We start from the raw sequence: 57,646 nt of genomic DNA, 5'->3' as shown, positions 1-57,646 counted from the left end.
TCTGCAGGGCTTTAGACTACACACCTCTGACAGACTCTTCATGAGCAGCATCACGTGAAAAAAAAAAAGATGAAAACATCACAAATTTAGCATCATGTAGCTCTGCATCAATCTGGGATGTAGCAGCTCTTGAGTTACCCTGCTGCTTTTTTTAATTAACATGCTATTTCATAAAGTCTTGAGTGCTATTTCTCAAGTGTGACCTAATCATGAAAATCCAAAGTGGGCTGATGACTTGAATTCTTTGGAGAGGCTTTTCTCCGAGTTTCTTTCATTTGCTGGTAAGAATCTGTTAAATGCGTGCAGCAGGAAGCAGTTGTCCAAATCAATCCGTCTTTATATCGAATTTCTGCCTCATATAGAATTAACACAGTTTGGATAATATGCATCTGAATGTGTGTTTAGGCAGGTTAAATGTAGAGAGGAGAAGGAGCAGCCTCAGAAACACTGATATCGACCAAACGGCACACTTCACACTGATGTGTGTTTTTATTCAACTTAAACTTAAAAAAAAATGAAAAATGAACATTTGAACACACAATCCATCAGCCACAATAAATAAATATATATGGCCAAGATGTTGTTGTGTTCGCCTCATCTTCCCGAAGCCTAGCTGACGTTCGCTGCAAGCATGTGTCACTTAAGTGTTAAATGTGTCTGTAGTGTTTTCTTCTCAGGCAGTTGCTCAGCGAGAGTCTTAATTGTTTTGAATGCACTGCGGCGCAATTCGTCCTGTCCTTGTATTCTTCAAGATGAGTACCAGTTAGTCGAGTAAATAAAATTAAAAAATAAAATATAATTAAAAACACATCGCTAGAGCCAGCACAACATTAGCACATTATCAATCACAAGGACACGTTATTTCTTTAATTTTGATTTGCTATAGAGCCAAAGAGGCGCAGCAGAAGACATTAAGTTGTGGGGAGTTAAACTAGCATGTTGATTTAGGTCTTCTCATGGAATTTGTTAACAATAGCATAATACAGTATTGTGCAAAAGTCTTGAACCAACACTTGTTTCTTTATGTTTTGCTTCTTTTTTTTAAGTGCTCCTGAACAATAGTTCGTCTTTCACTTATTTGCAGAAGAGTGATTTTTGTTTTTGTTTGTTTACTTAACAAGATTTAACACTGACCTATGAATCACTGAAACATAGAAAGGCAAGGGATGAACCAGCGTTGTGTCTACACATGACAGAGATAACAGAACAAATTCTAAATAGCATCATTAGCCTCTGTGTTACTAGCCACATGTCACAAAAACAGATCATTTGTTCCCATTTCTTTAGTTAAATCTATTTAAAAATGCAGAATAAAACACAGTTCGACAGCTATAAAATAGTATTTTTTCCCCAAAAAAACTCTGCCAAATTGAAACGAGACAGAGAGACAGATTTTGTCAAGATTGATGGAATTATGAACGCAGAAAAGTTTAATCAGATCTGGACTTGATACATCCTGCAATATCATCTAGACGCTTACATTTTCAGCATGACAGTGATCCCAAACTCACTGCAGTAAAAAAATATACCTGGATAGAAAAACGCACAATGGACCACCATCAAATCATGGATGTGCCTCCCCGAAGCCTCGACCTCAGTATTAGTGAAGCAGTGTAAGACGCCCTTAACAGAGATCAGAGCAAAAGGCAGCAAACATCCCAAGAAGAGCTCTGAGTGTCCTTCAAGAAGCCTGGAGAACTATTCCTGAAGACTGCTTAAAGAAATGACGTTCAGGGTGTGTTGAAGAATAAATCTTGTCAAATTTCGACTTTCAAACTCAGTATTTGCTTCGTATACTGTATTTCCAGTCACCTCAAATTCAACTCTGGAGCTACTAGGGTCCTGATCAATTCAAGTTTGAAGGAGATCAGGCTAACACTTATCAAAAAGTGGCAGACCCAGAGACAGTGACACCAGTGACAAAACAAAAAACACCTTGAAAGTAAGACTTGATTACATTTTATTTTTTACATTTTAAAAAATTAACAAAAAACAGTTGCTTCAAGGCGTTTTATACTGTAGAGTAAAGACCCCACAATATAAGAAAGAAACCCCAACAATCTGATGATCCCCTGTGAGCAAGCACTTTGGCAACAGTGGACAGGAAAAAACTCCCTTTTAACAGGAAGAAACCGGTGACAGAACCAGGCCATCTGGGGAGGGTTGATGGTAAAGAATTTAAGTTTCTTCAATTTTTGAAGAAAAGCCAACTAGCCTTAAGAAAAAGTTTTTGACCCCTTTCCGTAATGAAATCCAACGTTTAGCAGGATCTCTATTGACTGTTCCTTCTCCCCTGTCTGTACTTGTACAGGTACTTGTACTTTCCATGCTAGAATCATTGGATTCTACCAGATTTTTGGGGGGGTTATCCCAGGTTTGACACCCAGCCTCTGCTGATCTGATTTATCTGCAGAGACTGGTTTGACCTTTTTACCCCAAGACATGTCATCTTCTGCATGCTATGCAAGCCTTCTAAATGCGGGCTGATCCTGTTGCGTGCAGCTGCTCTATTTTGTCGGTTTCTTTGGATTTCAGCTGCAATCGCACGGTTGTCAGAAGTGGATGACAGTCTAGACTGCTTTGTTTTCTGTTTTTTATGATTTCACTTGAGGTAACAAAGTTTTCGATTTCATTTTCTGGACTGAGGAGTGGGCACACTTTCATGCTCATGTGGGATGACTCCACATAGCAATCTACTGCAGGGTCCTTGGGAAGATGTTTCATCGTAATAAAACGATGTCCCAGACCTTCAACAGGTGTGATTCTTTTTACAGAATCCAAACACAGCATCCACTCGAGCAGGCTTAAAAATGCCAGTGTGTCTTCCACTTTGGATTCTGTGTGTGGCTGTAGGTGGTGTTTGGGTAAATCTTCTATGCATTTGTCTGTGATTGTTTTACTGTGTTTGATCAAAGTGCCTGTAGATACTGAATACTGAACTGGTGTCTTCAGTACCCATGTGTGTTTCATTACCTCTTTTCTCTTCCAGAAATATTTCTTGGTGTGCTGACCAAGCATCTAGCATTTCCATTGAAATGAAAGTCTCTGCGACATAACCGAATGACGCATTACGTCATGGGACGTAATGGAAAGGCTGCTTTGAGATGGAGCAGCGGTTAAGAGCTTAAGAATGCAAAGGTCTCTGAAAAGAAATACAAGTTAGGAACATAAACTCTGGTTTGTAAGCAGGACTTGTAGAAACCAGAATGTAATTTGAAGGTGTAGACGGCCGCTGTAGCCAGCTGACTGAATGTAAGAGCACTGGACATGAATTCACACATTGTGGATCTGTCATCAGTGCTGTGGCTTTGAAGTTGAGCAAAACTGATGGTAGAAGTTTCTTCTGAATTCTTCAATTCAGGATTCTGAGTGCAACCCATTTGAACTAGCTACCCAGAATGCATTGCAGCGTTAGCCGTGGTAGCCTGTAAGTGAAATGTTTAGTTTTTAAAAGTACATGAAACTAAAACCATATAAACTATATAAAAGTGCTTGTATAAGTTGGTGAATGCGTCAGTATAGTGCAGAATAAAAACTATATAAGAACCAGTCCATTTCCCACTGCACACCAGGTGTTACCACTGTGAACAAACCACGCTTCATATGCTGCCCCTGCAAAAGGACAGCATTCAAACCAGCTGAAAGGTAGGCTGTGGAAAGGCTTGTTGATATAGCTATCAAATAAATATCCCACATGAACAAAGTCTTTCAGAAATGTGTTTGAACTGACACACTGTTCTTATCTGATATTCCAGAGCATGAGTGAATGCTGGCGTTCAGTTTCATTTGGTGCAGGATTGAGCTGTCAAATGTACAAATAAATTTGATTGTGGAATTTCTATAAAATGCAGAAGTTAGTAGTCTTTGAGCAAAGTTTCATCAAAATTGGTCCACTTGTCTAGGAGGAGATATACAGACATACAAAAGCGACAGTCATTATATAATCAGGTGCAGCTAAATGATTTGTAATCAGTGTATTACAGCTTCATTTACATTTGAAGTGTATAACTTGTGCGAATACAGAATTGTATGCCTTTTTATTATGTGACAAGAAAAGCAGATTATTTTTAATAATCAGAATATGATTAGACTGTTAACCTAAATAAATATAAAAAGGTAGATAAATATCAAAATCCAGACAACAAACCAGTTTTAACCAGTTGTTGTTATGACTTCACTGCATGAAATCGTAATTTGCATCAGTGGGAACAAGAGCTGGCTATTAATTTTCACAGAACAGAACAAATAACCGCAAATGTTCACGTGTGTTTCAATACATATCCCATACAATTTTCCCAATAAATTTCCCATTTTCCTAGCAAAATATAAAGAAGTGAGTGGTGTCTCGAGACTTTTGCACAGTGCTGTATAGGGGATTACCAGCCTCAGCCTTCCATTCATACAAAGATCACAGGATTACTCCACACTTATTTCAAATTGTGCTTAATTTAAAGATGGACTTTAAATGTGTTGTGCCTACCCCAACGCCCTACGCTCAGGCAACCAGATGACACTATGTCCCATCTGCATTGCCTGCTCATTACACTCAATCCAACCAAGAGATCACATGTGAAACTTCCACAGTGTCAGTAATTTTTAACAGGATCTGTAATAATGATCACATACAGGTGGATGTTTTATTGAAAAAGTGATGATAATCAACAATATTTCAAAATAAAAGTCCAAGATACAACTTATACTAGTCTGTATGACAGTGGGGCTTTTTTTTGTTTTTCAAAAACAAAAGCAGTTATTACATATGCACATTAAAGTACTTTAGATACTGCAGAATATAAACAGATTTTAAAGATCAAGCACAGACAGTCAAACATCTGTCTGCAAAAACACAGAAACACAAGTTGAAAAAGGCATTACTTACTTTCATTCAGCTGAAAATACTATCATCCACACTGCAGGACATTTTTACTGTGCCTATAAAAAAACCCAGTTAGAGATTGTCCAGACAGGAGACAGAGACCTATTTCCTTTCAAGATCTGGAATACTTCTCCTCACATTTTAACTATGTGTATATAGTTATATCAGATTTGACTCGATGGTACGACAGCTAAACAGCACACTGAAATAAAATAAATCACAATCAAAATACTGAAAAATATCATTACACCGTGATATTATGTACAGATCTGACACAGTTCGTACTCGTGTATATACACAATACTGCCAAAGCAACACTACATTGCTGCACTATCAAAACGAGAGGCATCAATTTGAATTCTCTCTCTTGTGTAAATGTCCAGCAATCATCACTGGAAAATTGTCCATTAGGTTTAATATGTTTAAGAAGATTCTTCCTGCCCACTAATGCATTTGATCTAATTCAGATTTTCCTCCAGGTCAATTTGAGGCTATTTAGTGATCTATCGCTGACTTGAAACAGCATTTCCACTGCATTTCCATTGTCCCCTTCAGCTTGTCACCCATCTGCCAGCTGAACAGCTTTTTGGTTATTGCCTAACTACTACAGGAGCGGAAACATAGAGTCAGCCAAACAGTCATCGCTGCTTATTCACGAAGGCAGTATTTTCATGTTTTTTGATATCTCTTTAACCGGCATCTTTCCTTATGTGAAACATCTGCTAGTTCAAATATCACAGACAGAAAGCAAATAAAGCCTCAACCTTACATTCATGATATTAGTGAGTTTTTAAACGTGTTGACATGAAAGAATCTGCTTTTAGTGACCAGCCCACGGAGAATTATCAGTCAGCTCAACAGCAATAAGATAGTGGAGGTTTTACTAGCTAACAGAGCTAACGAAAGAGAATAAACATGCAATTTATAATTGTTAAATTGCAAGAATAAACATTTGTAAATGAAAAAATAAGATGTTCGAAAACTAGTGCACATTCTGAACAGTTGTTGAGACACTTTTTAGACTTCCAACAAAAATGCCAAACAAAAAGGAACCTCTACCTCACTCTGATGACATGGCCAGCTAAAGTGGCAGAGTGCACATTGGCTAAAACGGTCACCAGCTTTGAAAGAGCTTTATCAAATCAACCTTTGTGTGTAAGATTAACAGATTGGTAGCCCTTTTATGAAACGATCCCACAATTTTAGTGTTTGATGAATAACAAGCGGCAATCAATAAAGTCCCCGGGTCTGATATTTGTCTGTAAATCAGTGAAAGTCTGTGCTCCACACATGTGAGGAGACAGCAGTGTTTCCTCTGCCAGCAACGACTGGCATCATCAGTCAGTCTGGTTTTCAGTAAGGAAAACATATGATCTTTTTGATTGTGGTCAGCTGACTGACTTGGCCAATCACACAATCGCCACCGCTTGGCCATAAAAATACACCTTGCTGGCAATGTCTGTATGCTTAGGATCAACGTCCTTCTTGATATCCTGCTAATTTATGGACTGAGCACATATGGTGCAATGACTCCCATTGTTTACCTAATATGTGAAATCCCACAAACACAGTTAAAGCTAAAAGTCAGCTTGTTGGCTTCCCAGTGCGCATGTACTGTTGAGATAGGTGCATTATTGGTGTGTATTTTTTTACACACTGCAGTAATTTATATGCATTTTTAAATACATATTATCATACACAGGGACACACGGGGATGTTTGTGATTGTCCTGAAAGAACCCCCCACCCCAAAACCTTGTGACACATAAAAGTTTCAAAAACAATCAATCATTCATTTAAACAGCAGCTCAGAAGCCTGCATGTTTAAATTCAGACTCCTGTGGTGGAGAACTGCGTGACTTCAGTCTGGAGGTCATCATGCACTGCTCTCCCACCCAGCTGATCCATACCTAGTCAGGCGGGCGGCTTCGCTGTCGGCGCAGGGGCACAAACGGACGCGGGCTCCCGCGTGCTGTTGCGGACTCTGGAGAAGCTGCTCTGCTCCGGGCGGGAGCGATAGGGCAGGCAGAAATCCCTGAAGCACCTTTTGAAGTTCTCATCCATCAAGGCATACAGCACAGGGTTCAGACTGCTGTTGGTGTAGCCCAGAGCTATGCAAATATGCCAGCAGGCCATGGTCAGGAGATTCTTGCGGTCAATTTTCACAGCGGTCTTGACAATGACGAAGATGTGAATGGGAGTCCAGCAGATTATGAAAACCGCCACGACAACCAGGACCATCCGGGTGATCCGCCGCAGGTTCTTGTCCTTCTCTTTGGAGCCAGAAAGCAGACGGACACTCTTAAGACGCAGGATCATCAGCCCATAGCAAACGGTGATGACCAGGATGGGCACCACGAAGGCAAAAATGAATACACAGATTTTTGTCACCGTGTCCCAGTACCTTTCCGGTTCAGGAAATCCAAGAGAGCACAAAGTGACTCCTGAGGAGGTAAAACAATTGCAAGTTTAATAAAAGAAGGAGAGGCTAACTGAAATTAATAACACAACTCAAAAGTCTGTTTTATTTTTCCTTTTAAACAGCCAGTATGTTTTCACAGAGCAATAGTATTTTCCAGCGCCTCTTTTTTTTTTAACAGCAGCAATGAAAATTCCCTCACCTTCTTCTGTCACCTTGGTAACAGCCATGATCATCACGGGGACTCCGATAGCAGAGGAGAGGATCCAGATGGCGACGTTGATAAGCTTGGCTTTGGCGGGCGTGCGGAAGTCCAGGGCCTTGACCGGATGACACACAGCGATGTAGCGATCCACGCTCATCATGGTGAGCGTGAAGATGCTGGTGAACATGTTGTAGTAGTCAATGGCTATCACCACTTTACACAGGAGCTCCCCAAACGGCCACGTGCTCATCAGGTACTTGGCGCTCTGGAAAGGAAGGGTGCTGGTGGCGAGAGCGTCGGCCAGAGCCAAGTTGAAGATGTAAATGTTTGTGGCTGTCTTCATCTTCGTGTACCTGTTTGGTGGGAAGAAAAGTGCAGAGCACACTTTAAACAGATTGTGACACACAGCGGATGGGAACAATTGTCAGCTGGAGGAGACTGGATTTCTTCCCAAGGTCTGGCTGTTGCTATAACACAAAGAGGATGTCTCGTGTGGCTGACTCACGACTTCCATTAAAATTTTAAAAGTTACAAAGTTTTATTTAATTCATTTAACCATAAAACCAATAATCTGCTATTTCCTCTAAATAAATAAGATTTTTTTAGGTGCATAATGTTATTAGAGCGCTACACTAAATGCACAGCAGCTCGTCAGCTTCTCTGGAGCCTCCATTAAAACACATTTCCATGTAATGAATTGATTATAGCTCAAAGCCCTCCAAACTCCTACTTGATTTTAGATTAAAATTATTTTGTGTGTGTGTGTGTTTTTTTTCTGAGTGCCAGCTTAACATTTGCCTGGCTCTTTTAATATGGATTGCTCCACATCAGCCCACAACATGACACTCTGTGGGTCACATTTGATTAAATTATGTTTCTGAAGTGTTTTGCTGTAAAATATCAGACTCTGAAAGGATTGTGGGAGACACATCTTATTCCCAGGTATTAAGACATCTATGTATTACAGCACTGATCTCATCATGTGCGTAACTGCTTTGCCTGGGAGTGTGAGTGATATATTTAAAGTTTTCTTCATTTCTTTTTCAAAAATTAAAAAAGAAATCCCCAAAATCGAGAATACATCATATCGACACAGTATCGCTTTTTAAGGTTGAGCTTTGGTTTATCATCTCAATTTACAACCCCACTCTCTTACAGGAATAATTGGTGCAATTAAATAATTTCAGGGCTAAACTGTAGATTACGCTCCATCCTCGTCTTACATGTGGGAGGTGTGTGTGTGTGTGTGTGTGTGTGTGTGTGTGTGTGTGTGTGTGTGTGTGTGTGTGTGGGTGGGTGGGTGGGTGGATGTGATGGAGAGCGGCTCTCAGGCGCAACTGGCACTGTGGGCAGTTACGAAGGGGACCATCACAAATAAAGTACGAGAGTGAAAATGGATTTCCCTCGAATAGAAATATGTGAAATTGTTCTGCTATATTTTAATACGTAACATACAGAGTACTTTATGGTCATTTAAAATAAACCCTGATCACATGAAAACATATTTATCCTATCCATATTGGGGTTTCTGTCATATGTGCATGAGTGTGTCGCTTTTCACCTTTTAAAACGTGTCGAGCAAGTAAATTATTTTGTCTTCCTTTCAACACATTCCCTTTGGGTTATCGTTATCTGAATAGCGTGTCCTTCTTACCTGACCACCCCGTACATTACAAGCACGTTTCCCACCAGTCCCACCACGCAGACGAGAGAGTAGAGAGCCGTGATGCAAACGTGGATGACAAGTCTTCTGTCCTTGTTGGTCTCGTTGCCAGGAATGGAAAGCAGATCCTCAGAGCGCGTAACATTGAAAGGAGTTACTGAGACCGAGTAGAAATAGTCCGGGAGAAGAGTGGAAAACTCCATTGCGGGGATCCAGGTGCGAACAGAGCGCAATAATTCGAGAAGTACGAGCGCACGAAAACTGTGCGACAAATTAAGTCATCGGGCGCTCGGAGGATGTGAGAGCTGTGCCTCTGCGTCTCGCCCGCCCGCGTGTGAGTGGCGCGTGCGTCTCTGCGCACTGGCGCACAAAGAACAAGCAGACCGTTTCCCTGACAAGTTCTTACCTTGCCTAAAGAGACTTTTTTTCAGAACGCGTGAATTAAAAATGCTTCATCATCAGACGATTGCCAGTCATAACCAAGATGCCATAACATGTTCTACAGCCTGACTCTTCTCACCGGGCGGTCACCATCACGTTACCACCTGACAGCACCAGGGAAACATTTAGCTTGCTTTTGATAGCATTACTGCATAGCAGCAAGTGCTTTAAGAACTTTACACATTAATGATGTATTAGTAAACGAGGAAGTCAGCCGATGTTAAAAACGACACCAGATCACCAGCTTTATTAACAACTCAATTATGTTAACTGTTTTTTAATGGTTAAACCAGTTTATCATTTCACTCATGAATCCTATCAGTGACCTTTGCACCCTAATTTAGTAATTTTGCCTAAATAGATCTCGCCAAACACGCTCTGTAAACCTGTGGTTTTCCTGCTGTTCCTGTCATCCATCCTAGTTATGGCAGATCAGTCAATAACTGTTTAGCGATGGGTTGCAAATGTTTAAAGAGTCTAAGTTGTAAAACCCTAATGTCCCAAATTACCGGCTTATGACCCTCACAGTACTGATCACAGCTATATGAGCAAACACACTGACACAAGCCTACAAATACATATGCGCCTCCATTTGAGAACTGTGTATTTACTCTGGGTGAATATTTAATAAGTGGGGGCCATTTTTTAGTAATATAAATGTGATGAAGCTTTTCTTGTCCCTGGATATCACTGTATCACTGTTGTGTTTTTACTTATTAGAACATTTAATTTGTTTACTAACATTAGATTTACTGAAGCTTTACAGCCTAACATGTACAGCTGGCAGCAGATCATAGGTCCTTCATTACTCTTTTTCTAAGAGTGCCAAGCAGACATCTTTTTCCAATTTTAATGAAATCTGTATCTGTAGCTGCCTTTCCATTAACCTGGACATCAAAAACCATTACAAACAGGCTGCAGCATGTAATGCTTTATGGCTCCTGAAATTGAGTGTGTCATGCATTTGAGTCTTTCTCTAACATGTGGGGGTTTTTTTGAACATGCACAGATACAGATTCTCCTGTGGCTGTATTAAAATTGCAATAATCGATGCACTCTGCAGACTGACCTTTAAGGAACGGCCATCAGCGCAGCACAAAGCAGTGAACGGGCAGCATTTAAATGGTAAATGGACTGCATTTATTTAGTGCTTACTTACTAGGAACATTCACACAGTGTGTTTGTGCTATACATACAGCATTTGTCCTACTAATGGACATGCTGGAGAACATGTTAGGTTTTCAGTATCTTGCCCATGGAAACTCTGCCATACAGACAGGCAATGATCAAACCATCACCTCCAGTTAATGGAAGAGCCATAATCTCTGGTAAGCCATAGCAGGTAACACCTTTGCAGTGTCTTTGAAATAGACTATTTGTGTCTCCCTAAGAAAAGAGCATTTTTAGATTTCACAAGCTTGTGTTTTGTACTGGACTGATCTGCCAGTTGTTCAGTGTTTGAGTGCTATGAAGTCTAGTGAGGAGGACTGTTCCTTGAGAGCAGCCAGGTTAACATTTCTGATGTTCAGTCAAATGTCTGTTGATTCTGACTTTTAGTGATCCTTTACTTTTCCATCATTTTCTAACTTGCTGTTCTTTTCCTTTAAAATCTCTGTGAGATTTCCCATTGTCTTTTTTGTACTCTTTAAAACTGACATGCTCTGTCTAACACAGCTGCACAATTCAATTTAGTGGTGCAGGTGGCAAAAACAAAAACTGCTGGGACCAAAGTTAGGCTTCTGACACAAGAGTCACACTAAGGCTTCCTCACTATTTTCATTCCTTCCCATGAAACTTGAACCAATTCCTGCAACATAAGGCTAAAAAACATTCAGTTCTCAAACCCTGGAAAATGTAAGCTGAGAGTATCGAACAGGTGCTTTTCTGGGATTTTTAAAATATATGTTGCTGTTACAGATCATTTGAATAATCTTTATTATGTGGTGCAACTTTATCTATAATAATGTGGGTGGAAAAATGATTATTAGACTAATATATTAAAATATGAAAAGTAACTTAAGGTTTTAAACAAACAGAAAGTAAAATATTTGCATCCAAAGTATAATTGAGCAGAAGCAGAAAGATGCTAACTGGGAAATATTAACACAAAATGCTGTCACAGATATATGCTGATATATGCTAAGACTCACACTACTGCATTCCAATTCAGTTCAATTTACATGGAACCAATTCACAACAACAGTTGCCTCAAGGTGCTTATTATTATAAGGTAAAGCCCCCACAATCATGCAGAGAAAACACCAACAATCAGACAAACCCCTATGAGCAACCACTTGGCAACAGTGGGAAGGAAAAACTCCCTTTTAACAGGAAGACACCTCTGGCAGTTCCAGGCTCAGGGAGGGTCAACCATCTCGTTGGCTTGGTTCTGCACTGCCAGTGGCACCTGCACCATAACTAGGCCTCCTCCTTTTCTTGGTGGCTGTAATGACCATTTTAACGTCAATGAAGAGAATTGCATTGTGGGATAGTTATCTTGTGGTATTTTTGTGCTGTATATTAAAAATGAGTAATTCTGCACAATCTTTATTTTCATGCCCAACCTTTATGATTAAATGGCTCGTATAAACAAGTTTGAAAGCACTACAGCTTTGTCATTCTCAACAGAGTACCGTGCTAAAGTGTCATGTGCTGATATAAAAGTGCCTCAAAAGTGAGCGTAAGCTGATAGGAAGGAGGCGCGTAGGTGGAGAGGTCACAGTTACTGTCACACAGACATTTTCCTTCAAACATTTCATTAAATTCAGCCCACAAACTCTGCTGAGGGCTCTGTGTATATCTAGCTTATATACTTACACACTTCTGGCGGCCATGATCACAGCAATCAATCTCAAAACAATAGTTCAAGTGGGACAGCACATCCCACCAGCATTAAATGACTTACTCAGCAGTTCAGAAACAAAACTCACTCCATTTAATTTCTGGGTGGGAGAACAATGTATGCCACAGAGCTTACGTTGGAGGACTATCTACTCTGTTAATGAATAGGACTAAAAATACTGTAGTGTGTTAGTTCTGTGCAGGTGCTTCCTATAATCAAAGAGTGTGCACGTTGAGATGCATGTTTCTCTGTAGACAGTTGTTATAACTGGTGGAAATATGCTGCAAAGGAGACAGAATTGGGTCTGGACATAGAGTCACCAGCAGGAACAAAATGCTGCTGTTGCTCTTGTTTATATTCTCCTCGCTCCTCTGGGAGAATCACTCATGATTAGTGTGTACAGGCAGTGTGATTACCCGCATCACTCATCAGCCCAATGGAAACCTTGGGAAACATTATGCTGCTTTCCTGAACCCATTCATAGCAGGGAATACAGAGTACGGGCAAATGAAAGTGAACTCGTTGTTGGGTTTTTGCATAAACATACAACGATGATGTTGCATATTTGATTTCATAATGATTGCATAAGACAGGCAGACTACTGTCAGCTCCCAACAGATTGTTTAGTTATAATGAATAATTTTAAATAGATTAACTTTTCAGTGTCTATACATTGCATTTTCACATTGTATTGTGTGGAATTAGTCCCCTGTTTCGTGCACGCAACAGCAGTTCTGATGTGAGCCAGAATACTTTAACTTCTTAAAGGTCAGAGAATAAAGTACATGGCTTGACATTTTATTTCCTCACGTCGTGAGTTTCTCTTCTGTTATTACATGGATGAGAAACTAAAACGAAAATATATGGAGGCTTTTTTAAATAATATTATCATTTAGCTGTACGTTCTGAATCTGTCAGAGCTGAAGGACAGTGGAAGCAATTACTCGTGCTCTGTCTTAGCTGTAAGATTAAAGGACATTTTGTTAGTTACACCTTGTGTTACTACCTGATTAAACCTCCTTTTGCCTTTAGACCTGTTTTAATTACAGGGTTCTGGAAACATTGCTCAGCAACAACATTGGTCCATATTGCCGGGATAGCATCCGACACGTGCTGCAGAGTTGTTATCTTGGAATCTCTCAAATCATCCCAAAGGTAGTCTGTTGGATTGATTTCTGGTGACTGTGGAGGTAATTTGTGCATAGTGAACTCATTTTCACATCCAAGAAGCCGTGTTCAAAGTGACTGAAATCGCTTTTCTTCCCCATTCTCTTTTTTTTTTTTTTTTTTTTGCCTGTCCCGTTTGGCTCTTTTGCCATCAGAATTATTGTCTAAAGGCAAAGAAAGATGCCCAACAGATTTACTTTACCAAATTGACCATCCCAGCCTTGCCATAATGGTCCATTTGATTCACCTTTTATTGTTTATTTTATTTTCACTTGCTGAATACGGGACAGACTTGACTGGGGGAAAGAAGGGGAGAAAGAAAGAGGGAAAGAGAAACAGCTGAGAAGAGGGACGGGGGAGAAGGGCAAAAGACAAAAACCAACAGAATGAGCAGGAAAAAAAATGCATCTATCAATCACCTGGGTCACCTGTTGAGAAAGAAAAAAGAAAACAAGCAGAAGAGAACAAGAGTAATAGAATAAACAACATCACAATGATATATGGGAATATGACAGTAAATACTAAATATTAAACATTATTGTGCAGCACATAAGATCAACAGAACACAGTGTGCTTTGAGGTAGGAGCCAAAAAGGGTGTAGTTTGTGGGTGTGATCACCCGTGTGTACACCTGTGAGCATGGACGCGCTTGTTTTTTTAAAAGGTTCCTTCATGTAATGATCTGCTAGAGGGTGTGGGGGGGCCACAGCCCCGTCCTCCAGGGCATGAAGCAGGTATGGAGGAGATCAAAACTCCAGACATCCAGAGGCCCCCAGAACACAAGAGACCAAGGAAGACCAACAGAGGGGCAGCTGCGCCACTGTCCCAGAAAGAGCTGAGGAGAGTCCCAGATGAGGGCTCACTCAGCAGCCGCGGAGCAGAAGCCAGGGGGGGTTGCAGTGACGTGCCCGTGAGCTCCGCCGGCAGCCAGCCGCGCCTGAGTGACCGAGCCCCAGGCCGAGAGGCCGGGGGCACCCCACCTCCGAAGTGGCCCGAGCGAGCCCCAGGCTCCAGGCCCCGATAAGCGGCCGCCAAGGAGTGAGCCGGTGTGTACCTGGACGCCCATCCCCGGACACAAAGAACCACCAACGCACCGATGTCTGAGGGAGTCCGCCACTGGCAGGGGAAGTGGTGGTGGGGGGAGATAGGCCTCCAAACCTTGGAGGGCCTGAGATGTCCCCAGAGAGGTGGCGCCTGACACCCAACCTGACATATAGACACAGACATACAGGCACACACATATACAAACATCCATTCCCACCCTCATGCTCTCATATGCACTTACTCCACACTCAACCAACGTGGAGACAGACATAAAGAGACGCTGTACACACGATCACACTCCCAGCGCCGCCCGGCCCCACAGAGCCCGGGACAGTCCACCCAACCCCACCACAGAGAAAACTGCACCCACCCCACCATCCACTCATCTTCCAGACTACATAAGACAATAGACGCCCAGGCTGAGATCTTCCTCCACCTCTCCTGTATCTCCCCCTCCTGCAGAGAGAGTTCCTGAAGAGAGGAAAGCTCCTGCAAGATGTGACAACCTCCCTCACCAGTTGAAGAGCCCCCCAGGTGGCTCGACGCACCGGCGGCACCCCCATTCTCAAGCACAGTTCAAACTTCAGCAGGTTATCTTTATCATGTCTACATACCGAAATGCAATGAGTTGCTGCCAGAGGAGACATTTGCATAAATGGGCAACCGAACAAGTGCACATAACAAAACTGTGTAAACAGACTGAAGGTAAAACATTGTCTATATAAAATAATACTTCACCTAAATTATGGCAATTTCCGATATGAATCCATGCTTGTAGTGTTATTGATGCACATCTATTAGACTTTATTTCTTGTACTATCTGCACTTCCTGTTCTGTCAGAAAAAGTTATTGCATGATCAACATGTCCTCTTAGTATGCTTTTTAATGGATGAGCAGTGACAAAAACAACTCAATCATTTCAAGAAAAAGATAGGAGCAGATTTCATTCACAGCAGTCAGCAGCCTGGTAAATTTACGACTTTGTAATAAAGTCAAAACTTTAAGCCTGATATAGTGTGGCAAATGAAAACTGTGTGTGAGCGTGTCTTAAATGCAACCAGAACAGCATCATTAACTGCTGTGCAGAATTGAACAGGAATACACACTTTTTATCTTTTACATGTGCCAGCTAAAAATGCATTTCCCTCGTTGCAGTGACAGTGCTTATGGCCAACGTTTTTAATTTGCAGGGAAGTACACAGACACCCTGCTGTGCTTTCATTCAGTCATGGTGCACAACAAAGCTGCTCTGGTCTACAAATCATCTCACACCTGTTTATTCTGCTTTAGCACCAGAGTTTAAAACTAAACAGAACATCTTTAAATCACATTTGAGAAAGATTTGGATAAGCGCAACATATTTATATCATATTATACTGAACACAGATAGTTGATGGTGCTAATGAAGGTAGGGCAAGTCGGAGGTTTGTAGTTTTAATATTTATGATTTGGGGTGTGAGAAATAATTGATGAAGGCGAGGAGCTTAGAAAGGGGTGTATTTGCTCAGTTTTTTGCATTTAAACAGAAAGTGTTTCAATATATTTAATTGAATGCAGTGGGGAGGAAAAATGCTAATACTTGGTTGAAAACCCTTTGCTGGCACTGACAGCCTGAAGTCTTGAACTCATGGACATCAGCAGACGCTGCTTTCCTTCTTTTTAATGCTCTGCCATATGTAGCAGTTTCTTTTCTGTTTTCGCAGTTTAAGGACGGCTTGTTTCACCTACACAGAGCGATCCTTTGACCACATGTTGTCTGTTCACTGCAAAGTCTTCCAAATGGAAGCACCACACCTCAAACCAACTCCAGGCCTTTTATCTGCTTAATTGATGACATAACGAAGGAACTGCCCACACTTGCCATGAAAGACACTTTGAGTCAATTACTTCTGGTCCCTTTAAAGAGAGGGTGGCACATGTTAAGGAGCAGAAATTCCTAAACTCTTCATCCAATTTAAAAGTGGACACCCTCAAATAAAAGCTGACAGTCCACACATTATGTCCATGTTCATTATAAACTACAATTAGAACACGTTTCAGTAAACAGATTTATATGGACCTCACTGTATGAGTTCAGGATAGTGATGGTGGTGTAATGGGTGGGGGGCAGAGTTGGGAAGCAAAGAAGTACCAATAGTTTGTTACTGTAATAAAGTACAATTTTTGGGTACTTTTCTTCAGTACGTTTTCAAAAACTTAGTTTTGGTTTAATGTATTTGAGGGGAGTTATTATTTCACCTCCAAACATCAAACAGACTTGAGCCTAAACAGAACCACAGGAAAGGCAGACCTGTTCGTTTATTAATCACCAGAGGATGTTGCATAAAACAGGATGAGTCAGGATTTAAAAGATTAATTTTTTTTGTTTGCTTTGTTTTTGTCACAACACCAGAAGGACTGCAGGTGCATAAAGGGAGTAACATTTTTTGAGTTTCAGGTAATTTCAGCGTTTCTATCAGCTCAACAAATATCAGCAAACACACAAAGTGTTTGTGGGCAGCCTGTCACACAGTGTGTTGCTAGCTGTTGGACTTTTGTCTGTACTTTTGTCAACTCTGTTGAGAGGGATGTTTTCTTGGCACACTCTGGACTGTTTAATACCAACTAAGCATCGTTTAAGCACCACAGCCTGGTTGAGTGTTGTTGCTGATGATATCCATCCCTTATGACCACAGTCATCTATGGATGGCTGCTTTCTGCAGTATAACATTTCTCTAAACTCAAATAATCTCAAACTATTTGTTTTCAACAATGACAATGAGTGAAAATATTAATAATGCTGTCAATTGTCAGTTTTCCAAATACAGTATGTAAAATTCAGCCTCACTTACTGCTATATTAATTTGAATGTTCTTTCGCCTTCTTCCACAACGATTTTATGATTATAATTTGACAGTCAAATTTGAAGTGAACTACCGCAGAAGTTAGCTGCTCACGATTTTTATGAGCCTGTAAACTACTGAGCTGTCAGCTCAGCCTGGTAGTCATTTTCAGGATATTGAAGAATATTATTTGTGCTATAGCGTCCTTGGAGAGGTTTAGTCTTCTCCTTCGTTTTATGTCTGTGGTCTTTTCCTTCATAACTTGATAAATAGTGGGCATAAATACACTCAGAGAACACACAGTCAAATATATTTCCCTCCATTATTAAATTCCAACCTCGTGTCTTATGAATACAGAGTTTTACTTGGTCGACTGGTGTGCACAAAATTAATTACTCGGACTAATTCAAGCTATCACTTCAAACAATAATGAAAGCATTGGTGCCAAATCCATTCAGTGTTTTCCCCCTTTCTTAACAATATTGAGGTAATAATATTTTCTTATGTAAAGAGAACGTCTCCCCTGACATGATAGCTGTGACTGACAATCTTCTGTCTGATTATGGACGAGCTAAATGAAAATCCACAAGATGCTTTTTTCTTCTGAGTGTGTGTGTGTGTGTTTTTCCATTCACAGCCATATTTAGTAATAATGGATAATGAGTTTCAGCAGTTTCTGTTGATAATTATGCAACAGTGATTTGTTTGGGTCTAGGACTTGATGAGCTTTTCTGATTTCCACCGGGAAGAGACAGCCCGCACAATGTGGATTTGACAAGACCCAGGCAGCATGTGCTAATTTAAAATGCTTTCAGCACTCGTTGTGTCAGCCGTTAACGTGAGCTTTGTAGTCAAGCTTTTATGGTGAGAGCGATGAGAGCCTAAAATCACAGTTTTTATTTAGGGGGACATGATTTGTTGTAATGCTGCGTGACCAGAGGCAACACAGCAAACCAAAGAGGAGGCAGAAACAGCCTTCAATTGGGAAGTCAGGCATTTTTTTTAATATATCTTTTTTTAAAGGTTCAAATTCTGGAGCAGCTCTCCTTCTGGAAAAACATTATTCACTCAGGGTTATGTGACAAGCCCGACTTCAGTGTTTATTTAGCTATTTCCTGTTATATGTTGTTTACTTAGTTCCTTGAGTGCTTTTGGGCTTTTATCCTGGATTTGTCTGCTCCGTGTCTTTTAATTTGTGTTTTCTTTTCTGTGTTTATCCAGTTATCTGTTCACTTCCATTAGTCTTCTTGATCCTATTGACCTCGCCTGTTAAACACTCACAGATAGGAAGACAGCACGAAAAATTGTTCTCATCTGAATCGTTATCATGGCTGAGATTGAAATCTCACTGCTAAATTAATGTCGGATCAACATTAAAATACTGATGAAACCTGGCAGTGTGACAGGAATGACATTGATTCATAGTACTGCTCATAAGTGACAGCGGATCAGGTGACAATGATGAGATTGACAAGTCACTGATTTATAGTTGCCCGGGAGATGATCTCGTGGTAGACAATATTACCATACTCCATAAATCTCCTCTGTGAATACATCAGAGTTAATAATGTATTTATTTAATCAGTAATATACATCACTGCCTGCTTATGCCATTAAAGCTGCTATCGTCAGGATTATTACCCACATATCTCTTGTTTTTATCTATAATAGAACAGGACATATTGTTTTTTATTGCCCTTTTATTCTAATGGTCTGACTGTTGATATTTGTTTATATGCACCAACTATAGCAGTAATTTAATTGTATGCTTGTGTTTAATGACAGCTAAGCTTATCTTATCTTATTTTGTATGTGTATTTAAAACACTCATTATATTTATGGCTGTCAGAGTGCTCACTATCAGATACTTCTAAAATGTCATTTAGTGAAGTTTCCTTGGTAACGAAACTGATAGAACCTAGAATGACTATGTTTGCTAGGATGAATTAGGGAAAAAGATATATACAAATTGGAAAATCTAAGCAAAGTGTGGTCCTATCATATTTTTTTCACGTGCTTATTCAGTTTTTTTCCTTTATGTCTTCTGACTCAGCAAACTGGCCGTTTCCCCTGGCAGTTCACAGCTTCGATCCAGACCGGGTGGAGGCAGGACAAGATGTAGGAGCGAATTCACCAAATGTGACGTTAAAAAGATGAAATAGACTTGTGTTTTGAACTGACTTGAAGTTGTCTGTTGTCATTTACATGTTACATCAGGCCTAATGTTACTTTGGTACTTTGCTGAAATACCACTGAGGCTCTGTTAATCTTCTTTTGTGATGTATCTGCTTCAGTATTAATCAATCAATAATCAATGACAGAATTTGACGTCGAATTTGAAGTGGTAAGTGTATTAGTAAAATAATATTGATTCAGTGAAATTTATGTTGACAATACGATGTTGGTTTAAAATAGTTTCAGCTCCTGTTGCTCTCTGTATTCACCCCTGTTGTGTTGACTCCTCCCCACTGGCCTTGGGCATCTGTCGTATCAAGTCGTTGCAAAAGTTTGCATAAATTCGTCACGGGCATGAACGTCGTGGTGTTTTTTGGACTTTTAATGATTCCTTTGAACTGTTTTTGTTCACAGATTGAATAATTGTACAGGATACACCTTTAATGACTTAGTAGCCACCAACAATCTTCTTGTCACGATCCCTCTGTCCTCGCCATGCTGGCTCACCACCTTTTGTCCATTTCCTCTCGCTCGTGTGTGTGTGTTTTGGTTTTGATGCTGAAACGGGGCCTTCCTAAACTTCCCACCTTTTGCTTCCACAAACACGATGCAGTCACACACCTGTTCCTGCTGTCCTCGTCCGTGGCCACTAGTTAATGCGGTGGAAGACCTTCAGTCTTTGGTGTAAAGAGAGCAGCTGGTGTGATCTGGTGCTTTTATCTCTGTGTTGGTGCTTACCTGTTTCCTTGTCAGCAGATTCTGGAGACACCCTGACTAAAGAGCAGTGAGCTGTTTTGTGTTCTTGTGACTGAAGCTTTGGATCTGTGTGGATTTGTGGATTATCCCTGTTGTATGGAAGCCCTGGATCTTCCCTAGAGTTTATCTTCTGTTTGAACAGTTTTGGCACTGTGAATAAGTCACTGAACCGTCTGAGTAAGTCCTGCCTCACCTGTTACACCTCTGGCTGCATATTTGAGCACTCCTCTTGGCAGAATTGCTCTGTCCTACTTCCCATCCTGCTCTGCTCCTGGACTCTGCTCTGCTATGTAGCTTCCTCACAGTCTAAACAACAAATGGTTTATTACTCAAACTCTGTACTTCAATAAATCCTGTTTGTTTCTTTTAGTTTCCCTTTTGTCTTTTGCTTTGGAAGCTCCTTATATACCTGTTTGTTTCCCTTTGCTTTCCTCCCTGTGGTTTATTTGACACTTTTGGGCCACTTTTGAAGAATTATGGAATTAGAATCGCTGCTTTGTGTTTCTCATTCGACTCCTCCAAAATCTGAATAAAATGTAACTCTGCCTGCCTTTTAAATCATGCATTTAGGTCCTTTACCAGCACATTAAGGCACTTCTGACTTCTGCAGCAGAGATGGTGGTTCTGGGCTGTTAACATATGCCTGAGTAATGGTTTGAAAAAAGGAATAATAAATGGTTTTGTAATTGAACTGCTCTTTTGTTAATTGACAAGTGTTTGTTTAATGGAGCATGTCTGTAACACACACACCAAATGGCCTGCAATATTTCAGCAATAAATCTTTAATGCCTCTTTACCTGAAGGTTTTTACACTAATTATGTTTATACGCACACACACACGTTATTTTCTTTCATTGACTATCCTTACTCCTGCTCTCACTGGACAATTTCCTTGAGGGTCGCTGGATATCTGCGCTAATTTGCAGTGACGGTGCAGTATGAAAATAGGTGTCAGTTGGGAAATGAGATGGAAGAAAGCAGGAGGTACTTCTCTAGCAATCGCAGGAGTGTAAGGCACAGACACAGAGCTTGCAAAACTGTACAAAAACTGTTATTAGAAAAATCAAAAATTACATGAGGGGAGAGAGGAAAAGGCTTATCTAACAGCTGGATGAGACAGAATTTTATTATACACATGACTGTTTCTGTGGCAGAGGATCGTCAGCTTTCTCTGTTAAAAGGAAACCTGCTAAAAGGTTGAGAAAAGCATTTGACTGTTATGTCCCTTGATACCACCGAGTACATCCATCTGTAGAAGCTGAGGTCAAGTTCTACAGCAATGTTTTTTGGCTTTTGTCATGCAAAACAAAGGCACAGCTCCAAATATGTAAACAATAATTTTAAAGTGTTTATGATGTATGAGTGAAGTGGTGCCACTAGATCTCAGGAGTTGAATTTAATTAAACTTAAAACAAATCTCTAGGACTGGTCTTAGTTCATCTGCAAGATATTATAAAAATGAATACAGCAGTTTACACTTAACAGTGTTTGTTCTTTCAGAGTATTTGAAATACGTGAGCTGGCGAATAAGGAAAAGGCTGTATGAATCATGGATGCATGAATCATGTAACCAATGTAATGTCAAAATAAAGCATCACAGACATTAAATGACTTCCAAGGTTACAAAAGCAATAAACAACAAGCATGTCCCAGCTGAGTCCATCACTTTATTGTGTTCCCTGGAAGCAAAGACAGTCAGTGTGACTCGCAGCTACTGCTTTCCTTTTTTTTTTGCTTGTTTTTCTTCATCTGCAGTTCATTGAGCTCTCAGGGCCACCATAGATAATCCAAGGGTGACAGAAACAGAAAAATATACCAAACTGGCTCAGGATGAGAGGGGGGGAAATTACAGAATGAGATGAAGTGAAGAGATTTTACAAAAAAACAGCCCTGAGAGGCGAATTTAGGAGCAAAGAAAAAAAAGAAGAGTGACAGAAAAGTATGCATTTATATTGGGTGAAATGAGAGAAGAGAAAGTCTGATTTGGAGGACTTTAGTGAGCACTGCCCCCCCCCTCGACGGTAACATGCAGTTGTCAGGGAAACAGTGGCACTATCTCCATATGTATTCTCCCTGAAAGAGAACGAGAGAGCGCTTCTACAATTCTGCCTTTTGCTGTCCTCTGGAAGCCCCGCTAACCTCCCTGCGACATTCGAGGGCAGTGACACATACTGAGAAGTTTATATCTGCATTAGGCCAGAAAGGACGCTGAGTGATGAATATGCGGAAATGGAAACTGAGGTTTAGCTGAAAACCAACTGAGAGCTGCATAAAGGAAAACAATGAAAAAAATGAAAGCTTTTAAAGGAAAGTAATTAGAAAATAGCAAACAAGGATAATTTCTGTGGAGTAGTAAAAAAAAGCTGTCGAGTGGATCCATGGTGTTAGACGTTAATTTTAGCTGACAAGTGAGTGAAAGGTTACTTTGTCCTGTAAGTGGAAAGAGATAAGATCCAGACTATAAAGCCAAATCCATTTTAAATGTAACTATTGACAGCTTAAATCATCCTTACTCTGATTTCTGCTCTCTCCCATAAATTAGATTACAAAAGCATTCATTGAGGAAGCTTATTTTGCACATTTCCTGCAATTTCATGTAATTACCTGGTCTCTATGAAATTTCTCACTGATTTTTTTTAGGTGAAATGCATAAGGTTTACTTGCTGAAAATTGCTTTTCAGTGCTTAGTTTCTATCTGCAAATCAATAGCACATTTTGGTTGTTTTACAGAAGCAGCTTTGCAAATATAACCTGCCAGTTTTCCCACTGGCAGCTGTAGCTATTAGAGGGTGACGGTTACAGAGGTTCTCCACACTTCTGGGCATTTTTAAAAAGCTGTTTACTAAGTGATATTACGGCACCGTGATGACACACAGCAATGCTGGTGATATTTAGTTTTTGGTCCAAATTTATAAACATGAGCACTGGCTGAAAACCCCTGAGACCAGTGAGTCTGAGAAACCACACTCCTGTGTTTATTAAGACTTATCGTTCAAAGGCATTTATGGTGTATTTTTATCTTTTTTTGATGACTTGGAGCTTTTCAGTTCTGCTGCAGTGGTTGAGACTTGTGTTTTCGACAGCTGTGGAAGCACCACCAGACTGCGTTCGTTCCCTTCAGACGCTCATATGTAGGGATGGGTATCGTTTAGGTTTTATCCGATACCGGTGCCAAATCGGTACTTTTGAAACGGTGCCGGTGCTCAAACGGTGCTCAAACCGGTGCTTAAAGAATGGAGAACACAAAATTGGTCCAAAAACCTCTCATGTTCAGCTGTTTTTTGTAAAAATATAACAATGTTAGCCTTTTCTGCAGCTATGGGGCATATATGGTATCACTCTTGGCTGGAAGCAGTGCTTAAACAATGGAAAAAACACAAACTTTGTCCAAAAACCTCTCATGTTTAACTGTTTTCCACTTTTTCTTTGGTCATTTTAGCCTTTTTGGCCAGGGTGAAGGGAGTATCTGCCATCAAACAAGAAGACAGCCGCATGTAGCTATGATGATGTTTGCTAGTTCACCTTACCTGCATTAATGTAATAACGTGGTTAGCCTACTCAACGTAAATTAGCTACTCACGCAGAGAAGAACGGCTGCTGCATCATCATCCGTCATCATTTCTGCTACACTGGCAGGGCTAGGGGCCAGGACTCTAGGTGTTTTTGGGGGATGTTGCATAACAGGCAACCCACCCGCAGTAGATGTGCTCGGTGTGAGGTCTCGCGGCAAGCTATCAAATACGGCGCATTTCTGGGCTTTTAAAAAAAACGCTATGCGTCGCCAGGTGTTTCATCGGATTCTTGGTGTTACCTCCTTTGACAGTATCACAGTATCAGCTTAAAGCACTTGTTGCAGGATGCTGAGTTTGCATCTTTTGCTATGAAGTACAGCCAGACTTTTAACCGCTTCGCCTTGGGCATTTTTAATCTGTAGCTCTGCTCTAACAGAACGTACGTACCTGGCCCCGCCTACTATCCTCGGAAACGTAAAATGATTGGCTAGAATCTAAAGTGTATCACAGCTCAGGAAAAAAAAGCACCGAAATAAAGCACCGAAATGTGCGCGGCTTTTCGGTCTGGTTACTACCGTTTATGTCAGAACCGGTGCCATCATGGCACCGGACACCGGTACCCATCCCTACTCATATGGCTCAACAGTGTTTGCAGATGGCAGTGCAATCCCAAGAGAAGGGGGAGGGTCGGATTAGCTCCTAGTTGTGGAGAACTGTATGTTCTCCAAAATCTATGTATGTATAAAAACCCATACATATATAAACATGATAAACAGGCATCTTTATGTAGTCTATGGTTCTCCTTTATAGTTCCCTTTGATTGTGCAGTCGGCGGCTTAGAGCTGGGGTTGAACCTGCACTTCAGAGTTGCTCCAATTACAATGACCCTTTATAAAGTGTTTACAAGTTATAGCTAATGTTGTTCTTGTTATGAAATGTTAACAAATCACTCAGTCAAAGGTCTGTCCATTGTCATTATTAAGAACTGCTTTTGAGTAATGAGGTCATTAATATGGGGTCAGAGGTCTGTAAGCTTGTAATGGGCAACTTAAATGTCTGTAATTGTAACTATTGAAAGTTGTTTGAAATCCAAGTTTTCAATTGTAAACATTCGACTACTCTCACGGCTTTATGCTAATGATGGTCATCTGGCTCAGCCACACTAGAGCAGGGGTGACAAACATAAGGCCCGGGGGCCAGAATCAGTGATGACTCCAGTCCGGCCCATTGAATGCCAGTACCATATGCCAGTATTGGAACTGGTATTCATCCAGCAACTGCCAACAACCTTCAGCCACTCACCAACCAGGGAGTCACCGAACGGCCTCACGAGTTGGCCTGTGTGACTCAAGCCTTAGCTAAGTAGAAAGAAGGAATGTCAAGGTAGCTAAACTTGTTCTCTCTGCCTGTTTATATTTGTATAATCAGTAAAAATCAGCCAAAGTGTAAAAAGATAGGACGTCCATTTGACGAGTGGGAGTTTCTATTAAGCTCAAGGACACACTGGGTATGATTTCAGCATTGCAGTAGTTTCATATTTAGCCTTCCTTAATAACAATATAGGTAAAAGTCATCTTTGGTAACTATATGAAAGAAAGTAAATTTACCTCAAAAATGTGAAATTATTCCTTCAACAGATGAAAACAGAACCCACGGGAACCAAATCACTCAGCTGACTGAAGGAAGATGTTATTATAGGACAAAAATGGTTTGGCTTCTCCAATTCACTCATCATTGTGAATATGGTGCAGCTATAAGGTATAATTTGTCAGTGAGAGAGAGAGAGAGAGCCACTGTGGCGCTGGCAGGGCAGAAGGAGGCGTCTGCAGCCCATCTAAACAATGTTTAAACAATGTTTTCGAATGTTATTAAAGGAAGAAAAGAGCTGTCACTGCTCACAGCTGTGATAAAGTAGCTGAGCAGAAGGTGACCATAACCAGTGAGGAATGTCAATAGCAAAAGATAAACAGAAAAGCAATATTATTTTTCATATCTTTCCATAACACAGTCTATAAACCCAGACAAGCATAATCATCAACAGTGGGAGAAAAAACAGAAATATAAATATTATAAATACCATACATACAAGACAGATGATGTGTTTGGTTTTCTGAACAGGGGTTGAAGACATTACATCAACTCAACAACTTGTTGCCATTCAGACCTTCACCCTCTGGAAGCGGAGGACTTGTTTATGGTTCTCGCTGCATGGTTGCATTTGTGTTAGTAGCTCCTGATCGCCACTGACATTTACAGCTGGCTAAAGGCAATGGCATCATTCCACCTTAACCTTGTCTCCCTGAAACACAGCATGGCTAATTCCTGTACACTGAGTGATCCTGTGCTGTATCGTTTCTGTTCATCTAAAGTGTTTGACATCGTTGCATCACTGGCCCCTCAGCAGCCCAGGGTTTCTTCCAAAGATTATTTGAACTAAAAGGAATAGGTTAAGAGTCCTCTGTGGCTCAAACATGTGGTCTGTAGGATTATGACCAACGGCTTAAAGCAGGATGGGACCCAATGTGGGAACCCTTTCCCAGGACTGGATTGATGAGGAGGATTATGTGGTCAAGGTTCTGTAAGTGTAGGACTGACAGAATGTTATACAATGATGATAATAACAAACTCTTATTATGGATTTGTTAAATTATAAACAGAAACTTGTTTGAATTAAAGTTTTATCTCAGAAATGTCAGCAGCACAATGTGGGCAAGAAGACATTAATCATTTCTGGCTTGAAAATATACCAAAACATAAATTCTGCATTAGCAGCAAATAGACGAAATGAATAAATGAACTTACAATGAAGACAGGGTTGCAGAGGCTCCTTCAAGCATTTTACATTTTTAATTCTACCTAGAAAATAACCGTATTGTAACCACAAAATGGAATGAGTTGCTGAATGAATGAAGATTTAAAAAGCAGGCAATTGAACAGCTAATTGCGAGCTTCCTGTTTTCCTTCAAAGGAGCTCGATAGGAAAAGGCCGACTGCAAACCAAAGTCCTCATTAGGTCCTTATTGAGAAACGGCGTGCTGGACAGAGTTACTCAGAAACCCTGTAGCGAGATTAGTCATCCAAGAAAACAGATGTGACGGTGAATACTGTAGCTCCCTCCTCTCACCCATCAGAAGACAGTGAGGAACAGTGCCTTCCTAATAGCAGCCGGCTCTTATCGACCTCCAAATGGATCACGGTTTTGTTGGCTCAGTGCAACTGAGATGTGTTATCTGATTGTGGAAATAGAGCCATAAACAAGATCCTATCAGCGATGTTTGAGAGGGTACACAGTAATAGTTCTTGTGTCATTAGAAAGAACATCTGGTTCATTTTATTCTGAAAGGTAAAGAAGGCAAGGCCTTTTTTACTTGTGAGGGTGGAGTGACTAAAGGTGTGAGCTTTTGAAGAGACCTGAAATTGTGTTTTTAAAGCATTTAAAAAAAAACATTATATCACGTTATGTATTATATATTATATATAATGTTTACCACATATACCTGCAGGTATATTTTATGTCTGACTGTATATCATGTCCTACAAGGCCACTGAGAAATTATAGATATACAAACAAGGAGAAATAGTGAGCGAGAGCTTCATTAATTCAATTCAATTTCATTTATATAACGCCAAATCACAACAACAGTCACCTCAAGGTCCTCAGATGGTTAGGTAGACCCTACAATAATACATACAGAGAAAACCTCAACTATCATGTGACCCCCTGTGAGCAAGCACTTTGGCAACAGCGGGAAGGAAAAACTCCCTTTTAACAGGAAGAAACCTCCGACAGAACCAGGCTCGGTAAGGCCATCTGCCGCAACCAGTTAGGGTGAGAGAAGGAAGACAGGATAAAAGACATGCATTATTCCGTAGAAGTGCTTTTGTTAAACATTTGTGCATTTTTTTTCTCTTTTTACATATTTTTAATAAAAGCTGGTGTTTTTTAAGTTCCCTCCTCCTGCTTTGGTGAAAAGTCTGAGTTTTTCCACTAAGTTCCCACAAGGCTCATTGAATAGAAGAGGCAAGGAGAGCTAAATTTCCATGAGAATGGCTTCAGCCTCATTACACTTGATAATTTTGTTTGTGAGGACTGTCTGAAATGGAGGAGACACTTTGGCCACCATTTAAAGAGGAACATGTGAATATTCATTATTATTATTATTAGTAGTAGTAGTAGTAGTAGTAGTGATAGTATCATTATTATTATTATCATTATTATTAAAAAGCTTTTGGAGCTATTATTCAGCACTCCTGACTCCAGCAAAGTCATCCTGCTGGTTTTGATTTGTAACAAATCTTCCTGCTGTGTCATTATTGCGTTTTTGTTTTAAATCTCCTTTGATCGGACATCTTTGTATGAACTCTGAGGTCTGCAGTTTGCACATTTCTGTTTATAGACCACTGCAGACAGCTTGCATAAAGACAAATTCATTTTTCCCAACATCCCACCTTAATAGCTTGAGAGAAATAGCAAAGCTGAAAAGATATATTGGTTTAAGCGACCATTATAAAGTTTATACAGTGGGTACTTTTGTTACTACATTTGTTTGCAGTAGTTTATCAAACTGTCTTTTAGGAGCAGCTCTGAAATAGCTTTTTAAGATCCAAACAGAATCCTGTATTCTGTCCTCCAGTGCTCTCAAGCACACTACTGTGTCTCTTTTTGGTCTGGGTCATTTCACATAGACATAAGCAACCATGCATGTAATATCTGGTACTGTCTGAATGCCGTTCCCCTGGCTCCCTTTTCTGACAAACACGACTTTTTCCAAACATCTGCTAAGTTGTATGTAATCAAGTGAGAGTGGAAAGCAGCCTCATAGGTCTTTTGTGTAAGCATCTGTTTGAGCAAGTAACCTTAAAATGAAAGCAGTGGTATTTATTATGGTAGCGGCAATGGAAGGACACAGGTGACGAGTTTTCACCAGATTTAAGAACAGCCACGGCTCCAGGCTTCCCTTCCTCTGAACTGTATGAGCTACGTGATTATTTACCCATCAGAAGGCAGTTGGTCGAGGTGAAGTTTGCTTTGCAATTCCTAATTAAATGGATTCTATATCAAAGAGGCAGGTGTATATCCAAGACATGAATATCACACCAGGGTCTGACAGCTCTCAACATCAAATGCATTTCATTTAACAACTCATGAGCAAAGGTAGCAAAACGGCACTCAAGAGCTGGAAGACGAGGCAGTCGGAGTACAGAGTTATAGATCATTGAGTCTGTGCAGTTCAAAGAGTCTTCTCTCAGACACAACAGTCATAAAGGTGAACACTGAAAACTTTATGCTCAGGTTTAACAAGGAAGATTCAAAACACGAGGCATAAAGCTTGCTGAAACATCCCTGCTTCTACTTCTGCAAGTGCATTTTCCTTTAATTTTAGTTAGCAGTGACTCAGGTGACGCAGTGACAGCTTGTGCCGGCCTGCTGTTTGACTAGTCCAAAATCCAAATACACAATACCTGAGGCAGCAACATGAAAAAATCTCAGTAGGTTTGGAAGTGTAATTTTAGAGCATCACAGGCTTCTCAGCAGATGAAACAATTGCAGAGGTTGTGAGAGATCAGCAGGGTGCTGGAGTGCATTAATGGCACCGTTTCAAAGTGTGAAGACAGTTTGGATGCTTTAGAAACTGCAGATGTTCCAAATTGAAAAGTTTCAAAGAGAGATAATGCTTCCTGGCAGCAGGTTGGTATAACATCACTTTCAAGATGCATTAGAGGCAGGAGGAAAACAGATATTGCAGGGACTCAAACTCAAGGCCGTTGCTTTCCTGAACACTTGTCTCTTCTAGGCAAAAACTGAGTCACTTACTCTTTTCAAAACTATGCTACAGAAAATAGCACTTCACAATACAGATGGTGCCTCTTGTGAGTTTACAGCATTTGATATGTAATTCTTCTGAACATGGGAATTCATTTTCAGTTCCTGAACATGTGCACTAACAACACGTGAAATGTACAATAAAATAGGAGAATAACAGAAGTTCCCACTGGGTGTTTTAAAATAAAAGATATTTTGCGTAATAAACTTCAGGCCTTACTAAACAAAAGGACAAAAGATGGCGGATCGATTATTACATTATTTTTGCGCGTTTAACTGTGTTTGTAACATTTTATAAGTCAATATTGCTTCCAAAGGATGATTTTTGTCAGGGTGCTGGGTTGTTGACCAATCATTTGGACTGTCTTCTGTCATTTAGATTTCCTTTTGGTGTTTTGGGGAAATGTTTAAGTGTTAAGTTTAGTTAATTTTATGATCTGTGTTTTCTTGTCGATTTCCTGTGTTAGTCTGTCCTCTGTGTATGTCTCTTAAGTTATACAATGTCTCCTTCATGTCTCACCTCCCTTTCCCATTTACATATTCCCCTCGTGTTATCACTCCATGTCTTCTGTCCGTGCTTGCACGTATGTTGTCCCCAGCACGTCATGTCTCTCTCTCTTTCTCTGTGTCCCTCGCTCCCCCTCTCACTGTGTATCATCTCCCCTAACTGTTTCTGCGTTTCCACTCTTTGTGACTAGTCTAGTCTAGTTTCCCTGAGCGTTCTTTCCTCCTGGCTCCTGCGTCAAGTTGAGTGTATTAGTCTGCATCTTAGTGTTTCCTGTTTTACTTTGACAGTGTCGGTCCTGTGTTCAGTGTGTTTAATTTTGCTTCCTCTGTGTCGTTAGGTCTATTCATCCCAGCAGTGTTCCCATGTGTTTCCTCTCTCCCTAATGACCCTCATGTGCTTATATTGGCTGTATCCCAATTCAGGGTCTGCAGCCTTTAAGCACGCAGTCTCAACGATCCTCAAGGGCCGCGTACTTAAAGACCGCTAAGGCCGGAAGTGCGAGGCTTGTGAAATGGGACGGTCTAGCCTCCGTTGCGCTGCCCAGGTTGCCTAGCAACCATGATACTAACAGCTAGAAACGTTTCATAAAGCATTGTGTGACAGAAATGAAGGAGAAAATCTTTTGTTCATTTGTTTGTTTGTTTCTACATGAGCTTTGATCATTCTCTGTAAGATTAAGCTCAGCTATTGAACGGCGTATATTTTAAAGTAAAGGCTTTAAAACCAAGTTAGTACAAACGTCACTAACGTCACATAACTTTGCCGACATGTGGCAACAGTAATGTTTTAATGTTCTTCGTTAGTAAACATTTGCACATAAATAAGTGACATAATATTCAGTACTTACTTAAAGTTTACTCTTCGGGCGCCCCTCATCCGCCATTTTTTTCGGCAAAATTATCCACACCCACCGCCGCGCTATGCATTCTGGGATATGTTGGGCCATGAAGTCTACACCGCCACGTCCTTAAAATTCAGGGAAATGAAGGATGCATTTGAGGGCCGCATTTCGAGCAGCCTTTGAATTGGGACAGCCTTCGTCGTGTCGCTGTGACGTAATCGGCCTTAAAATGCGGCCTTTAAGGCTGCAGACCCTGAATTGGGATACAGCCAGTGTGTCGGTTTTCTTTTGTCCTTTGTCGGGTTGTCTGTGTTCCTCGCATCATGTTCCAGTTCCCTCGTCCAGGTCTCATGTTCCGGTTTCCCTGTGTTTTGATGTCTTAGGTTTGCTTTAGTTTGCCCAGTTTAGTCAAGTCTCGGTTTCACCTTTTGCCTTTTATTTAACTTCCCTTTCTAACATTGAACTTGTGGGTTTCCTTCAGATACCTTGGGATTCCCCCTTTCCAGCTAAAACAGCAAATGAGAGGAGGTAAATGGATTCGTACACAGACATGCCACCGCGTGCTGGAAGCCGACATATCACAGATTCTGAAGCAGCAAGTTTTGTCACTCTGACCAAAAGAAGATGAAAACTACGCTTCACATTTGATAAACTTACTTTGGCAATTTTGCTTCCACCACAATGAAATCACACTTCCTGTACAGCTCTTTCTCTCTCTCAGTGAGAGAACAGTTTCCCAAGAAAAATCTCTGTTTTCTTTATTATTTGCTTGCTTATTACACACCAGTCTACCGTTGTGTGCAGTGATGTCAGCGGTTGTTTTTGTTTGTTTGTTTGTTTGTTTGTTTGTTTTTCATCTCTCACCTTTTGACCTCCAACAAGAAAGCCTCATGTCTGCTGTTCAATACCAAAGATATGTAAACGTTTCAAAATTATGCCAAATTGCAAAACTCTTAGCTGGGACTCTAATAAAACCTCTGTAACTTTGCTCTGCGTCACTTCAGCAGCATCAGGTAATGTTCATATGTTGATTCATGCTTTTCTTCTGTTATTGTTTTACTGCAGAATATTTTTAAGGTTAATTGCTATAAAAAGCGAGGCCAAGAAAATCTCCTTCATATTTTTCTGTTTTATCCTCAGTTACTTTGACACAAAGGCATCTGCTGGGATGCTCCCACCTCTGATGAAGTCTCACAAGTGTCAGCTTTGTTTTTATTCATAGATATAAAAATATAGATATGCACTGATAAATGATCAGATTTATAATATTTCTGACTGACTAAAAATTGAATTGAATCGAATCAGTTATAGAAATTGAAATCGATACCCAGCCCTAAGATACTTCCAACATCTGTGTGTAACAGCTGTAATCCTGTCTTTTCTTTCATCTGCATCTGGATTTAATTTGTTCCTGTCAGTTTGTTAGGTACAGTGCCAAGGTGAGAACCACTACTAAAAAGAACACAAATCTCACATTTGTGGAAAAAAAACAAACAAAAAACATCTTGATGATCTTCAAGATGTTTTGGGAAAATATTCTGTGGACTGACAAGACAGAAGCTGAAGTTTTTGGAAGGTTTAAGTCCCATTACATCTAAAGTAAAACTAAAAGCATTTCAGAAAAGGGATATCATAGCAACAGTCAAACATGGTGGTGGTAGTGTGATGGTCTGGAGCTGCTTTTCCACCTCCCTACATAGCAGACAGGTCTGGCCTGGATCTGGTGTCAAGCACTGCTGGCTGACTTCTGGCATGGTAAGTGGTATGTCATCCAGATATGGGCCAGGCCTGGAGTAGATGGCACTGTTTATGTGATAGCACTCCACATCTGGCCCGATTGTGGTTTGGTTTATGTGGCCCAGGTTCATAGGTCTGGCCCGGATCCAGCATCAACCTGGCACTTCTGACTGACTGGTGTATGTCAACCAGCAATGATGGCACTATTTATGTTCCTATTTTCCTATTTTTGTTAGAAGACCCAAATGTCATGTTGCAATACTATACTGCTATGGTAGCCAGCGTTTTAAATGCAGGTTTGACAGGTTTGTGAGTGTACACTTGATCCAAAACCTAGTGAGGGTTTACTCATGTGTACCACCGGATGGCTGTGGCTCAGAAGGTAGAGCAGGTCACTTACTGATCGGAAGGTTAGTGGTTTGATCCCTGACTCCTCCAGTCTACATGTCGAGAGTGTGAGTGTAGTTAGGAAGCACTCAGTTTAGAGAAAGTGTGTGAATGTGGCATGTTGAGTACTTTGAGTAATCTGGGAGAGTAGAAAAGCGCTGTATAAGAATCAGTCTGAACAGTTTCATCATGTTTCTTTTGCACTATGTGTTCCAGCACATGTTGTTATTACATGGTTTGATTACGGTACACATTAGGCTGACATCTGGGGCCAGAGATGAAACTGTTCTGGGCCAGCACAGGGCCAGCAGTGTGTCTGCAGCTGGCCAGTGGGTCATGACATGGAGGATTTGCTGTAATTGATGAAACCATGAATTCAGCTCTATACCAGAAAATCTTGGGTTATGCAGCATGACCATAATCTGAAACACACAAGCAAGTCCACCTTTGAATGGATTTGTTTAAGAAAAAAAACGAAATGAAGGTTCTGCTTCTAAGTTGGCCAGAGCGTTTTGATTTGAGAGTGTGACTCTTGCCCTCTGAGACCGGGGATAGGCTAAAAGTTAAAAGTTAAACCTGTAGTAGCTGCAGGTACACATGAAGGCAGATATACTGAGCTTTGAGGATGGAGCTGTTATTCTGCTGTTATATAATGTTTGCACCAGTTTTTTCACTTTTTTTTAGCCCCACCAGCGGCATAATAACTCTGATGACAATGCTGTCTGTCGGCTGAGACACATCTGCACTCGGTGAACGTAACTAAAACACACTAAACTCACTAAACTCACATAAACACACTAATGACTATAATATCATGTCAGAATTATCAGTTGCTGAATCGTAAAGATACTGTTCAACACATTCATACCACCATAGGTTCAGTGTTCAGTACAATCTTTAATTGCCTGCATGATTATGTTATGTGGGGGAAACTGCGTGCCTACCAAGTCTCATCTGATTCCATTTATAGAGAGGCTGCATGCAGCAACAATAAAGGGCAGTGTTACAAATTCATCACTTCACTCCAGAGAAGAATTTCAGACAGAGTCAGAAGAAAAAGCTTTCAAAAATGGGCCACAGCCACTATGAACCATGTATGCAACATGATAACAGGAGGTGTGAATATATTAACAGGATCAGTGACTCTCATAAGAGTTCAATTTTGAGCTCCTCAAGACAAAGCAGACTGAATTATGCAGCTTTTTATCGGCTATTAACAAGGCTGGTAAAAAAAAAAAAAAGAAGAAGAAGAAGGTCCCAGACATTCCTGTAATGCTTGTTTTCCTCTGACAGAGATGCAATTATGACAAAAATGTTCCACCGAGTGGTGAAATAAACTCATTCCAAATGACAGCCACTTGACCCCCTGAGGTCTGGCTCTTACGATGCACAGGGACTCATCTGATTGGGCAGGAGTGGAATTGGCAGAAATGCTCCCAGGAGCAACTTTGACATTAATACTGCGTGTACATCACAGTGGGTCTTTAATTTACCTGACATGCGTTTCATGTCACATGTGCAAAGACTTGCATTATGGGTCACGTCAGAAGGAAAGACACAAAGTAGCTGTGTGCAGCATAATTGAAGTCAACTAAAAATCACACCACAAACCACGTGAACAATAAATGAGCAGGTCACTGCATAAACCTTTCAAAGTGAGCCCAGTGTTCCCATTGGGGTCATCAAATCTGCACTTGATAAGCCATAATGAAAAGAATGAAAATACTGATCTAACAACTGAAGGACAGATTTGTCTGTTGTCATATCAGTCAGCAGGCTACGTTCACACTGCAGGCGAAAGCGCATCAAATCCGATTTTTTTGACCCTATGCGACCCATATCCGATCATGCTATGACAGTGTGAACGGCACAAACCCGACCTGGGTCACTTTCGTATGTGGTACTGAATCCGATACATATCCGATGTTTTAGAAAGCGACTGCTGTTTGAACGGTCATGTCGCATTATATCCGTCTTTTACGTCACTGACACAAGACAGACGCCAATTATCAGCTCCGGAGAAGACATCACGAACACTTCCTGGCCTTCCAGTGTAGATGTCAGTGAAACTGTTGGGAAGACAAAGTTGGAGAAACATGAACATTTTATTTATACTGTATAATCTGCAGATTCTGACAGGAATCTGCAGCTATCCTTTGAAGCACTGCTCCTCTAAAACAGCAATAAGGATCATTATTAGGTTATTTACATTATTATGTAAATAACAAAATAACTTAAAGCAAAAATTGGGAAACGTAAAGTCCGAAGTCTTTATATTAAGGGCCATCAGTCAAACAATATTGTTTGCTCTGGGTCTAAACAGAGCGCGTTGTGTGTGACGTCTTCTTTTGCGCATGCGGGCCGCTTTGAGCGTTCACACTAGAGCGTGTTTGCTGTCGCATTTTATTTGTAGTGTGAACGAGCAGACAAAAAAATCGGATTTGATCAAAAAATCGGAATTGAGCATTAAGACCTGCAGTATGAACGTAGCCTTAGTGACATATGAGCACAGCTTGGAGTTCTGACCCAAAAAGCTCCATTTTCCATCTCATTATATGAAAGAATCTTTATGGTCACGGTCTCAGAGTTAAATGCTATCTGAAAAACTCAAAGTGGACTGTCTCATGTCTTATCTTTAACGTGCCTCCCACATAGCTTCTCGACCTTAAAGTACTGACTGATGAAGTGATGCTTTTAACAGCTTCCCCCACCTCTGCAAACAATTTCTAAACTGATTCTTGGTCAGGGAGCTTTGTTCAGCCCTTCAAGTCCTGATCAGTCTTCTTTGTGAAAGCCACTGTGCCACCACCTTTGCTCTGTGAGGTCTGCAGAGAGTTACTGAAACCTAATTTCTTGAGTTCTGCCTGGCATTCAGTGTGATTTGTGGGACTTTATGTGAACAGGTGCATTGCATGCACGTATCACAATCAAGCTCTAGATTTATCTCAAGAATAATTAAAGCAAACAGCATCACAGCAGATTAAATCTCTTGTCAAGTTGTGAATTTGCATAAACATTCAGTTTTTCATTATGGGGTTTTGGCTATTGAGTGTTTACAGAAGCAAGGCCATTGTTTCCCAGAGACAAAACGGTGAAGTGCCCACTCCGAGATGAAGGAATTTATGATTTTGCAGGATTTTATGATCTATATCAGGTGAATTTAAAATGTAAAAATTGCCTTTATTTTGAGAAATGGCTCAGAGCATCTGTTTGCTGCTCAGTGTATCACATCTAAAGCACAAAGGACTCAATATCTAGATTAAAAACTGAACACTTTTAAATCAGTGTGAAGACTTTTCTATGTGGATGTAAATTAAAGGTCAATGAATGTAGTGACCAAAACTGACATAAAACAACTGCTGTGTATTATTACTGCAGGAAAAGCTTATAAGGCTTTAGAAAAGTCTAGAACTGCTAATGATAAAAGCGTCCACTTAAGTCAAAAGGCTGTTTTTTTGCTTTTCTATTTGCATGATAACAATTAGCCCTTCCTTGCAAAGCATTTAGGTGTTTGGAACAGAGTTTAGAGATGATTTCAACTGTTTTCTGTTTGGGGTTTTTCCACACCAGCTGTCAGAGACACAGAGGTCACAGAGCTGAGCAGCTGTCATTAAATGAAAAGATGGGAATGATGTCGCAGAATCCATTAACAAATTATTACAGAGAAAAATTGGGGGCTTTGCACTGATTATTAGTTGTATTTGCCAGTGAGAGTATTTCCAGAACACAATATAATGCCTCATGAGTGTTTTTAATTTAGGCTTATTTCAGGATTATGTCCAAGTAACATTTCATGGCCAGGTGTAGATTCTAAGCTCACAAAGCAACGTCAACACAAGTGTAGTGTGACAGAATAAAAAGGTGAGTGGTGAGTGGTTATGCTTTCCCATCTCTGCCTGCACATTAGAGGAGACTTTAATGGTGCAACTGATGCAGAAGAAGTAAATGAATTAGGTTTAAACTCACAGGAAAATCAGATGGTCCATACTCAGCCGAGGGTAGCCAGAAAGCTGTTCCTGTGGTTCTTTTCTGCTGAAAACAGACTGCATCTCCAACAATAACAACACACACCTTCAGGGGGGAATGATGGGATGTCATCGTTCCAGGCACAAATGCAGCCTGTTATTTATTATTCATCATAGGCTTGTTTCCTGATCAGAAATGGTGCTGAATGGCTTTAAATATGATCCCATTAAGAACTCAGCAGCAACTTCCTCCAGCTTTAGCAGCCTGTCAAACTGACACTAACCTGCAAGCCTCTAACCTAATGTCAGTAACCTCTGAATAGAACAATGGAAATCTGGGAACTGCTGCTGAATGTGTTTTGGTGAATTGTTGCCCTCTACTGTTTGCTTTTAGATGTGCAACAGGAAAACTACCATTGCACCATTACCATTCAAATGTTGGATGTACTCATGAACGAAGGCGAATCATTTGTCTGTTACATCTTAACCTTCTTGAATATTAGCAAATTGCACATGCACTGCAACTTTTTGCCCAACATTATGAGTCTTAATACATTTGTAATACGTATGAATATAATTTAATGTATAAATCACAAGCCCTGGGGCAGGCTCCGGCCCCCGCCCACAACCCTGAAAGGAATAAGTGGCAGAAGATGAATCAAGAGGTGGATGAATCCCTTGCTCTCTTCCACAGCAAGTCTTTTGTCCTGTTTCTCTCCCCTCACCCCCCAATCAGTCAGTGCAGATGGTTGCCCCTCCCTAAACCTGGATCTGATGAAGGTCTCTTCCTGTTAAAGGGGAGTTTTTCCTTCCCATTATCGCCAAGTGCTCGCTCAAAGGGGATCATCTGATTGTCGAGGTTTTCTCTGTATTTATGTGGGGTCTTTCCCTTACACGATATTTGGTGCTGGATGGATGGACGGACGGACGGGTGGATGAATGATGGTCACATACATAATAATCTTATACAATGTATGGAGACAGATATGGAAACTGAGAGAGTTTGGGCATGTGGATATGTTGGACAAAGGATGTTGAATGATGCTGATGTAGTGAAGGAGGACATGCAGTGGGTGCGACACAAGTAGATGCTATGAATAGGGCGGCAGGGCGGACCAGAAGAGGAAGACTATAGAACATCTTAACAGTTTTTAAAGCAACCATAACGTTGATTGATGCAGTTTTATTGGCTTTAGATATGTACAAAGTGAGCAGTCGTAATATGTCACAGCTTATTAAATGGATTATGATTCTCTCCATCATGACAGCACCATGATTATTGTTAAGTTACAGCTAGATTTATTTAATGACTCAGTCATCAAACTGTCATACCGTACACTCTTAGTTCTCAAAGCTGCATAAAGCAAACTCTGATTATTAGCACATGCTTATAAATCTAAAAAAAAAAAAAAAAAAAAAAAAAAATAGATAGATAAAATGGAAATCTTAAGAACAACATCATCACTTTAAATCACTAGCTGCAACAGTTTATAAACTCCATTCCCATCCCATTATAGAAAATAAGCTTCTCAGTTTGCTCAGGAAAAAAAATGAGGGGTGACCTTTGATGGCATCAGCAGAACTGAAATTTAGAGAAGAACAATAAAAAGCATTAAAAATCTCTTTAAAGTTATTTAACAGAGCATGAAATAGTGTCAGAGCAGAGCTGTTCAGGTTCAGGCAAAGTCTTACCTTCCAGCGGTTGCCACACTCATTGCACAGAACAAATGTGGTCATTGGCTCATCAGCACTGCGTGTCTGCACCTAAAACACACACACACACACACACACACACACACACACACACACACACACACACACACACACACACACACACACACACACATACACACACACACACAGCAGGTTTAACTGTAAACAAAACACCAAACTGAAAGGAAGCGGTTTGTACGACCTACAGTGAAGCTGAAACACTCCTTCCTCACTAGTACAGTGTATATCCCCCACTCTGTGACTGAAATACATCAATCTCATTATATTTATTTGAGCCACATACAACTCCTCAAATTATCAAATAGCATCGCTGAAGCTGATTTAAGCCCCAGCTCTAATACAGCCCCACAGCTTTCTTGTTTTTCTGTGGCATTCAAAAGAGAAACAGTTACTCTACAGGCTTTTCAGAACATCACAAACAACAGCAGTAAATAGCCGACTCAGTGCGGTCACATCATGTGAAACAGCAAAAAATTTCTCATTATTATGTGATAACTAAAAGCAAACAGATGGAGAAATAACTGCCCTATTACAACACCACCTCTCTCTGTGAAAAAGGCACAAACATCACAGCCTGCTTCACTCTGGAAACACATCGCTTTCACACGCTCACTCGCCTTAATGCCACCATTAGAGCCCTATTAGTCCTGTTATCTGCTTTGCTCTGACACATGTGTGTACCTGGTTATAGGTGCAGTTTTTCTTCTTGCACTTGCCGCACTGCAGCAGGTCGGTGGTGGTGCCACCAGTTTTAGCCATCTGGTGTTCCCTGATGGCCTCCTGGGTGAGCACGTTCCTCAGCTGTTTCAGCTCGTCGCTGGCCATTTCCTTAATAAAGACGACATGATGTGTGATAACGAAAGATTAAAGAAAAGGCAGGAATGTGCAAAGTGTTGCTCATTGCTGAGGAGAGGTGAACTTGCAGGGCTGTTGTACCTCAGCAGACATGGTGGCGATGCGGCGTAACTCGATGCTTCCTGCGAGCACATTTTTGCGAAGGCCTGGGTTCTTCGGGTCCTTCAAGTTGCTGATGCGGCTCCTCACTCGGTTCTTATACTTCATATCAGTGGCTTTTATCTCCTGGTAGATATGTGCGATCACACTGTCAAGGGCAAACTAATTCCTCCGAGTAGCATGCTTGATAACAGCTATAATGTTGAAACAAGATGCTTTCCCTTTGGTTCAACACTGAAAGAACTACAGTTTAATTAATCATAGTGCATAGTGGAGAATTATCAACTCTGAAGGATATGATCTTCAATCTCTGCTGCCATGCCCTCACAGTTAGCTCCAAATTCCCTGTAATCATCTGTGAAGTTCAGAAATTACATTTCATGTAAGTCAGCAGGCAGTCTGCAGCGCGTCTTAATGTGAATATTAAAACTGCAGCAATGATAACGTGCAGCCTAAGCCTCACTATCTGTGCGCAGGGCAGCTGCCAGCATCTCAATGCACTTGTCTCTGATGGAGTCTCCAGTGGCCAGGTGAGGGGACAGCGGACCCCCAGGAGAACTGAAGCTGGGTGACATGGGGCTGGTCGGGGTAGTGGGAGTTTTGGGAGCCTCGGATTTACTCTTTCTGTAAAAAAAAAAAAAAAAAAAAACACAAAGATTTTTAGTGTCAAATTCATCAAAACGTTGTTGGTGCTGCACACTAGCCACACAAGTGCAGCTTTAACCTTTAGCAATAATTCATTTACTAACATCCATCATGTAAAGAACCCATCCTGAAACGCTCTGACTCATCAGTCCTTGAAAAAATATTAAAGAATGATGAATGTCAACACTGATAAAGAGGCTATTTGGAGTCGCTTGTTGCCACCCACTGAGTCCTCCCACGAACTGGCAGCTTGTGAAATAGGAGTGCAAAATAATAAGCATACAGTGCTGTGCAAAAGTCTTGAGCCACTACTCTACTCAACTTTTTTTGTTTGTTAAGCTACTCAACACTGACCAATGAATCATTCAAGCATTTAAAAATGCACCTAACTCAAGAGATGAACCGTTGTTGTGGACCAATTTTAGACTATATCACATTTTGATCCACTGTGCGATACCATACCTACGGCTTCATTTTCCAGCATGACAATGACCCCAAGCACAATGTTGAAACATATGTAGACAGAAAAACACACAAGGCCTCCCCAGAGCACGAGCCTCAACATTACTAAAGCAGTGTGGGATCATCTTAGCAGAAAACAGAACAAAAGGCACTTAACATCCAAAAAAGAGCTTTCAATGTCCTTCAAGAAGCCTGAAGAACAACTCTGAAGACTAGTTAAAGAAGTGAGAAGAATGCTGCCTCAGAGAGTTCCTGCTGTGTTCAAGAATAAAGGTGATCAGACCAAATATTTACTTTCAAGCTAGCTAGAATCATATAGAATCCTATATTCTTTATATGCTGTAGTTCTATGAATGTTTGAATTTTCCATTTTCCTACCAATATAAATAATTGAGGGGTGGCACAAGACTTTTGCACAGTACTGTAAATCTACAGTGAATAGCCATCCTTACCTTATTTTGTACCCTGCAAGATAAAATCATCCTAAGAACCTGAGAAACATAATTAAATACCTTTCGATGCTGTCAGTAGAGGGCTTCCTCTGTAGAGGTCCAAGCTGAGGAGCCTTCGAGCCCTGAGACTCTCTCCTGTAATTCAAACTCAAGGTCATTTATGTTTTTCACGTGCAGAAGTACACAAAACTTTAACACCTGAGGGTTGACAGTTTGGTGAGCTTGTATTTAATCAGCACCGGTCGCTGTTATTTACCTTTCTCCTGTTAGCTTCTTTGCTGCTGGCGAGCTGCTCGTCTTTGAGTCAGTCGATTCCCGTCTAAGCAGTGAAACACTTTCAGTCAGTCTGGGTTTAATCATTTGGATTTCACATTTAAGTACTGGTGAGATTTAAACTGGTGCACAGAACTGATACCTGTCAGCTGAATGACGTTTCACAGGTTGGCCAGGCTTTGACTCACAGGAGTCCTTTCTGCAACAAAGGATTAGCATCACTAGCATCACATTTCATATAAGATAAGTGCACACACACACACACACACGCTTATGTTGTATTCTCAAACTTATTTCCTGGCTCCTGCACACCTGTGTTTGTCTTTTTTGGCCTCCAGGGTGGGCTTTTTGGGAGGGGGGGATTTAGAGTCTGATGAATCTTTCCTGACAAGAGGAAGAGTTTGTGTGTGATTTTTTTTTTTAACCAAACCCGTCTGTGAACAATAAAACGAGAATGCATCCATCTCCCTTTGCTCTAAAATCCAACAGTCTTCACACAAGGAATGAACAGATATTTTCATGCAGATGACTTGCAAACCTTTCTCTTTTGGTTTCATCTGAATGTTTTCTAGACAATTTGGTATCCACTGAGTCTTTCCTGCAAAAAGAACACAGCTTTGGTACCAACACTGAACACCAGTGTTTTATGTAAAACCAAAGAAACAGATTTCTTAAGGCCACTGATCATCCAGAGACTGCAGCCAACTTGTTTTTTTTTTACATGAATGAGAAACAGAACCATTCCCAGATCCCAGACCTGTCTTTCTTCACATGATCTGACGTCTTTTTCTGTGGAGGAAGCAGCTTAGAGTCTGACTCCTTCCTGCTTTAGCAAATAAAAAACAGATTCAAATTCTGAGTCCGAATAAAATTGTTTTTTTTTTTTCCAAAAAATATTTTCCCGTCTGTAACTCGTCTGATTCAAACCTGTCTCTCTCCTTCATTCCATCTAGAGAGGGCCGCTTCGTAGGAGGAGGAGGGTGAAGGTGAAGAGGAAGCGGAGGAAGAGGAGCGTTGGGGTCAGGAGGCTCTTTTCTAAATGAAAAGACACCTCTGAGCTCAGATGAATCACTTCATAAACAGAGTGAATAATGACAGAAAATCGTTACGGCACTGCAAAGAAAGTAGGCATGCAGAGCCTGACCTTAAGGGAGGAGGAGGATGTAGGTGAAGAGGAAGAGGAGCAATCGGAGCGTTTGGATCCAAAGGAACTTTCCTGAAAATCAGCACTTGTTTGAGATTTTTTTAAAACTCTCTCGTTGTTTTCTGTCTAACGTCACTCAAGAACTTCAGAAACATGCACCAAACCACATCTGACCTTTCCTTCTTTACTTCCACGGGAGGTCGTTTAGTCGGTGGAGAAGGAGGTCGGGGAGCGTGAGGGCGAGGAGGTCGGGAGGAAGAGTCTTTGCCATCCTTCCTGGACATATGTCACAACAGCAGAGGTCAAAAGGCCACCTGACGATGCGGCATGCTGTTCACAAAACACACCTGAGTGACTCTTGTCAGCATGCACCATGCACAGCAGGAATCCTGTTAGGCCACGTGGAACACACTGATGCATGTTAAGTCATTAGCAGCAACCGCGCGCTCTGCAGCTCAGGCAGCACGAGAGTCCAAACCTGTCTTTCAGAAAATCCATGGCGGGGCGTTTGATGGGAGGAGGCCGAGCGGGTCGAGGAGGAGAGGGGAAACGGGTGGGATAGAGCACACTGCTGTCCAGCACACCTCTCCTGAAATATACAACAGAGTCTGAAGATCTGCTGGATCTTACTGGGAAGTGTCGTGCGTTTTTCTGAGCCTCTACGTTCTCACCTTTCAAACAAGGGCTTGTGGGGGTCAGTGGGTCTCTCTCTCTGAGGCTCGCTCAGAGGTCTCTCCCTCTGAGGTGTGCTGGTGAGCCTCTCGTGGTTGTTTTCTTCTCTCTGTTTGTCCTTCCTCATCTCATCTGCAGAGCTGCACTTCTTGAGCTCCGTGGGGGGTTTCTCCTTTTTGAGCTCTTCCACGTGCCTCGTCTTTTTTGGTTCCTCTAATGGTCTCCCTCTTCTCGGCTCCGACTTGTGCTTCTCACCCCGTGGGTCTTGCGCAGGCTTCGGCTTCTTGTTATCGACCTCCACGTTGGGATTTTCTGGGGGTGCTTGTTTCTCTTTCCTGATTTCCTGCAGATGTTTTGCATTTCCAAGGTCCTCCAGGTGCTTTTCTTCCACGAGGTCGTCAGCATGTCTCTTTTTGATTTCATGGCCATCATTGTGTTTGTCTTTCCTGATTGTATTAGCGTGTTTTTTGTCATGATCGGAGTCTTGTTTTAGTTTGACTTCCTGCTCGCTGTGACTAAGAGAGAAAAAAGAGAAGCACTGTTTTTACCTCTATGCAAGAATTACCACAGTGAGTGTTAGAGGTGGAAGTGGGTTGAAAAAAATGGCAAATATATTAACACGAACATGATTTAAATCACTGACAAGCACTGAAGAAGTCAGTGCTTTCATGCAGTTAAACAGTGAAGGACACTTCATAGCGTCTCAGCTTTTACCCTACATATGCACTTGTAAACAGTGCTGCCTTGCAGAACAAAACAACATCACTGTGCTGACTTCTATATTCTATAATCTATCCCATCTAACATGGAAAAATAGCTTTAAGCATAGACTTTAAAAGATATATGTAGCAAGGTTATTATAGAGGTAAACTAAAAACTATAAAATTTAATTAAATTAATTAAAAGTAGACTCTTGAAAAAGAAAAACAAACTAGCTGATTTGCTATAGTGTACTTGGGAAACTATCCATCTTCTTATTCAATTCGGGGTCACCAGGGTGAGCAGGTGGGGTCTCACGGTCAGGCTTGTGCCTATTCCAGCCGTCACACGGTGAAAGGCAAAGGGACAGGTCACTAGTCACTAGCCGACCACAGGACTAACACAAAGAGACAAACAACCATTCACACCTATGAGTAAATCACTAAAATTGGGGAAATCACTGTGGGAGGAAATAAGAGAGAACCCACCCAAACACAGTGAGAACATGCAAACTCCACACAGTTAGGTCGGACCACACAGTGGAGTCGAACCCAGGACCTTCTTGCTGTGTGGCAATAGTGCTAACCACCGGACCATCATCCTGCCCGATGTAAAAAAAAAAAAAACTAACTAAAGAGAAACAAAGAAGGAAATATTTTTAGTTTTATTCAGTCGGGTCACATCCCAGCAAACATGATTGACACCCCAGCGTCATCTCCCTTCTCAAAATTAATCATGACACCAAAAACTGAACAGCAAGCAGGTGGATGTTGATGTTGTTCACAAGTACAATACAGGTCCGACCATCTCTTACAAAGTAAAACATATATAGATCCGATTAATACATCTGTCTTTGTTTTCTCTTTAACAACAACTCATTTGGTTAGTACGTGATTGTGACGTCTTGTCCACACAGACAATATTACCAAAACCTGTTTTTAAAGAAAATTTGATGCTTTTTACATGGTGAACTTGGTTCAATGTTAGGCCCTAAGCAGCATCAGGAGCCCGGGACTTGTTAAGCATGAAGTCAATTAGCTCAACAGAAACATTAAGGGTAAAATCTTGAGTCTTAGTCACTCCTGAACTGAGATTCTTCAGTCTAATAAGGACGTCTGAGCAACGCTGAAGCTTTACCTAACACAGACGTCAGACACAGACATTACTGATCATTATTAACATCAAGAGAGGCTTTCAGGGACACGTTTACTTAGACACAGGATGTCTGCATAACTGTGAGTCACCTGCCCTCACAAAGAGCAAGGTTTGTATTATATACCTGTTCAGAACTTCCTAAATTTGGACTCTAACAAATATCCACTGGCAGCAGGTGCTTTTGGCTGATTTCCCTTGTTTAATTTAGCACAACGTTTTTACACCAGATATCCTTCCTGACACAACCCTGCCATCTATCCAGGCTTTTAGACTGGTACAACGAGCACGCTAGCCTGTGTTTGCCTGAGACTGGGTCTCAAAACAGGGATCCTTCACACATAACCACTACACCATGGACCCACCATATTGTGATATTTAAATACGCTGACGATAACCCAGGATTAAAACATCTTCAGTGAAAGTGAAACAAGCAAAACCAAACAAGAACCTACCTGACACTAAACTGAATTACGAAATAGAAAAAAAAAAACAACGAGTCTGACATGTAGCCCTTAAGACATCATCATCATCCACTGATTTGTGGTCTCCCATCTACGGTGGCTCCGAGAGGTCAAACCCACCGAAACTTAAGAAAACACCAGCTAACAGAAAAATGCTGGAAAAGCAGACAAAACACAGCAGAATTGGGAAAAAAATCCACAATTGAAGTGTTTCTGGGGGCACAATAACATCACGGACCAGCTGCAGAAGTAGAAACCAAAACGTGTGAAGGATGGCAGTGAGACACGCTTAAAGAAGTAGAGGATTCATCGCTGTTGTGAGGGAGAAAAAGATGCAGGTAATGTGTGTTTTAATCACATTATTCATGTAATACTTTAGATACATATTTGCTGTTGTGTTTTGTGTGCTTTCGAAACATTTTTTTATTAGCTGTTGTTTTCTTAATTTGTTCGTTGGAACTCTCAGGAGCACCATACCCATCTTTCTTTCTTGTTGGTGAGTCTGCACGCTAATATGCTATCAATCTGTCAGTCACAATGCAGAATAACCTGATTCAGTCGTGTCTATTCACAACAACTGACACCCCAGTGCACTTTATATGGTAAGGTAAAGAACCTACAATAATGCATGGAAAATCCCAACAATCAAATCATCTCCTATGAGTAAGCACTTGCCAACAGTGGGAAGGAAAAAGTAAGAGGGACCTGCTGGGGGTGATGGGGGAGAGAGACAGTCCAAAAAAAGAGAAAGGCCGAGTCCAATTCATGAGATTTTAACTTGTTACTGAGAACATAAAATAATTTGGAAAATATATCCTGGGGTAATAAATCGTCCCACAGACTTCTGGAGTCGCGCCCTGCTGGCTGTTAGGAAGAATGACGGTGATAGAAAAATTATTAAAGTTATGTAACACGCTTTGCAGTAAGCTGAAGAGTGTATCTCTCAATGTCTCTCTCCATCTGTGCTCTTCTCAGGCTTTGTTGTGGCTACTCTGCTATCTGTTATCCAAAGCAGACAGAATCATGTTCAGTACAAGGATGCCAAGTAACTGTTAACAATAAAAAAAGTGGATAACATTGGAAAAAGTGTATAAATGAAACTCTGCCCTGCTTTTGCTTCCTTGCAAGTAAAATGAACACGTTGGAGCTCACTACTCTGTGTGTTTCACTTCTTACGAGAACTGTTCTATCAGAAGGTTTAACACTTTTATGTGCAGTTTATCATTAAAAGAAGTCTCCCTATTTAAAGTTATGATGCTACCTAAAGGATAAAATGTAACATTACAGTGGCTCACAAGTCTGTTCTGTCCTTAATGTCATTAAACACCCCAAACTGTTTGCAGCAAATAGCTGCCCCTCACTGAGCCTGGTTCTGCTGGAGGTTTCTTCCTGTTAAAAGGGAGTTTTTCTTTCCCACAATTGCCAAGTGCTTGTCAAAGGGGTCATTTGACTGTTGTCTTATTGTAGGGTTTTGAGGCAGCTCCAGTTGTGATTCAGCACTATGCAAATACAACTGAACTGAATTAAATCGTCTGAATGTAGATCAGCCAGGCAGTAGATTACCTTGAAATTTTATTTGAACTTTAAACATTTCAATGCCTTTTTTTTACAAAGCTGTTGTCACTTTTAGCAGAGAGTTATTTTTTAAGGTGTTTTTATGAATGCGAAGAAAATACTTTTGTTCCAGTGCACTGCAAAGCCACACACACACATCATTACGGACCTGACAGCAGGCAGGCACAGCAGGTATGCGGACATTAACCAGAACTTCACTTCATAATGTGTGTGCTCTTTGTATTAAAAGTCACGTTAAGTGTACCTGTGTAGTTTCTGTGTAACCGCTGTGAAACCACTGACCTGCTCTGCGTCTCCGAGGGAGAGCTGTTTGGAGAAGCTGCCGTTTTGCTGGAGTTCAAACCATTCTTGGTCTCAGACGATTTCTCGGGATGAGAGCGGCCAGAGTCTGCATGAGTGCGTGTTTTGGAGGAGAAATCATATCAGCAAATCAGACTCCGTGCTGATGTATTGACTGCACAAGCAACCATTTCACCGCTGTGGAAACACTGTAGTATGCATGTAAATCAGTGTGTGTACCCAGAAGTCTTTTCCAGTCTTTAATGAGGACTTTTGCCAAAGCAATCACTTCTTCATCTGTGCAGTGCTTCCTGATACCATTAACAGACATTCCAATTCTCGTTTCCTGAAGCCAACATAGACACACGGGTTAATTGTTTTCTTTTTTCCACATTTCCCCAGGATGATCAGCAAAATTAAAATTTAACCCACCTGTAGAAGTTTGAGAGTCATATTGACGCCTTTCAGCTCCTTCAGCAGGTCAATGGCGCCCTCCTGTATTCACCAAACAGTGACATCGTTACTTGCAACCCCCTAACTCTTGAAACGGTTCATTTAGAAATGCGTAATAACAGTGTAACGCACAGATCTGGCAACAAGAATGCGTTAACCTTTCAAAAAAGAAAGCGCAATGTGGTTAGCAAACAAGAACAGTTTCACTTCTTTATTATTATTTTTTCATTTGCACTCGATGGCATTTTTACAACATTAGATCCACTGTTTTGCACGGCTGTTTACTCCGATTACAGCTGGTGGCATTATCTTGTGCAGCCCCCTAACTGTGCAGGAGCGACGCGAACAATGTCGTGTTTGCAGATTCAGTCACAACACGAGCACGGCCTTACGCCCACAGGCCGCGGTGTTTACTTTCTGTTCTGCGCACTTCTATGTCAGTTAAACTCGCTAAGCATTTTCAGAAAGAGAGAGAAAAAAAGCTTTTGACAAACACAAAAGAGCTGGGCTACACAGCAGAGCTGCACACTGGCACTGAAACGGTCCTGCAAGAGAAATACACGCAAACCCACGAACACCTGTTGATCGTTTGTTACGGTCAAGCTCGCGCTTCACTTCTGCACACTTTCCAAACACACCGAGTCAGCAGGAACCAAACTCGTGTTTAACAGAAAAGAAGAGGACCCCATTTTAATTTATGGAAAAGTCTACTGCAGGCCTTCTGCGCAGCGCGAGGTGGCGGGACAACGCGCCACCTGTGGGTGTCAAAATATAGTCTCACCGTGTTATTTCTAGACACCATCTTGTCCAGTTTTTTTGCAATCCGGATGAGATCTTCCTCTCGAGTCATCGCTGCATTTAGTCGTCTAAACACCGATCGGTTGCGCCAAATGGATACTTATTTTAAAAAAGAAAAAAACTCCCGAGAAACAGAAAAGTTTGTATCTGCTACAGGTCGGACTTTACGCGCGACGCACTCCATTCAGCCGAGAGGCGTGTCCTGCGGAGGGGTCCCAGCTGACCTGCTCCACAAATGACAAACTAAATATAGACACAGTTGTAGACCCGTGGACAACAGGGATGACTGAAGTTTAGTGTGAGAGATTTGACTTTTTTTAAATACTTTTTTTTTTTTAAATCAACTTTATTTTGTCTTATCATGCTTTGCTCTCCTGTGGCTCCTTAGACTTCTCTACACCCTGGACGGATTATATCACAAAATGATCTCTCTTTAAGATTTTCCAGCAAAAACGAGGTCACTGTGTAATGATTAATCTTTCCTACACTGAAGGCAGAACTCGGGCAGCTGCTGCTGTGCCAAAGAGCAGCCCGACACTAAGTCACCGTTTACAGCCTGTTTCTTTCTTTGTTAGTTACTTCATTTTTTGTAACACGGAACAAAGGCACCTCGAACACTAAATCAGACAACAATTTCACTTTCTCTCACAAAATGGGGAAAAAACACGTCCTGAAAAGTGTGTCTATGTCACGGCCACCAGGGGGTGGTGTGATATAAGTCGACATGAGAATTAACTTTCGTTTTGCACTGAAAGCCACGAACCTTCGTGTTTGCTTCTGTTTGTCTTGCAGTGGACCTAACATTAAGATCTGATAGTTTTCTTCTTCGTCTTCTCGAGGAAACGAGAAAGAAACAGAAAAGCTTCCAGTTCGGTTCCAATTGAACCGAATAGTCAGCCTTTACATTCATACATGTTTTATAAAAGTAACAGCCGATGTCTCACACTGCGTGCTCTCCTTTAAAGAAATAATGCTTATTCGATAAGTACTGACTTTCTATAGTTATATTGTGTTAAAAAAAATAGTGAATAAGGCAAATCAATCTTATGAGAAAAATGAAGGTTTTCATCCTTTTTTTTTCTTATGAGAAAACATTTGTGGACGTTAGCAGGGATGTCTCATTTTACTCCTTTGACCTTTACTTTGATCTTATTGCGTAGAACCAGAGAAACTTTCTGTCAGTCTGAAGGTGTTTAACTACAAATTTAAGGCCATTTACAGTAATATAAGAAAGATAAGTGCAAATTTATAATAATAAGAAGAAGAAGCAGAAAAATAAATTTTTTAAAAGCACCTTTCAAGACACCCAGGGACACTAACAATAGAATAAAACACATAGTAGAACAAAAAATGAAGAACAATTTTTAAAAACTTTCAACAGTGCATCTCAGTTTTTCTACACGATGAAGAAATGCTGCTGCGGTAACTGTAAGAAATCTGTCATCACAAAAATCTAAATGTGTAAAATTACATTTCATTATGTTAGATTTGATAGCAGTGAAAAAAATGTTTCCAAAGTTTATGCCCTCCTTCACATTTTCCAAAGCTGTCCGGAGGGATATTTTATGTCTATGCCCGGCCGATTCTGGGACCCTGGCCTTATGTTTGACACCCCTGATTTAAAGGGTGAATGCCGAATACATTTTCCAAGAACTCCACAGACACAATTAGTGAAATTATATTAGCACAATATTCATCTAAATTTATATTGTTGAAGTCGAAGAAATTACTTGATCGAGGGATTTCTTTATATCCTTGTGTTTGTATCTCCTGCTGTGACAGCTTGTGATAGCAATCAACATTTCTTTCAGAGGGAAATAGAATAGCCAGATACCCCCACAGTCCAACAGACACTGAGACCAGATACAATTAAGATCCTAGAGATGTGTCCCCCCCCCCCTCCACTGTGGGAAACAAAGGCATGACACACAATATGCATGCATCAGTTAGTTTTAGAAGTTAGATTAAATGTCAGAGGGATGAAGAAAGCCAGATAGTTTAGATCTCTCTGCCTCTCATCCAAAATATATTCATAGCCAGCAGTTTATAGGGACACAGTTTATGTAGACACCAGTGCCGACTTAATTGTATATCATTACAGAACAGCAATGGTTGGAAAACTGAAATGCCTGCCTAAAGATAAAGTCTAACCAGTCGGGGGTTGTTGGGGGTTTTTATGTTTTCAAATATCAAGTATATGAAGTATAAAATATGAAGGGCCCATTAATCCAGAAGCAAAGTGTGACGGTCTTGTTTGTAGAGCAGGGATTTTAAGATAACTGTGTTAATGACCGCAGGTGAAAGTGCAGACTAAGAGCTCATTATCTCCTTACAGAGCTCTTACACAACAGGCTGAGAGTACAACCCACCCCTGCCTCCGTGCCTCAAGACAGCAATCTGTCTGGCAGGTAACGACCGAGGCAGCCAAGTCGAGAAGTGGGACAGCTCACTGTGAGGTAACAGAGGAAGCAGGCCAAGAGGAAGAAGCAGTGATCAAGCAACATCCTTTAAATCCAAGCACTAAACAGTTCACTTTTGGGGTGGTGGAAAGGAAAGGTGATGTGCTGACCCCTTTCTCAGATGGTTGACTTAAATGAACTTTCTGATCTCTTCATTCTTAGGAAAAGTCCAACGTTCTCCTTGTTTCTTTAGCCTTTTTCTTAAACCTTAAATTAGGCAAATGTGCTAAATATTACCTTCTTAACATCCGCCTGGTCTCCAGCAGCAAATTGAGCGCTAGAGTTAAGGTTAAGCCGTGTTTCAGATCTTCTGTTGTTTGCTTTTCTGTGCACCTATGATAAATTTGTGAAAATGCAAAGTGAATTGACACAAGCAGGACCAAAAACAAGTGAGGGCAGTAATGAGGAGGTGTTGATGGGAAATTAATGAATACCAGACAGGTTGAAAATAGGCTGAAACCGTTATAAGAAGTATAATAAGTTATAATCATTTTAACCGTGGACAGCCCTTCTGCCTCCACAAACATGCATTAGAAGTATTGCAGCATGCTTCATGCATTTTCTCTTCATCTGTAGCAAATAACATCGAGGTGTTGCAGTTTTGGATTTAAATCTTTATAAAACAGGCAAATTTTAAACTTCAACCAATAAACTTTAAACTCATCTATTTTAACCCTTACATACTGTTCAGTTCAAATCTGTAAAAAATACCCTAAATTTATTTCTTTTTACCTGGAAATTTGATGTTTTTTCTTAAATATACCCAAAATTTATAAACATGAAAACTTTTTTTTTTTTTTAATTAAGACCCTTGATGTGCAGCTGTTACAGATGTTTATACACTTAAGCCGTTCTAGGTCAAATTTTATCCCGTATCTATTCAGATGTATTTTAAATCCACCAGTGTGGGTCAAGGAAAAAATGATGATTTCAGAGAATTTGAAACTGTAAAACTGTACGTGTGTGTGTGTGTGTGTGTGTGTGTGTGTGTGTGTGTGTGTGTGTGTGTGTGTGTGTGTGTGTGTGTGTGTGTGTGTGTGCTTTTTTATGGGACAATAGTGATAGAGTTCAAGGAGAACCTTGTTACTGTCAAGGTAAATGTTTGTGTTCCCACCACATTAGCCCAGGTTCCCACAGGCACAGGCACCTGCTGCTCTTTAAAGGATCATGGGGGAATATCCAAACAGCTTAACAGTAAAACAGCACAGGAGCGATGGTTTATGGCACACATAAGAAACATGACATCTGAAAAAGGGTGGCATGGTGGCACTAACAAATCATGAGTGGGACCTTTCTGTGTGGAATTTGCAAGTTTAACGCATGCTAGAGTGCCTGGAGTGGGTCTCCTACAGGTATTTGGGGTTCCCCCACAGTCTGGAGCAATGTGTCAGGTTAACTGCCACACTTGTGAGGTGCTGCTGCATGAATGTATGATTAAAAAGTAACTTGCAGTTAAAAGTGTTTTGAGTAGTCGGTAGGACTAAAATGATGCTCTATAAATGCAAATACATTACAAGTACAAGAATCCACTGTGCAAGAAAATATTCTAACAATGAACAAATTATTTGCAATTTAATTGTTTATTTATTCTGATCCAACTGAGAATAAAAAATTAGATCAAAGGAATGGTTAGAGAAGTCCTAATATTATAACGGCACCTGTGCTGCCATTTCAGTGATTGCGGGAAACATGCAAATCCCACACAAGCAACATTTCCTATCAGTCAAAGGAGCTTGCAAAGAAAGCAAAAAGAAAGCAAAGAAAGCATCAAGAACTCCACTGACTTCACCGACAAGGTCCAGAAACTTACCCTGGATCCAGAGGAAACCATGGTGTCCTTTGATGTAGTCTCTCTCTTCACTTGCATACCCACCACGGAGGCCGTGGAGACTGTCAGAAAACAGAGGACAGGACCAACTTCACACCCGATCAGATCTGCACACTGTTAGACCTCTGCCTCACCACTACATATTTCAAGTACAATGAAGGCTTTTACAGACAAAAACATGGCTGTGCCATGGGCTCCCCCGTGTCACCTATTGTAGCCAACCTTTACATGGAGGAAGTGGAAAGGAAGGCTCTTGGCTCTTTCAAAGGAAGAGTACCCAGCCACTGGTACAGATATGTGGACGACACCTGGGTCAAAATCAAGACACAAGAAGTGGAATCCTTCACTGCGCACATCAACGCTGTGGATAAAAACATCAAGTTCACCAGGGAAGACACAAAGGACAACTGTTTGCCTTTCCTGGACTGCGCTGTGCACATTGAAGAGAACGGCAAACTCAACATCGACGTTTACCGGAAGCCCACACACACGGACCAGTACCTCCTGTTTGACTCCCATCACCCTTTGGAACACAAACTTGGAGTAATTAGGACCCTACACCACCGGGCAGAACATGTTCCCTCTAAGCCTGAAGGGAAAAAGAAGGAACAAACACATGTAAAGGAAGCACTCAAAACGTGCGGCTATCCTAAATGGGCGTTCTTAAAGTCAGCAAAGAGGCACAGAAAAGAAGACCAGACACCAGAGAGGGAGGATAAGAAGGACAGACGCAACAACATTGTCATCCCCTATGTAGCCGGTGTATCAGAGAAACTCAGGAGAGTTTTCTCCAAGCATGACATCCCAGTGTATTTCAGACCCAGCAACACGCTCAGACAGAAACTGGTTCACCCGAAAGACAAAACGCCAAAACACAAACTTAGCAATGTGGTGTATGCTGTACAGTGCAGCGAGGAATGCTCAGACCTCTACATTGGAGAGACCAAACAGCCACTTCACAAGCGCATGGCACAACACAGAAGAGCCACCTCCACAGGACAAGACTCAGCAGTCCATCTGCATCTTAAGGATAAAGGACACTCTTTCGAGGATGCCAATGTTCACATTTTGGACAGAGAGGACAGATGGTTTGAAAGAGGAGTGAAAGAAGCCATCTATGTCCACTGTGAGCGACCATCTTTGAACAGAGGCGGGGGTTTACGACACCAACTCTCTGCCATCTATAATCCAGTTTTGAGATCCCTTCCCAGACGCCTTAACGCCCACTCACATCCTGGGCCATCTGATCTCAGGAATTCGCATGATAAGGTGGGGCCAGGTTTCACAATGAACACACCCGAAACTCTGGCTGATTGGGACCCACGCCCAGTTTCCCACCTTGGCTCAGGCGATTAGAGGATCATCAGGGGGTCCTTTTGTCCCTCTGTGGGGGGTCACTCCCACTAGGTTTATATCTGGGACTCTCCACCATTTGACCTTAGAACTGAAGAAGCTTCTCGGATGAGAGGTGAAACGTCTTCAAGCAACTTAAAGAAGTCCAGACGCTTTTCTTTGCAAGCTCCTTTGACTACGATGACCTGGATGACTGAGAACCTTCACAGACATTTCCTATCAGTGCTTTGAATGCACAGACTAGCCTGGAATAGGTATTGTTTGTTCTCTAAGTGTTGATGAATATTAAATTAACAATTATGATACATGAATGAGGATAGTGTTAAATGGTTTTAGTGGTTATATGTGGTCATATAATAAATCCCAGCAGTTCCAGAATGTGCTCTTAATAAAATATAATGAAATCATTATGCCTGCATATTTTCATGTCTTACGTAAAAAAGAACATTGTGTTGTTCAAAAGAAGACATTTTTCTCCAAAACCCAGTAAATATACCCTTTCTTCTCATCACTGTATACCTACTTATATATTCTAAATAGATCTGTATTTCAAAATTTGATATGAGGGAAATTTTGTTCTGGGTTAAATCTGACAATATTTACCAAAAGTGGTTTCTGGTTTGTTGTTGTGAGCCTTTAATCAAGCTTCTAATGTACAGTTTTCAATGTGGTGGAAGCAAAAATGAAAACTGTGGCCAGGTGAGGAGAGTTATTCTTATCCATAGGGCCCTGTGTTGTTCAGCTTAGTCTTCCAGTTGTGGAGTTGTTACTGACTGCGTTTAGGGATGGGGGGGTTGCCCTGGAGCAGATGCAGGACACACTGGAGAGATTACATCCCTTAGGCTTAGGTACACGTTGGAACCCCCACCCACCCAAAGGAGCTGGTGGAGACAAGTGAGATGTCAGTTTTCGAGCAGATGGAAGAAAGTGCAGTGTATAACTGCACTTGAGTTTAAATAGACAAAGAGTCACCACAGATCCAACAGGGAACATCCAACAGTCTGCTTTCCTCTCCGTGCACCTCGCCCAGCACTGGTGTCTTTGCCAGTCACAGACCAGAGACGCCAGGCCTGGGCAATTATGGCAATTTTTGGATGACATCAGACCAGAAAATGAATGATTTCATTTAGCTGTCAATTTTTTTTCTGGATCTGCTGTAGGATGCAGAACCTATAATAGAGCATGTCAAAACAAAGTGGCAGAAATGTTTAGGCGTTCACATCTGTAGTTGGCTGGAAGGTAATCCCAGGCTGGTGGGGCTGGTTTGTCTGTTAATAATGACCAGTGTTCAGTGGCGGCACTCGCAAAGAGTAGGCTCGAGCTCCCTGAGAGGTTGGACCACCCAAAGACTTTAAGAACATCCTTGTACCTTCAGCTGTGTGTAAGTCTCTATTTACCGCCACACACACACACACCAAATCTGCCATATCCAACACTATTTTGGCAGGTGCCGCAGTTTCAGGCTACCTTTGACCAAAATAACTGGTGGTGCCACTGCTAGACACAATCCAGCCAAAATAACCAAATGAGTGAATAAACTAGAAGGAGAAGGAGATGACTGACCCAATTTCTGAGAACAAAATGTAGCATTATTTTATGTGCAGACTATAAAGAAATCTTTCAGTCTGCAATTGAAGTAGGGTCAATACTCCAAATATGCCTTCAAAGACAGAAAAAAACTGGAAAGGGATATGTAAAATATGTACTATAACTTATCCAGAACCATCAATTACACACTGGCACTCTGGACAGACACTGAGTCATTTGTATAGTGTGTCTGCAAAAAGATCCTGTGGTTCTTCCAAAGGCTGCGATTTGATCTCTGAGCTCTTTTTCGTTTGTGTTTGAGCTTCTGCTTTATGCTGACAAACAAGTTCATAAAGCCTCTCACTGCAGACTGAAAGAGGGATGGGGAAAGTCCTTCAAAACACAGAAACAAATCAGTTAGTCGTGAATGGAAGCGCAGCTTAGACGGATGCTGCAGTTTTTGGATGGGAGGGTGGGATTCAATCCCCGCTGTCTGTGCTGGAGAACCTGGCTGTTTGCAAACATCCCAGTGCATGAGCCCTTTAGATGAACCTGTGAAACTGACAAAGCTGAGTTCCCATGCTAGCAGGCTGAATTGTGTTAGTGTGTAAATCCCTTCTTAGTCTCATTTCCTTTTCAAATGCTCACTAATCCAGTTACTGCACCATATTTCAAAAGCTACAAAATCTATTACACCTTTCCTCTGCATTTGCAGCTATTGCCGAGCTTTCTGTTGAACTCTCCTTCTACTGTGTTTTAAGAGAAGCTGGAATGGAAACTTTGTGTAGTATCTCTTCCTGCCATACACAATAGCACATCTGGCTTTGTTTAAACATCGTAGCGTAAGTTATCAGCAGAGCTGTAAGGCAGACCTTTATCAGCTGATTAATGCAACTAGATACAAATTTTTAAAAAGTTTCCCATAACATAAGTGCAGTTGCTGATGTCTGGACTGGACTTCCTCATTTGTGACTGAGAGTTAACAGATCTGAGAGAGGATGTCGTTTTTTCCAGCAGCCTAATCAAGCAGCTGATGTTTTTATTTGGCAATGATTTTACTCCGGATGCCCTTCCTGACACAACCTTCCCCATTTATCCAGGCTTAGGACAGGCAATAAGAGCACACTGGTTTATGAAGCCACGAGTGGTGGGTGGGGGGGGGAGGTCTGTGGCTTCATCGCTGCCATAGCTGAAGCTGCCAGGTAGGAGGGAAAACAGGACCACAGAGAAAGTTCATGGATGTTGGTATGAGTGAAGAGGGTGCAAGGGTTAAGATGAGAGGGAGCAGGTCATCTGCTGTGATGTCCCTCATCATCATTACCTCTTCATCTTCCAGAGCATTTGTCTTGTCTTCTTCGCCTCACCCACAACCAGTCACAGCAGATGGCTGTCTTTCCTGAGCTGGGTTCTGTTGGAGGTTTCTTCCTGTTGAAAGGGAGTTTTTCCTTCCCACTGTCGCCAAAGCACTTGCTCATAAGGGTGTCATCTGATTGTTGGGGTTGGTTCTGTCTTCTCTGTAATATTGTATAGTCTTTGTCT

At 41.1% G+C, this 57,646-nt stretch overlaps 2 protein-coding genes across 4 annotated transcripts; both read right to left on the bottom strand.

The window, feature by feature from the left end:
• Window positions 1-4,616: 4,616 nt before the first annotated feature.
• Window positions 4,617-9,481, bottom strand: oprd1b (opioid receptor, delta 1b). The gene is made up of 3 exons (XM_085291231.1): window positions 9,154-9,481; window positions 7,497-7,852; window positions 4,617-7,319 (listed from the first exon to the last, which is right to left on the bottom strand). Exons 1-3 carry the CDS (start codon window positions 9,363-9,365, stop codon window positions 6,790-6,792), a joined length of 1,098 nt encoding a protein of 365 aa, XP_085147357.1. The 5' UTR covers window positions 9,366-9,481; the 3' UTR covers window positions 4,617-6,789.
• Window positions 9,482-38,466: 28,985 nt separating this feature from the next.
• Window positions 38,467-49,171, bottom strand: tcea3 (transcription elongation factor A (SII), 3). 3 transcript variants are annotated; one of them, XM_085291227.1, is made up of 21 exons: window positions 48,924-49,171; window positions 48,122-48,184; window positions 47,930-48,035; window positions 47,693-47,798; window positions 43,520-44,035; window positions 43,327-43,437; window positions 43,023-43,124; window positions 42,849-42,920; window positions 42,632-42,739; window positions 42,462-42,530; window positions 42,243-42,302; window positions 42,017-42,088; window positions 41,847-41,903; window positions 41,688-41,750; window positions 41,492-41,566; window positions 40,336-40,496; window positions 40,172-40,227; window positions 39,855-40,010; window positions 39,600-39,746; window positions 38,877-38,948; window positions 38,467-38,766 (listed from the first exon to the last, which is right to left on the bottom strand). In XM_085291227.1, the coding sequence occupies exons 1-21, from the start codon at window positions 48,990-48,992 to the stop codon at window positions 38,758-38,760; spliced, it is 2,250 nt and encodes a 749-aa protein (XP_085147353.1). In that variant the 5' UTR covers window positions 48,993-49,171; the 3' UTR covers window positions 38,467-38,757. The 3 variants fall into 3 exon arrangements, with proteins under 3 accessions (XP_085147353.1, XP_085147354.1, XP_085147355.1); XM_085291228.1 differs by having other exon boundaries at window positions 42,462-42,527; XM_085291229.1 differs by lacking the exons at window positions 42,017-42,088; window positions 42,243-42,302; window positions 42,462-42,530; window positions 42,632-42,739; window positions 42,849-42,920 and having other exon boundaries at window positions 48,924-49,169.
• Window positions 49,172-57,646: the final 8,475 nt, after the last annotated feature.

The sequence above is a fragment of the Mchenga conophoros genome, linkage group LG11 (assembly GCF_057382185.1).
Source record: "Mchenga conophoros isolate Kocher_MC1m ecotype Shallow Benthic linkage group LG11, M_conophoros_male_GT1.1, whole genome shotgun sequence".
Classification (NCBI taxonomy): domain Eukaryota; kingdom Metazoa; phylum Chordata; class Actinopteri; order Cichliformes; family Cichlidae; genus Mchenga; species Mchenga conophoros.
This window is presented reverse-complemented; position numbering and strand designations above follow the sequence as displayed.

What these genes read in the sequence shown, in the direction of transcription:
- oprd1b (XM_085291231.1), bottom strand. Translation starts at nt 9,365, where the DNA reads ATGGAGTTTTCCACTCTTCTCCCGGACTATTTCTACTCGGTCTCAGTA. An exon ending in GTAATGTACGGGGTGGTCAG is followed by an intron (nt 7,853 to 9,153) that starts GTAAGAAGGACA and finishes CCCACCAAACAG; the next exon opens with GTACACGAAGATGAAGACAG. An exon ending in TACCAAGGTGACAGAAGAAG is followed by an intron (nt 7,320 to 7,496) that starts GTGAGGGAATTT and finishes TTACCTCCTCAG; the next exon opens with GAGTCACTTTGTGCTCTCTT.
- tcea3 (XM_085291227.1), bottom strand. Translation starts at nt 48,992, where the DNA reads ATGACTCGAGAGGAAGATCTCATCCGGATTGCAAAAAAACTGGACAAG. An exon ending in CCCTCGGAGACGCAGAGCAG is followed by an intron (nt 44,036 to 47,692) that starts GTCAGTGGTTTC and finishes TTTCTCTCTTAG; the next exon opens with TCACAGCGAGCAGGAAGTCA. An exon ending in GCCAAAAAAGACAAACACAG is followed by an intron (nt 41,904 to 42,016) that starts GTGTGCAGGAGC and finishes CCTTTGTTGCAG; the next exon opens with AAAGGACTCCTGTGAGTCAA.